Source organism: Pleurodeles waltl, chromosome 4_2 (genome assembly GCF_031143425.1).
Source record: "Pleurodeles waltl isolate 20211129_DDA chromosome 4_2, aPleWal1.hap1.20221129, whole genome shotgun sequence".
Lineage (NCBI taxonomy): Eukaryota > Metazoa > Chordata > Amphibia > Caudata > Salamandridae > Pleurodeles > Pleurodeles waltl.
In genome coordinates this window covers 150,197,811-150,269,899 of record NC_090443.1, presented here as the reverse complement: position 1 = coordinate 150,269,899, position 72,089 = coordinate 150,197,811, and positions in this window count along the sequence as shown.

Below are 72,089 nucleotides of genomic sequence, written 5' to 3'. Positions count from 1 at the left end.
ATCGTAATGCAAAGTAAACTTCAAGTACGGTTCCAAATTCCTGGTACTTTAATGACGTTGTCCACATTCAGTTCAGTTAATACTGACGACAGTTGTCATCCGTAAAATTCCAGTTTGTCCAGTAGTCAAATATCAATGTCCCAAACCGTATAATCCGTTATTCAATGGCACTTGCCATACGCATTGTTCCAATTCGACCCCACAGCCAACAAGTGTTTCGTCCTGGGATTACCCCGTTGACTTCATCAGGGCTCAACGCTAGGTCTATCGTGTTCCTCAGAAACTGGAGTACTGTGAATCTCAACCATCTGTTAATAGATCCCAATGTATTCTATTTCAAGAACGCCCTTACTTAAAGGGTTAATAACCATCTGATGTTAAAACGAAGTATGATTTACATTTGTGAAACTGGCGTTCCGAACGCGAGTACTCGTCGGAGTATCCTCCCGCCTTGAACCTGTCCAAAAGACCCACAATGAAAAACTGGTCATCCCTCAACAGGACTATGTCCGCCACTTAAGAGCCTACTTTGCTTTCTAGAGAGTCTCTGGTAGACCCAATACCCGCAAGTTTATCTGCAGGTGCTTGTACATCTGTAGCCTTCATGGATCGGATTCCATCCTTATCTTATTCTGCTCCCTGGAGCAGTGCCAGAGGGGTCATCTCTGTGCATCTCAGTCCTCTGTCTTCCCAGGAGGGCTAAGTCACACTTTGCAGTTCTAGAACAATTAAGGTACACCCGGGCTCAAACCATAGATGATGGTCAGGATGCAGTAAATGTGTAATTCGAGCTGGCATGGATACTGATTGCTCAGTTTGGTGCTCGTTAAACACAAAGCCAAAGCTCCATTGAGGGAGATCCTCACTCAGCTTGAGTACCAGGGAGTAATAGAGCTCTATGTCTCTGCAATGAATAACCCGTTACTCCCCATTGCAAAACCCAACCATTCATATAAAATAGTCCCTGATTACAGACACTTAAACAGTCACACACGCACATACACAATTCAAAATTCACACAGCACCGCACTAATTAGTAACATAGGCCCATATTTATACTTGGTTTGCGCTGAATTAGCGTAATTTTGTTTACGCTAATTCAGCGCAAACCTTACTCCATATTTATACTTTGGCGCAAGACACGTCTAGCACCAAAGTTATGGAGTTTACGTAATTTTCTGGACGTGGGAACCTACCTTGCCTCAATGAGATACAAGGTAGGTGTTCCCATGCAAAAAAAGGACGATATGGACTTAGCGCCATATGTATCCCCGTTCTAAAATCTAGCATGCTTGCTTAGCTTGCTTAGCGCCATTATTTAATGCGTGGGTCAGGGCAGGCGTTAGGGGACCTGTGGGGCTTTTTCCATGGTCAGAGACCATGGAAAAAGCCCACAGGTGCCCTTCCCTGGCCCCAGGGACACCCTCACCCACCCACACCAGGAGGACACCTATGGATGGGGGGAATCTCATCCCAGGTAGGTAGAGGTAGGTAAGGGTAAGCATATACATATATAGTGCCATAGGCGGGCCTTACTTGAGCCCCCCTACATGGCACGGGGCCCAATGGCCATGCCCAGGGGACATAGGTCCCTGGGCATGGTCATTGGGCTGGGGTGCATAACTTCTGTCTTAAGGAGTCATATCCATGGGGTTCTAACCTCAGAAAATTATGCTAGTCTGGGCAGAGGCATTTTTTTGCCTCTGCCCATACTAGCGTCATCCTCTGACGCTAAAACCCCTGTTCCCCCTACACCTCCCTCAACCCCGGCTAGCGTCATTTTCTGTGACGCTAGCTGGGCCTTACCGCCGTCATACCATAAATGTTAACGCAGTTCAGCATCAAAAAGTATAAATATGGGCCACAGTGCGTAACAAATACAGAACTACCTTGGGTATTTCCAATGTTTTCTGCCAGAACTTAGCACATGAAAGTCAGGACCTGAGTGCATTTTCATTCAGCCCCCAAAAATGCTTTTGTTGTTTGTCCCAGGCCTATAAGAACAGCCAAGGGCTGTTCTCAGCCCCTGCAACATCAATATTGCATGATACTGACCCCCAGGCATTGTCCTATGTGGATGACATCTATCTCAAAGACGACAACCTCAACAGTGATCCTTCCTGGGTCGATCAGATGGTTCTAGGATTCGCAGCCCTTGGCTACAAATACAATTTTAGGAAAATATAAAATAGCCTTTCTCAGTAAATTGTCCCTGAGATACGAGCTATCAAACGAGGGCAAAAGCCTAGCCTCGCACTTTCTAGAAAAATTTGCTCAACTCCAACCACCAAACACAGGGGGTCATTCTAACTAAGTTCCCCCGACAGAACACCGCTCCGCGGTCTGAAGACCGCCGCAGTGATTCTGTGTTTCCCGCTGGGCTGGCGGGCGACCGCCAGGAGGCCGCTCGCCAGCCCAGCGGGAAACCCCTTCCCACGAGGAAGCCGGCTCCGAATGGAGCCGGCGGAGTGGGAAGGTGCGACGGGTGCAGTTGCACCCGTCGCGAATTTCAGTGTCTGCTCAGCAGACACTGAAATTCTTTGTGGGGCCCTCTTACGGGGGCCCCTGCAGTGCCCATGCCACTGGCATGGGCACTGCAGGGGCCCCCAGGGGCCCCACGACACCGCATACCGCCATCCTGTTCCTGGCGGGCAAACCGCCAGGAACAGGATGGCGGTATGGGGTGTCGGAATCCCCATGGCAGCGCAGCAAGCTGCGCCGCCATGGAGGATTCCAGAGGGCAGCGGAAAACCGGCGGGAGACCGCCGGTTTTCCTGTTCTGACCGCGGCCAAACCGCCGCGGTCAGAATGCCCTGCGGGGCACCGCCAGCCTGTTGGCGGTGCTCCCGCCGACCCCGGCGGTCCTTGACCGCCGGGGTCGGAATGACCCCCATAATGTGGATCATGTATGAGAGCAGAGACAAAGGGGGTCATTCTAACTCTGGCGGGCGGCGGAGGCCGCCCGCCAGAGTTCCCCCGACAGAACACCGCTCCGCGGTCTGAAGACCGCCGCAGTGATTCTGTGTTTCCCGCTGGGCTGGCGGGCAACCGCCAGGAGGCCGCTCGCCAGCCCAGCGGGAATCCCCTTCCCACGAGGAAGCCGGCTCCGAATAGTGTTTTTTCCCCACACACATTTTATCGGGAATGCCACTCTAAAAGGGATCAGATTAAATCTAAAAAGTACGAGTAAAGAGTATAGAAAAGGGGTCGGGAACCAAACAAAATAAGGTTCTAGCAAGTCTGATGATGGAATTTGTATGTATGAAATAAAAGAGCTCAATTTCTCTGCCACTTGGTATCTAAGATTCATAACATACTCTTTATGTCGAAGTTTAACAATTTCTTTCGCATTAGCTGGCAGGAGCTCTGGTTTAAAATACATATACTCCAAATCCAAGTTTCGGAAGCCATTGTGAACAAAATTTAGCCATGGAATTATGTTACAGTTTGTTAGTGAAATACAATCTTTTACACAATCGTGTGTTAAAGTAGCTGCCGGATTTGACCATACTTTTATCCATAGCAAAAGTGGGGCAATATCTATCAAATCTGTAATGTAGCGGATTCCCAGTTCCTCATGGCATAAAATGTTCGCTATGTTCTTAGGTACCATAAGTAACCGATAAAGGAATTTATTCTCTGCAAGCTGTAAAATGCTTGGACTGGTATATCCCCAAAAGCCACCCCCATAAATCGCCGCCGAAACACATTTGGAGTTGTAGAGCGTGAGGATCTGGTGGACCGGTCTATGCCCTAATCTGCGGGCAAAGCGAAAGATTGCCTCAACATTTCTTGCCAGTTGTTGAAACTTAAAATTCAAATGGAATTTCCAAGACAGAGTGGAACTTAGATACAGACCTAGATAGCAAAAGTCTTTTACCTTTGTCAAAGTATTCCCCTCCATTCTAAAACATCTGGTACGAGTGTTTTTAGGACCGCAGGTCATAACGTGTGATTTTTTAAAATTTACTTTCAAATCAAGCTCTTGTGTGTGTGTTAAAAAAAGATCCAGGAGAGTCTGTAGACCATTGGCCGTGCGGGCAATTAAAACAGCATCATCGGCATATAATAAAATTGGCAATTGTCTAAAACTCATCCTTGGAAAATCCTTACCATTTTGGACCAAACAATTATACAAGCCGTTTATGTACAGTAAAAACAGGAAAGGTGCCAGTGTGCAGCCCTGTCTAACACCTCGATTGGAAGCAAGGGGATGGGACCTTTCGCCGTGTTGTCCAAACTGAATTAAAATATAGAGGTCAGAGTATAAGCGTTTGATCAAAACCAACAAATCTTGCTCAATCCCCATTGTATCCATTATGTCCCACAGTTTTGCTCTGTTCACTATATCAAATGCACTAGACAGATCTATAAATGCTAAGTGGATAGGTTCCCTTTTGGCAGTAACATATTTACTGAGGATAAGATGTAAATTTAGGGCCTGGTCCACTGTGCCTAATCCAGGCCTAAACCCATTTTGAATTGGCGATAAAATGTTTGTCCTTACAACCCAATCCTCGAGCCGGGTCAGAATGACACTCCCCAGTATCTTCGCCGTGGAGTCTATTAAAGAGATGGGTCTATAGCAGAAGGGGTCAAGCCTGTTACCCTTTTTGAAGATCGGAATGATTATTGCCATTAACCATGAGGAGGGGATAGCACTTTGAATAGCACTGTTCAGAACATTTGTGATTAATGGAACCCGCAGATCAGGTAGAGATTTAAATAGGTCCACCGGTATCCCATCAGGGCCAGGAGCTTTCCTTAGTTTCATTTTAGTTATTGCTGCACTGATCTCATGTGCCTCAAGTAAAATGCCGCTCTTATCTGGAATTGGAGTAGCCGAACGTGGGAGGCCACATACCTCCCCTCCGTCATTGGGATTATTTGCAGATTGAAATACAGATGAAAAATGGTCTACCCAAACCCCCTCTGGTATCAAACAGTCTATAATTGGTTTGTTCAACTTTGGCAGAATTTACAATCCAGACTATGCACAGCGTATCAAGCCACTTTATGATTTAATTCGCCCAGATTTCTCCAGTAGACACTGGACAATTGAACACACGTGCATCCTTAGAGGATTGCAGGAAGACATGCTAGAAGCAAAACATTTACGCACATGTGACAACAAAACAAATTTGGTCATCAGAATCATATCTGATGCCATTGGGTTCACCTATGTTACGTTTAAAGAGAGCGACATGGTGCCCATAGCATATAAATCACATTTATAGTCCAATGCAGAACAACTCTGTGCACCCACAGAAAAAATTGCCCAAGGGAAAAGCATTATTGTCAGTACCCCAGTGCTAGCTAGAGCATTACATCCATGCTGGATTCAGTGGGCAACCTCCTTGACTGTCACTGATTTTGGTTGTTTCTTTGACCCAAAACTTTAAACACAAGAATTTCTCCAATACGAACAGGAGTACCCTTCCCCTCTTAAAAATCTTGCCACTTGACAGATATCACACTGTCATTTACACTGGTGGTTCAGCACAACCAGCTGTAGGTACGAAACATCAATATTAAGCTGCTTGCGCAGCCGTAAGCAGAGTGATGAAGGATGGTGTATTCCACCCTCACCATACCTACACGCAGACTGTACGGGACAGCACAGCACAAATGGCTGAACTCAAAGCTCTCATCCTGGCACTAGAATATACAAATCCAAGACACCTCACATTGATTATGTGTGATTCGTACTACTGTGTCCAGCCCTACAATAATTATCTTAATCATTGGCGGTTGAACAGGTTTAGAGATTCAAAGAGGAACACCATCAAACACAGAACTCTTTGGGGAGGGTGGCTGATCTTAAGGATAAGCTGCCAGATGCTCATGTAGTATGTACACTGGGCCACCAACGTGTAGGTGTACATGTTATTGGGGGCACCTTGGCTGATGATGCAGGCAAATCCGCAGTAGCTACGGCTTCTGTTGCTGCAGTGACTTGTTCCCAGATGAGATTGGATAAGGAAATACTGGCTGGTGTGAAAGCTTGGGCTGAAGGCAAGCCTCTCCCTAAAGCAAACCCTACTAAGTATTCTTACCAAATCAGTGCACAGAATGTTGCCTTTTGCCACAATTCCTGGGGGTTGGAGATTGAGTGATCCCCAACCCAGACCAGAGATTTGATCTCATCAAAGCAGTGCATGAGGATGTCACATCTGCTCATGCTGGTGTTGCTGCTACAATATCACTCTTACAGAAACACTTCTGGTGGCCAGGTCTATACAAGCAAATCAAGCAACATGTCCTTAGTTGTGACATTTGCTAGCAAATTAAGGGCTCAAACTTCAAATGCCCTCCAAAGACATTCCTCTTAGTGTTCAACAGGCCACTACAATGTGTGTACCTGGACCATTGTGATCCCCTACAACCTGATAGTGCATACAAATTTATCTTAGTTTTGTTCTATGTTCCTGTGGGTATGGCCACAGCGGTCGGCTGATGCTTTAACTGTTATAAAAGACTTGCTGATCTTTATAAGTACATATGCCGTTGCAGCATTCCATTTGGACCAGGGCCCTGCTTTGTCTCTAAGGCATTCAGGGGCACCATAAGAATGATGCGTGTTGAACTCCATTACTCCTCACCCTGTCATCCCAAGGGTAATTCGTTTGTGGAGAGGAGGAGTTGAGTCTTAAAGCAGTCCTTAACAGCTAGAGTATTAATTTCAGGCCGCAGTTGACTTCATCGCCTATATGGGTTCCAGAGAGCACTGAATAATCTGCCAAGACGGTCCTTGGGAGGACACAGTACTTACGAGGTCCTCTTTGGGATGCCTATGTATGTCCCAGATCTAGATGGCCCTGATATATTGGTAGCAGACCCACCTTTTGACATAAATGAATGTCTCACTGTCTTACAGGAGCTTTCACCATTTTGTGATGATAATTCATCTGCCAATGCTGCCACTTTAGGAATAAGGGATTTGCCAACAACGTCTACAGGCTGGATTCTTATACTTGGGGATTTGGTTTGTGAGAAGATTGCTGTGAAGAAGGAATTCAGCCCATCGTACAATGCAGCAGTCCCGGTCCTGGAAATACAAGGCACCAGAACTGTCACCTTACCACCGCTGCCAGGCTCTAAAGCAAACAGATTTGTCTCCATCAACAACATCAAAGTACACCAAGTGGCCGATCCTGTACAGTAGACGCAGAGGTCCCTTGGCTAGTCCCAGGTTCCCTCTCACTACCCAACAGGGTATACCTCTCCAAAGAAGAAATAACAACTTTTCTGAATACACCAGCATGTACAACGATGCTACAAATTCCTCCTCGAGCATAGGGGGCGGAGAATGAGCTTCTGCTGATTCCTGTTACCACTTCACGGACAAGAACTGTCCAAGATGTGGCTGTCTTCTACTCCATCTCAACACAAGCAGACAACATTATCTATTATGAACCTCCATGCGAAGTGGATCCATCACCAGTAATGGAACGGCTCCGATGTTTGCAACGAATACTTCTGGTTACTCCATCAACATTGATGTATTTTCTACAACTTCATCTACACCTGCAATTTACACTATTTCAAAGACACGTAAGCTGTACATATGCCTTAAAATAAATATTTGTTTTTTCCATGGACTTATCTGTGGATATTTCTTCCATTGCTTGCCTTTCTGTTATTTTGTGACTGTTTTTTTTCCTCTAGATAAATGGTCAATATCTTCCTGAACACTCTTCTGTCGAGCCAGTGGATGAAGTGTTAACACCCTATCTTTCCTCACATAAGGTCCAAAAAGACTTGTCCCTTGAGAATATTTCAGCTGTACCAAATCCGGATGGGATTTTTTGGAATGAAATTCCCTTTGATATATACGGGCCTACTGAAGTTATACAAATGCCATAAATGTTTCAAAATTTCACCTGGTGTAGTTTCTGATGACTGGGATGTTCAAACAGTGGATTCAGTGCTTGCTGAGCTGCAGCACTGTATTTGAAAGTGATGATGTGTACATTAACACAGCGAATCATGGGGAAATATTCTGGTATAATCATTGGGGACATTACCATCTGCACTGAGCAACTAGACGTAGATCAGTATTTAAGTACACACAGTGGAAACACTGTTCAACACCTCCAGTGGGGTACCCCAAATCATATACAGAGAAATGTGCATACTTTCTGGGCATTACACTACAAATGCAGTCATATTACTTAAAATTACCACCTTTGAAAATACGAAAGATTTTGCTAACTGACACCAAATTGATCTACTCAGATTCCTTTGTTTCCTGACTTGCATTTGAAGGTTACGAATCCTGGAAGAACACTACTGATGTAAAAAGTGTATGGGGCACACAGGATTGGCAAATTCAGGGCAGGGAGGCATAGTTTAGAGCATGCCTTACTCCTGTTCAAATGATTTTTTTAAATGACACAGTTCAACAGATATCCTTTCCAGTCCCAGCAGCTGATTATTGTGGCCACTAGACAGGAGTAGGTGTCAGGCAGGGTTTGTTAATTCCTCAAGGGGTTTCAAGATTAGCCGGCCGGACCCTTGCTTTGTCTCGGGTCAACACTGAGGTATAGTTACCACATACAGTGCGGGTAAACTGTGCCAACAATGGGTGCAGACTAACACTTTAGCAGCAGTTAAAGAGCACCTTAGTCTCCTATCAGAGGATGTAGGCTTGCAAGATTTCTTGGTAGGTCCAAGAAAGCCACACTCTAAACAATTCCTTTATGCCATATACAATGAGATCTGCAGCCTTTCGCAAATGGATGTGGCTGCACATTTAAAAGCAGATAGATAAAGAAAATAAGGAAAAGGCTTTAGCTGTTGTTGACAATGGCATGAATGCTCTGTCCAACAGAATATACACCCTTACTAACATAGTGTCATCTGCGATTGACATCATTCAGAATGACATGTCCCTTCTACAACGTGGACAAAGTCAGTTGCGCTCCATCATGCAGTTAGGTTGGACATTACAGATTCTAAAAAGTGTCCGCTTCCCATGGAAATATATTAACAGTGGTGACTTGTTTGCTGCTTTTAATTTATCCAGGGAACAACAGACAATGGCTAAAAAGGAAGCAATTTACACCATGCTTCAAAAATTAGAAAAGCTGCCTTTCACAGTAGCAGAAAGTCCATCAACAGCATGGCTCGTACATGGCATAATTAATCTGCCAATTTCCACCTTTCGTTTCATGAAATGTTTGAAAGATTTTGCTGTGGGCAGATACGAGCCGCTAGGAGATAGCTATGTTAAGGAAGAGGGGAAATTGCCTTTCGAGTTCAAATGTCTGAACGGCAAAACAGAGTTCTTACTGAGCAGAAGCAAATGTGAGACTAATGTTAGTGAGTCAATGATCTGCAAGCACGTGTCCCTTCACGCCCATTGCAATGCAGGGATCGTGAACTTGTCCTATTCTCTGAAGGATACTCCCGTCCCTTTGATTCGTCTGGTATTTCATATAGTTTTGAATGGAAGTTAAGTGGTCCTGAAGGAAGAAAGCTGTTGCAGTATAAGACCAGGAATTGTCTACGTAATTTCAGTCTCTCAAATGGTAACTGCTTGTGGACATGTTCTATTCCTCCCGCACAAGAGATAAGGGTAGCAGAAATGTGGCCTCAATTGATAATACTAATGTAAATTATAACAAGTTGAGCAGACTAAAGGCGATGCTGTTCCAAAAGCAAGTGGCGTTGACATCCGCAAGAGAGACGTATGCTCTCCAGATAGCAAGAACATCAGCCAAAATGCAATCCCTTTTAAAAAACAACTTCCTCAAGCACTTTGGAGAACAGGTTTCCAGAATATTTAGGCCCATATTTATACTTTTTTAGCGCCGGATTTGCGTCATTTTTTTACACAAAAGCGGCGCAAACTTGCAAAATACAATTGTATTTTGTAAGTTTGCGCCATTTTTGCGCCAAAAAGCAGCGTAAATGCGGTGCTAAAAAAGTATAAATATGGGCCTTAATGCTTTGAGCACTATGGGGATTGTGCACTTCTTTAAGGCTATTGGGTCTGGATTTGTTCCCGTCTTCCAGACTGTTTTCAGAGTAATTCCATCAGATATCCGTTCACTCTTTTCAAGCGTGTTTGGCGGCTTTCCAGTGATTTGGGCGCTGATTAGCAGGATACTGCTGCTGCTGTTTCTAATATACAGTGGTTGAGCCTTCTAAGCTAAGCAGAGTGATGGAGCTACTATCACCAGCCCAGCTGTTCCGGGTTCACATGGTGCAGTTCTTTGGTGTACTGTTACTGGAAGAACTAGAGAATGATTGGTCATTGTCATTCCAACCAATCTTGTGGTGCATGCAACCAGTCCTCCATTTAACCTGGGACCTCTTTGAGTGTCTACCATCGTTGTGTCCTGCTTTTCTGCTAGTGCCGCCTGTAGACAGGGAAGTGCTGATGTTCCTGATGATGGTTCATTCACAGGCGTACTACATGAGACTGAGGCTGATTTGCAAGCCTTCCTATGCGCTACCCCTTGTCAACTATCTGGCTCCTTCAGGCACTTTGGATGGTGCTGCTTTTGTGGGCGATCCTGTGCTTGAGGCTGCTGTGCATTTCTGGTCCATGGAGCTGTCTGCCAATCCTGTCATCAATCTGACATTTAACAATGTGGAGCCTTTCCTGGATGCGCTTCCATTCAATGACTTCAGAGACATTCTTCAAGATCATGATTATTGTTAATTAATTTGACCATTGGCTTTATTGGCTTTATTCATTTTAAAAGTTATGCCAAATTGCCTTATTGATCAGATTATCTTTGGCCTGCTATGCTTGCTATTGTCGACATTTCATCTCTTAGTATGTTTTCAGTTGTTTTTAACTTTTTAACTAAGATTTTAGCTTGTTTTTAGCTCAGAGCATTTTAGCTTGGACTAATACACCTTCTATGGCGTCATCCTTGTTCCACCAATGGGGAGGGTGGAGTGGATCCTATTTAGTTTTAGTGGGAATCAGTAGTTTAGCTTAGCCTTCTGGCTTGCAGACCTGTGCCCCCATCACCTAGTGACTTTCAACCTACTTATCCTGCTCTGTCTTAGCTCATTTATTTAATTATTTATTTTAAGATGGCAGTCTTTGTTTAGAATTAGAGCAATGTTACATTATCAGTGCCACTGTGAAGGTATCACTATCAACATCAAAGACATGTTATATACGTAGGTAGTCACATCATGTCCCTTTCCCACTTATGGGTGACAGGAACATAGGGGGTCATTCTGACCCTGGCGGCCGGTGACCGCCAGGGTCACCGACCACGGGAGCACCGCCAACAGGCTGGCGGTGCTCCCGAGGGCATTCTGACCGCGGCGGTTCAGCCGCGGTCAGAAAGGGTAAACCGGCGGTCTCCCGCCGGTTTACCGCTGCCCCATTGAATCCTCCATGGCGGCGGAGCACGCTCCGCCGCCATGGGGATTCAGACACCCCCTACCGCCATCCTGTTCATGGCGGGAAACCCGCCATGAACAGGATGGCGGTAGGGGGTGCTGCGGGGCCCCTGGGGGCCCCTGCAGTGCCCATGCCAATGGCATGGGCACTGCAGGGGCCCCCGTAAGAGGGCCCCGCAAAGTATTTCAGTGTCTGCTTTGCAGACACTGAAATACGCGACGGGTGCAACTGCACCCGTCGCACCCCTGCAACTACGCCGGCTCAATTCTGAGCCGGCGTCCTCGTTGCAGGGGCATTTCTGCTGGGCCGGCGGGTGCTCTTTCGGAGAGTGCCCGCCGGCCCAGCGGAAATGTTTAAATGGCCGCCGCGGTCTTTTGACCGCGGTGCGGTCATTTCACGGCGGTACCTTGGCCGTCCGCCAAGGTTAAAATCACCCCCATAATGTACTTTTGGAGGGAATTGTTTTTGTAATTGCTGCAAAAGCATGCAGCCTTATCTAGTGTTTGGGAACAAATCTGTGTCAGGGTCCTACAAGATGTGTATAAATACAGCTCACACAGACAAGGTTATCAGAGGGATTCCTACCAGATGCTATAGACGCCATCCATGCTGCACGTTGCCTTGTTGGAGACCCAGCCTTCGTGTCCCCACAGAGTCTGATCTAGAGACCTCATTCCAAGGTAACAAGGATTGGGGGGCGCTTCTCATGGACATGGTACTGGCAGATTAGGTGTATCACACCTAGCTCTCGTTAGGTTAGAGATTAGGTTCTCCATGCTAGGGTTTTAGGGACTTTTACATTTCATGTTTATTGCAAAATGATGGGGGTCTTTGTATTCACGACTCTCATCTTTACCATTCCGCTTCTTGCATTATTCATTATCCTAATCATTGCAGTTCATGCATTTTACCGTCAATTGCAGTCTTTTCAATAAACCTATTGAAAACTTTACTGCATCTCCTTTATTGCCTCTAGAATGCGACATCTCAGGGGAGTCATGATGGAACGGAGATTACCCTTTTCGCATGTTAGTAGTAAGTCTCCTTCACACACAGTCCATGCATAAAGGCTGCCAGAAATCACCTTTTTACTGTTTGGGTTTTTAGTGAGGTACTGCTAGTGAGCCGGGAGGGTTGGGCCGAAAGTTGTGACTTGTTGTAGGTTTGGCTTAGTCGCCTACAAACAAAAGTGCTGTCATCCCTAAACCAGCAGTTTCACCTAGGAGCAAGAGTCCAACTACGACAGGTGAATGGATGGTAGAATTGGATCTCCAGGATGTGTACATTTGTGCACTCATCCTACAGACCCACAGTCTTTTCATATGGTTCAAGGTTGGCCAGTGGCATTTTCAGTTTGCTGTGCTCCCCTTCGGCCTTACTAGCACCCCTCTAATGTTCACAAAAGGGATGGCGGTTGCTGCTGCCCATCTTCTGAGGTTGCCTATACCAGTTTTCCCCTATCTCATGGAAAGGCTTTTGAAAGCAGGCTGGGCACAGTCAGTTGTAGACAACCTCCAGACAATGGTGAACCTCTTGGCATCATTGTAGTTCTAGATTAACAAGCTGAATTCACACCTGACTCCGTCACAGAGACTTATTTTTATAGGAGCTATCTCGAGCACCTTGCAAATCTGATAGGGACTTCTACTTACAGGTTTATTACCTTGGAATATTACCCAAATGTCATATCGACTATGGGAAATCTTGAGAAGTTCCGCTGAGCGCCAATAGGTGGTATCGTTTTGCTATCCATTGGCATTGTCTGCTTAATGTCTATATAGGTACCACCCCAGTGCACTGACGTTAGTTCTTTTCTTTCTGCGCCATCAGTGCAGATCCGGAGAGAGCTACCTCTGTCCACTCTTTAGGCATCTTTTTGAAAATGTTGTCAGCTTTTGAGCTTGGCCTCCCACGGTCCTTGGGATGTCACCTACACAAATTGTGGCGTTTAAACATTGTGGTTCCTGTCACAGGAGATATCTGTGAGCGACCCCCATATAGTTTACCTCTTGTACCTGGAGGAAGGCCTGAGAGGACTATTGCGCCATGAAGGCCAAGATGCCATGGAAGTGAATGGTGACGCTTCTGGACACCAGACACCAGTCGACTCCGTGACACTCCAGGTCCTGGTCGAATGGAAGAACCTAGGCATTGGTCATCACACTCAAAGTTGTCTGGTGAGCCCCACAAAAAAAATCAAAGAAATCCAAGAGCTGGAAATGTTCTTTGATTTCACCAGGCAGGTCCAAATTATTGACGATGCGCAGAAACAGTTTTCCCACTCTAGTCCCCATGGCATGTCTCTGTGTCTGTTCTGCGCCTCCCCAAATTTAGTGGAAGTGGAGTGACCCCCGAGCTATATCAGTTTTATGTGGCCATATACCTCATTTTTTGGCAGACTAACCCCTCTGGGCCCCATGAGGTTGGCAGGTAACCCCAATGGATTTCCCTGCAGGTCAACCTTCTGTGGAAGTGGGACCCCCATGGATCCAGTGCTTGATCTGGACCAGCTCGGTTCAGCGACGTTCCCCAGAGCTATTCCAGTGACTTTATTCCTGGCGCGCCAATGCCCCACTGCTGCACTCGCTTCATCATGATGTCCCACTTCGATACGGAGCTGGATCGGCGCGACCGACATAGACTCCAGTGCCTACCAGAACTACACCTTACGAGTTGGTGCCAGGGCCTTCTTTTTTCAACAGGCCCCGTAAGGAGTATGATTGTGGAAGATCTGAGGATACTTATGGTTACCAGAACCCCTTTGAAGAGCCTGAAGAAAACTAGTATGAAGAACTGGTGGATGCCAATGGTCTGGGTACCTCCCCAGACACTAGCTTATTCTCTCCTCCTAGTGTGGTACAGAGGAAGGGACTTCCTTTGCATGGTGGGGAGGAGGGTGACTGAGGTCCTGGAGCTACCACTGCCATCAGTGGCTGTAAAGATGGACATCTTAACAGAGGTGCTTCAGCTGGGAGTTGCCCCCACAGAACCTCTCCTCCTTTAGTGAAGCCCTCACAGATGTCCTGCTCGGGGCATGGGCCCAGCCCTACACAAGGCGTCCTGTGTACAAGACAGTTGCTTGCCGCCATTGCCAGCTTTCCTCTCCCAGCACCCCAACACAGTAAGTCTGATTGTCCAGGGCTCCACTGCCAAAGTCAACCCTGGGATATACCCCACCACACTGCTCGATAGGGATTCAAGAGGCTCGATACCCTTACTTAGAGGATGTTCTCTTGCGCCAACATGCTCATGTAATTTGGGATTCGGTTGAGCAAGTGCTGCCCATGGTCTCGGAGTAGGCCTGAGCCATTGTGACACAGGCTTTTGCCAATGCCAATGATGCAGCAAAGTTCACCATTCGAATCAGAGTGGATATGACCAACTTGCTAAGCAGAGCAATTACGTAGTCAGTTGCACTCAGACGCCATGTCTGGCTGAGATCTACTGGCTTTTCAGGGAATGTCTAGGCATCCCTTACAGATATACCCTTTGATGGCACCCACCTCTTCAGTAATAAGGCAGATTCCATGCTGGAGTGCATTAAGGACAGCCGGGCCACTGCCCGGTCACTGGGTCTCTCCATGGCCCCACGTCAGCCCCATTCTGCCTTTCAACCACACTGTGGCTATGGTAGGGGCTGCTAGCCGTGTATATCCTGCCCTACTACTTTTGTAAAGTCCTGCCTGCACAAAGGTGTTGCCTACAGTTCCATGTGGCCACATGCATTTTCAGTTTGCTGTTCTACCTTTTGGCCTCACCAGCTCTCCTCGGGTGTTCACCAAGGTGATGGTGGTGGTTGCAGCAGATGTCCAGAAGTGATGGGCTTCAGTTTTCCCCTACTTCGATGTCTGGCTGAATAGGTTTGCCCCGGGCAGTTGTCTCCCCCCACATACTACAGCAGAACTGCATTTACTGGGTTTCCCTATCAATCACTATCAGATGCTCCCGTTCATAAGAGCGGTTGAGGACACAGTGCAGCTTCAGACCTATCCTCCGGAGAGGTAAGTCCAGGATATTCAGGCTATGATTCCCAACCCAGAACTTACTGTAGTGACAAATGCATCACTCCTGGGTTGGGGTGGCCATCTGGGAGAGGTTTAGATGAGAGGACTCTGGTCTCCAGCAGAGTGTTGGCTCCACATCAACCTGCTGGAGATGAAAGTGATTCACCTGCCATTGAAAGCCTTTCTTCCTTCTATCAAGGGAAGACTGGTTCAGGTATTCACGGACAACACCTCCCTCCAAGTGGTACTGCAACCAAGAGGGCAGGGTGGGGCCATAAACCCTATGTCAAGTGGCCCTGTTTTCTCTGGATGTAGATGTAACATCTGTACATATTTTGCCTAGCGGATCACAAACGGTGTCTCCCTCCAGAGGTGGGGCAAGGTCTCTTCAGCGACTCAGGAGAACCTTGGTTAGATCTATTCACCTCTGCTGAAGGGACGCAATGTCAGCACTCCTGTCTCAAACCTGTGCTCGCTCCACCTTCATGCATGGAGATTAAGCAGCAACAATTGGCTGTTTTTGACCTCCCTGCAGAAATCTGCAATGTCATGGCAGCCAGGCGTTCCCCAACCAAGACAGTATAATCCTGCCTTTAGGACAAATTTGTGGCTTGTTATGCTACCAAAAATGTTGATCCCTTTTTGCACCTTTACTAAAAGTGTTATTTGTTCTTTCCTTAGACCAGCAAGGATTTGCTTTGGGCACAATCAAAGGACATCTATCGGCCATATCGGCATTCTTGTGGTTACTGGACTAGTTCTCCCTGGTTCAGTCACCCTGACTTGTTTTTCAAAAGGACTACAACACATAGCTCCTCTAAAAGCCTTTATCATGCCCCAATGGGACGTGAACCTAGTCTTGACATTCATGGTGTGCTCTCCCTTAACGTCTCCGCACAATTGCCCTCTATGTTTTCTGACCATCAAAACTGACTTTCTGGTGGCCATTACATCGGCCAAGAGGGTTAGCAAACTGCATGCCCTCTCTTTGCAAGCTCCTTACACAATGTTTCCCCAGATAAACTGGTTCTGAGAAACAGTGTCTCTTTCTTGTCAAAAGTGGTGACACCTTTTCACGTAGGACAGACACCACTTCCTGGACCCAAAAGACTGTTATTGTTCTGAATTGATCGTACCAAAGAATTCTAGGTGGATAATCAACTTGTCGTTGACTTTGTTGGGGTAAGAAAGGAAAAAGAAAGGAAAGACTCAAAGAAATGGACTATCTCAAGATTGTGCTCTGCATTAAAATCTGCAACCCCACTGTTCAAGAAGCAACCCCCTGAGGGTTTGCGTGCTCATTCCACCAGAGCGAAGGCTGCAACCACTGCATTCACTTGTGGAGTTCCTGCCCTAGACATCTCTCAGACTAAGATGTGGTAATCTCTGCACACTTTTACCAAGCACTATTGCCTGGACAGGGAGGTCCCTCTTTGATGGGCACTTTGCCTTTTCGGTACTCCTGGACTTCCTGGTCCAAATCTGTCCACAGACCCACCTCCAGGGAGGTATTACTTGGGTATCTATTCAAGTGTAAGGAGTCTGCGATAGAAGTCTTTATCAGATGAACAAGTTACTTACCTTCATTAACGCCTTATCTGATAGAGACTTTATCTAGCTGCAGGTTCCTTACCAACCCTCCCATTCTCTCCACTTTGTAAACGGATTTCTGTTCATAGTGCCCCTTGTAGGTGCTTAGGCCCTCATTAAAACCCTGGCAGTCGGTGATATAGTGGTGGTAATACCACCAACAGGCCGGCAGTAATAACTATGAAATTATGACCACGGCGGAAACCGCTCAGACAGACAGCCACTTTAACACACCGACCGCCAGGGCGAAACCAACAGGCACCACGACGGTAACCACCTACAGCCAGGCGGAAGACAATGTTTCGCCCACCGTATTATGATAGTCCAATCTGCCACCTTTTCCGGGGCGGTACCAATGACATCAAAAGCCTGGCGGAAACACTGCACAGAAGGAAAACGACTCACCTCTGGAGACTCAAGGAAGAACCACGCCGCCATGGAGCCCGAGTTGCATGTGTTCCCCATGCTCTTCTACGTTCTGCTCTACTACGAACACCAACACCGGCGAAGATGACCGCTGTGAGTACTGCCGCCTAGCACACAGGGGAGGGGGGAGGAAAAAGAGAGTGACACACACACGCAACATCCCCACCCCCAACACCATACACACAAGCAGATGCAGTAACATTACATATTCACCCCGTACCCCTCAGGAATAATGCAAGGACAAAATAAATTGATTAAAGTGAGTGTAATAAGATAAAGTAGTATAAATACGTGCATCCATATCAACAAGTATATACATATTTACAAATGTAGGGACACTGCCCAGTCCTCAATGTCCGTGGGCCACAGGGCCACATAACACAGTCCAAGGCCTCACCTCACTCCTGCAACAACATGGAGAGAACACTGCAGGGGCATCAGGTCAAACATAGCCAGGCCCCTCAGGGGGACGGGGAACAGGGGGCACTTCAGCCAGAAGATGGTACAACCCCACTGGTCCTGGACGGGGCAACATGCCCTGTGCTCTGTCCTGGAGAGTGCAAGGCCACAGTCTCTCATGTGGGTGACTTGCCCACTGCTTGGTCCTGGGCAGTGCAAGGCCACTGTCTCTCGAGTGGATGGCTTCTCCACTGGCTCTGGAGGGGGCATTGCACCCAGTGATCTTCATCCTGTGGAGGATGGGGTGAGTGTATGGCTTCTCCACTGGTTCTGGAGGGGGCATTGTGCCCAGTGATCTTCTTCCTGTGGAGGATGGGGTGAGTGGATGGCTTCTCCACTGGTTATGGAGGGGGCATTGTGCCCAGTGATGCAGATCTTGGGGAGTGCAAGGTCACAGTCTCTCACCTGGGTGTCAGACCCACAGGATTTGCAGGGGCCAGGCCGCACAACAGCACATGTACGCAGGACTACACACTGTCCACCGGCAGTGACGGCTGCTCAGTGGTGACAGTGATGCTGCTAATGGCGGTGCTGGCAGTGGTGGGGGGAGGCTCCAGCCCATCCCCTGCAGCCTTGGATGGCTGCCCACTGGGACTGCTGCTGCTGGTGGCGGTGCTGAGGTGGTGGGGGAGGCTCCGGCCCATGCCCTGCAGCCTCGGATGGCTGCCCACTGGGGCTGCTGCTACTGGTGGCGGTGCTGGCAGTGGTGGGGGGAGGCTCCAGCTCATCCCCTGCAGCCTCAGACGGCTGCACCACCCTGGTTGATGGTGGGGGCTCCGACTCAGTCCCTGCACCAGGCCCCTTGTCTCTACTGCCTGCTGTTGCAGGCCCCTTGCCCCTCCTTCCTGCAGCTGGGGCTGCCTCTTTGCCCTTCCTTCCTGCAGCTGGGGCTTCCTACTTGCCCTTCCTTCCTGCAGCTGGGGCTGCCTCCTTGCCCTTCCTTCTTGCAGCTAGGGCTGCCTCCTTGCCCTTCCTTGACACACTTGGGGCTGGCACCCTGTCCGTCTGTATGGCTGGTGGCCGGGATCCTTTCCCACCTGGAGTAGTTGGGGACACTACTATGAACGTGAACTGGGTGGCTGACGTGCTTGGCTGGGTTTTGACCACCCTGGCCTGACATGAGGGACGGGGGGAGGGCTAGGGAAGAGGTCAATGTTGGTGAGGAAAAGCTTCTTAGGGACATTGGGACAGGAAGAGGGAGATGGATTGGGAGTGGAGGAAGAGGGAGTGGTGGTAGGCGGTGTCAGTCTGCTGTGTTTGGGTGCAGGTGCACGGGCTGGATGCTCTTGTGAGGTGGATGGCTGTTGGGTGTCCGAATGCTGACGTTTGTGTACTTTGGGAGGAGGGGGCACAGACACAGTGGGAGAGGACACAGGGTAAGTGTGTATGGATGGGGGGGGGGTGACTGCCAGTGAGGGGTGTGTACTAATAGGTGTGCTGGTGATGGTGGTAATGGATGAGGATGTAGTGCATGCAGGTGTGAGTGGAGAAGCAACTGGGAGGGAGGTGGAAGAGGAGGAGGAGGGTGACACAGTGGAGGCAGTGGATGTTGGTATGTCTGATTCTGGATGGTGTGTGTGTGAGTGCCTGTGGGATGAAGTGTGGTGCTTGTGTTTGCCATATCCACTCTTGTATGTTGTCCTGGGTGCCTGCTCGTCTGACTGTGGGCCTGATTACAACTTTGGAGGAGAGTGTTAATCCGTCCCAAATGTGACAGATATACCCCCCGCCGTATTACGAGTCCATTATATCCTATGGAACTCGTAATACAGTGGGCAGGATATCTGTCACATTTGGGACGGATTAACACCCTCCTCCAAAGTTGTAATCAGGCCTTGTGTGCTTGGGATAGGTTGGGTTTGAGGAGATTGGGATTGGGAAGAGGAAGTTGGAGGGGGAAGGTGGAAACAGGGACAATGGCTGCCATCAGAGAGGAGGCCAGATCATGGATTGATCTCTGTTGGGCCGCCAAGCCAGTGTGAATGCCCTCCAGGAATGCATTTGTCTGTTGCATTTGGGCTGCAAGCCACTGGCTGGCGTTCGCAATGGTTGACTGCCCAACAGAGATGGATTGTAGGAGGTCAATAGCCTCCTCACTCGGGGCAGCAGGGCTAACTGGGGCAGGGCCTGAGGTGCCTGGGGCGAAGGAGATGCCCACCCTCCTGGGTGAGCGGGCATGGGAAACTCGCTGAGAGGCTGCTGGGACGGCGGTGCTAGTACGGGGGTGGCGGCTGCACCTGTAGCTGGGGTGGGCACAGAGGTGTCCGCCACCACCAGGGAGCTCCCATCAGAGGAGGTATCCGTGTCCGAACTGTCCCCTCCTGTCTCTGACGTTGTGCTCTCCTCGCCCTTTGTCCCACTGGTGCCCTCACGTGGGTGGATTCGGCCTCCTCGGTCCTGTGGGATGCAGCTCCTTCCATCGCCTGTGCCTCTGCTCCTCCGCCAGATGATGCTAATGCACATAAGGACAGGGTGACAAAACAAAAAGGGGAGGAAGAGACAAAGGATACACTTGGTCGTTGGCGGAAACAACACCACCGTTGGCGTACACAACACACTCACACACAGGGAACAGCCCTACGCACTAGGCAACGCACTACCAGTCACAATGCTAGTCACCAGCCCATGGATAGGGACACATAACACCAATTGCAGCATACCTGGGACCCACAGACCCCTGCCCAGTAGTGGATGCCTACTAGCTTGGTTGGAGTACTTTCACATCAGAACCCCGCCCAACATGGGACCTACTCTGCAATGCCAGGCCTGGGCTAGGGGCACCCACAGGGCCCCCACCCGGATACCACCCCACCAGGCATAAGTTGTATATTAGGGCACTGTACTCACCCCCTTGTGGCTGCTGTGATTCCCCCAAGCGCCCATCTAGCTCCAGATAGGCCACCGCCAGAATGCAGGCCATTAGGGGAGTCAGGGTTTGACGGGCACCCCTTCCTCGTTGGGAGGCTATCCTCAGCTGGGCCTCCGCTGTCTTCTGTGCCCAGCATCTCAGGTCCTCCCACCGTTTGGGACAGTGGGTGCTCCACCTGCCATAGACCCCCAGGGTCCGCATGTCCTTGGCGATGGCACGCCATATACCCTTCTTTTGATGGGACCTGACCTGCAGGGAAATGGACACAGAGAAAGGTATTAGTTTGACCGTCCTACCTATTACACTCATGGCCCACTATGCCCCTTCCCATCCCCATTAGCACACACATTGCCCACCATACATGCTGTACGCTGCCCATGGCCCATCCACCAACCCCCCCCACATGAGGCCTTCACGCACAGCACTCCATTCATCCACGCCCCATGCATCGTACTCACTGTGTACTCACCTGTTGGTCTGAAGTCCCATACAGCAGTCGGTACTGGGTAGGACCCCATCCACCAGTCTCTCCAACTCCGCTGAGGTGAAGGCAGGGGCACTTTCCCCAGTACCACGAGCCATGATCGGTTCCAGACACAGGTCACAGCAGCACATGCAGTGTAGGTCCTCTCCTGTTGAAGGTCAGGTAGCAAGTGAAGGTACAGATAGAAAATGGCAGTCACATCTACGGCGGTGCGTACCGTCACTTCTGGCATACATCACCATTGGCCACTGTACCCCATAGGGACCAATGTTAACCAATGAGGTTACGGCGCACGATGTCAGCGGAATTACCTCATTTCCACCTGTCCCTCCATATAGGACAGGTGGACGCCATTTCAGGGGGGCTGCAGGCTATGGCTCCCAACTACGTCACAGTACACAAATGCACCATTTGGACATCTCCAACAAAATACTGTTACAATCACAACATGCATTGAACTGCAGTGGTTGGAATGTAGAGATGATGACCAGCTGCTTACTCTTTTGGCCCATAGATTGCAACCGCTGCAGATGAATAGGAGATGGAGACATCCCCCCGTGCACAGACCCCTGGTGGACTTGGCAACAATGGAGGACAGGCACCTTATCCTCACCTATAGACTTGACATGGCCACAATCACTGAGCTGTGTGCACAATTGGAGCCTGACCTAACATCTGCTATCCATCACCCCACTGGGATCCCCCCTCATGTGCAAGTACTATCAGTGCTCCATTTCCTGGCAACTGGTTCTTTCCAAGTGACAGTGGGCTTGGCAGCAGGAATGTCACAGCCAATGTTCTCAAACGTGCTGACCAGAGTGTTGTTTGCCCTGATTAAACACATGTGCAGCTACATCGATTTCCCCCAGGTTGAGGATTTGGCCACAGTGAAAGCTGACTTCTATGCAATGGGACATATCCCCAACATTATTGGGGCTATTGATGGAACACATATTGCATTTGTACCTGTCACAGTGCCTTTTCCTCGGGATCTGCACACTGCTGACCAAAGGCCCACCTCCCGGCGTCACCAACTCAGAAAGCTATCAGAGCGCAGGGTATTGATGAAGCCAGGCAGGGGGAAAGGAATTAGGGTAGGGAACTGCAGGGAGAGAGATCTGAAAAGAAAATGGTTAGGACATATATGCATATACGCTTTCATAACAGTATAAACTCACCAATAGACTCTGGAACAAAGGCGTCTCCGTGATATCGGATTGAGACCCTTTGTGAGCTGGGCGTAGCTCTTTCTTTGAATCATGGAACAAGAACGAACTGCAATCTCTGTACCTAAAGATGGCAAGAGCTTTGGACTATGATCATACTCTGAATATTAACCATATAACAATTATGCTTTCATAACATAAACGTTTGATCTCAGCCTAGAAATGCACAAAGATTTAAATATGTATCTCACATATTGTACTTCCCAAAAAACAATGAAACTACAGCTTGCTTTTCTCAAGCACTTTCACATTTGCAACTGAGGCCTGAAAAGTTTTATTAATTGAACTTGAAGCGCGTTGATCGTCATGCATGAAGCGCTTTACTCATTATGCCAGGGGCGCTTCTACTTGTTTTGCCTGAAGCGCTTTGATTGTCGTGTCAAGGGCGCTTTACTCGTGTGGCCTGAAGTGCTTTGATTGTCGTGCCAAGGGCGCTTTCCTCATGTGGCCTGAAATGCTTTGATTGTCGTGCCAAGGGCGCTTTACTCGTGTGGCCTGAAGCGCTTTGATTATCGTACCAAGGGCGCTTTACTCATTTGGCCTCAAGCGCTTTGTTTGTCATGCCAAGGGCACTTTACTCGTTTAGCCTGAAACGCTTTGATTGTCGTGCCAAGGGCGCTTTACTCGTTTAGCCTGAAACGCTTTGCACGTTGTGCTAAGGGGCGCTTTACTTATGTGGCCTGAAGCGCTTTGATTGTCGTGCCAAGGACGCTTAACTCGTTTGGCCTGAAGCGCTTTGATCGTCGTGCCAGGAGCGCTTTACTTTTGGTCTAAAGCGTTTTTCTTGTTTTGCTAAGGGGCGCTTTACTTTTGGAAGTAAACAACCCCATTCAAGATTTGACTCATCAAGACCTTACCGATATGAGTAAGACCTACTCGTTTTTTAATTCACCATGGAAACAAGGATTCTCTGACATTCTGCCACTCTGCCATGCAGGAAATCCGCGTTGTTCAGAGGAACTCCCTACGAGGTCCGACTGCACTGAAGTTTTCAAAATAGTGAGCAATGTGCTTGGGTGTGGCTGGGCTTTATAGGCCTGCCACACCCCAAGATGGCCGCTGCCTCTATAAACTTGGGAGTTGTAGTCCATTCATAGAATGGCATTGATAAGTGCATCTTGTCCACCAATGTCCTGACACTGCAGCTACATGAGCTTTACCACAGGGCAGGCGATGCTGATGACCACTTCTGGCGCTAGCGGGGATGACAAGCGGCGCACATGACGTGCCGCAAAGACGCGAAGCAAAGGTCAGGGTGGGTCCTGGACAACACACAGCCTTATTCCTGACAGTACCCCCCCGGTGAAATGAACAGGTGTTCAGAAATCGAAAGAGTTTTCACTCCATGAATGTGCAGATGGTGTGCCTGGCGGGCCAGTACATCTCCCACGAGAATGCAAAGTATCCTGGGTCTGTGCATGATGCCTTTATCCTGAGGAATAGCAGCATCCCAAATGTGATGGCCCAACTCCAGAGGCACAGGGTGTGGCTAATAGGTGAGCCCTGGTTCCCACCCAGTGGATGTTGCTGTATGGGTATGTTGTGGGCCCTAATGGTTAGTGTGTGGCGAACAGTTGTCCCTCGATATTTGCAGGTGACTCTGGTTACCCCAACCTCTCATGACTACTGACCCCCTTGAGGAATGCCAGGACAAGGGCAGAGGAACGTTACAATGAGGCACATGGGCGAACAATAAGGATTATAGAGAGGACCTTTGGCCTCCTGAAGGCCAGGTTTTGTTGCCTCCATCTAACAGTTGGAGATCTGTACTGCTCACCCAAAAAGGTCTGCCAGATCATCGTGGCATGCTTTATGTTGCACAACCTTGCCTTGGGTCGCCAGGTGCCTTTTCTGCAGGAGGAGGAAGCTGGTGATGGCCATGTGCCAGCAGTGGACCTTGTGGACAGTGAAGATGAGAAGGCAGAGGGTGAGTGTTAATACACATATAATTGATAGTTTTATGTGTGTCATTGTCACTTACAAGCTGTGTATTCATGCTTCTATGCCCACTCAATGAATATCTTTTTAAAACATCTGACATACACCATACTTGTATTTTATCAAATTGTGTTTATTGTAGTGCTCTGAAGAAGGGGGTACTGCAATGGGCTGGGATGATGATGTTCGGTGGTTTGGCTAGTGTCAGGGGTCCGGTAGTGTGCCACTGCCTCCCTCATACTGTTGGCCATGTCTGCCAGCACCCCTGCAATGGAGACCAGAGTGGTGTTGATGTCCTTCAAGTCCTCCCTGATTCCTAGGTACTATCCCTCCTGCAGCCGCATGTTCTCATGCAACTTCTCCAGTATCTGGCCCAGCGTATCCTGGGAATGTTGGTATGCTCCCAGGATCGCAGTGAGTGCCTCCTAGAGAGTTGGTTCCCTGGGACAGTCCTCCCCCTGTCGCACAGCAATCCTCCCAGCTTCCAAGTTGTCCTGAGCCTCTGTCTTTTGAACCGTGTGCCCACTACCAATGACCCCAGGTCCCTGATTGTCTTGGGTTTGTGGGGTGGCCTGAGGTCCCTGTAGTGGTGGACACACTGCTGATTGATGTGTCCTGGGGACAGAGGTATGGGCCTGCTGGGTGTGTCCTGTTGTGGTGTTTCTTGAGGGGGTAGGGTGGTAGTGTGAGATTGTGCCTGGGTAACCGACTGTCTGGAGATCCCTGATGGGCCAGGTTGGTCATCCAGAGCCAGGCGACCAGAGCTGCTGTCATCAATGTGGGCCTCTTCTGTGGGGGGACTGGATGTTGCTGGCACCTCTTCGCCAGTGACATTGGGTGGGTTACCTGTGGGGATGTAATGCAGTGTTATTGTTTCTGCGTGTGACATACTGTGCATGGGTGGGTTGCCCTCTATGATTGTTATTGCCCTGGCAGCTTTGCCTTGTGTGAGTTGTTATTTGGTGGGCTAAGTGATTCTCTCTAGTGTGCATGCTGTGGTGATAGGTGTTCATGCAGGTCTGTGAGGGGTGTCCATGTATTGGTGTTGCATGCAGGGCTTGGTATTGGGATGAGTGGGTTGTGGTGGTGGGGTATGTGGGAGGTGGTGGAGTGATGGGAGTGAGGGTAAGGGTGGGGGTATGTGATGGCATGCAGGTCGGGGGCTGATAGTAATAGAGGTTTGAATTACCTTAGTCCAGTCTTCCTCCTACTCCTGCCAGGCCTTCAGGATGCATGATTGCCAAGACTTGCTCCTCCCATGTTGTAAGTTCTGGGGGAGGAGGTGGGGATCCACCGCCAGTCCTCTGTACTGCAAGCTGGTGTCTTGTGGCAATGGATTGTAGCTTCCCCCGTAGGTCATTCCACCTCTTCCTTATGTCATCCCTTGTTCTTGGGTGCTGTCCCACGGCGCTGACCCTGTCCACGATTCTCCGCCATAGCTCCATCTTCCTAGCAATGGATATCTGCTGCACCTGTGATCCAACTAGCTGTGGCTCTACCCGTATGATTTCCTCCACCATGACCATTAGCTCCTCCTCAGAGAACCTGGGGTGTTGTTGTGGTGCCATGAGTGAGGGTGTGTAGGGTGATATGTTGGGTTGTGTGTTGGGTTGTGTGTTGTGAGGTGCATGTGTGGTGTATAGGTGATGGTAGTACGTGGCTCTGGTTGTGTGGGTGCTCTTGCTGTCTCTCTCTCTGTTGGCAATAGTTTGTAATGGTAAAGGGTTGTTGATAGTGTGGGTGTGTGTTTTATAGTGGGGTGGGTTTGTGGGTGTGGAATGTGTATGGGTGCCAGGTGTGTGTAGTTAGAATTGTTTAATGTGGTGTTGTTGCGTTTAAGTGTGTGTATTTTGAGCGCAGCGGTGTGTACTGCCAATGATTTACCGCCATTGAATGTCAGCCGCGGTGATTCGTGGGTCATAATGTTGTGGGCGTAGGTCTGTTGGCTGGCTTTGTGGGTTTTGCTACCACCAGTTTATCACTGACCTTTGTGCTGGCGGACTTGTGTGTGTGGCTGTATATTGACGGATTGGTATGTGTGTGTCATAATATGGTTGGCGGATATCCGCCGCAGCAATGGTATGTTGGCGGCAGTCGGCATGGCGGTATGTGGAATTTACTGCCAATGTCAAAACGAGGGCCTTAGGGGCATATTTGTACTCAGTTTGCGCCAAATATGCTTTAAGAATTTTGACGCACATTCGGCGCAAACCTTGCCCCATATTTAAACTTTGACGCCCGAGCCCACGAATGCCAAAATTCAGCCGTGTGCGTCATTTTCTGGATGCGGGAAACCGCCTTGCGTTAATGACATGCAAGTTAGGCGTTCCCGTCCAAAAAATGACTTACACACCTGTGCGCCATAATTATCCAACCGCGCAAAAATCCCACACGGCCGGGAGGCGGAGGTAGAAAATGCTGCACAGCCCGATTTGCGTAAAAAAATAACACCTGGGTCAGGGCAGGCGTTAAAATGGGGCAAACACACCAGTACTTAAGGAAAACACACAGAAGCAACAGCAGAGCTCCAAAAGGAAGACATGGAGGTGCTTTTCATCCAGCATGCACGCAGACGCAGAGCACAGGACTAACAACAGCAGCTTCTACAACACCAGCAGGGACCCCAAAGGCAACGCAGAAGGCAGGAGAGGATATTCCGCACCAGGACAACCCTTCTGGGATTCCGCCAACAAGACATCATCCAGGTACAGGCTCAACTGGCAAGCCATTCAGCAGCTGCTGCGCAACATTGAGCCACAGTTGCCACCCAGCTTGCAGACTCCCCACACCATTCCACCAGAAACCAAGCTGCTAGCTGTACTCCACATGTTGGCAAGTGGCTCCTTTCAAACCACTGGTGTCCTGGTTGCCGGTATCTCACAGACCTCATTCTCTGCCTTCCTACCTAAGGTACTGGATGCCATCATCTCCCTCACACCCTGCCACATCAGCTTCCCCAACACACAGCAGAAGCAGCAGGAGACCAAACAGGACTTTTATCAAATCAACGGCTTCCCACATGTGCTTGGTGCCATTGACTGCACACATGCACGCCTTGTGCCATCTGCTGCAACCGAACATCTTTACCGCAACAGGAAGCACACACACTCCATCAATTTGCAGGCCATTGTCGATCACCGGGGATTGATCACCAACATCGTGGCAAAGTATCCTGGTACATGATTCATTCATCTTCCCCCACTGCACCATCAATCAACACTTCCAGGATGAATAATATGGAAATGGCCTACTTATATACACACAGCACAGCAACCCTGTAGGGCACACAACACATACACCACTACATTGACACGTGGCCAGGAAGACAATGAGGTTGTGACACTGCTAGGCATGTGTGATATCCTGACCCATTTGGATACACACCTATGGACAAATGACAGAACCAAATAACAACAGATGCCACTCCACAGACACAAAGGAACAATTTAAAACAACACAATGACAATGACATAGCCTCAACTGGCAGTACAACTTGGAAGATTAATCTTTCAATATCACATCAATCACACTCAATCAAACACCCTTCCAACCAATACGTACTGTGTAAGGGGTGTGTAATGTGTTTTGCTGCAGGTCAAACACCATGACACACATAGCATGATGATGACTACAATGAAGGTGACATGGAATTATTGAGGCTGTACCAATTTGATCTCACATCACTCTTGCTCTCACATTGTCCACTACCAATAAGCAAGTGGACTGTGCGAAGAACACATATTTATGTGACAATATTGAAAGTGCACATTCCTACACATACGGATTGAGACAATTTCACACACACACAACAGATGTACAGGCATACAGACCTTCTGACACTCTAAAGTTAGCCAGCTGAACTAGAACATGTTCAGTAGGATAGGTACACGTTAGAACCGGAGTCGACTTGGCAAGGGCAGAGAAAAGGTCTGCAGAGAATTTGTCACACGTGAAATTTGTGCATAGTCAATTGTTAACACGTCAGTGCTGACAATGTATGGAGATGTGTTGTACATTATCACCTAACCAAATATAAGGGTCTCACTGATGTTTAACTAATTCTATTGCATATGTGAAATTGGATGGGATGTCCAGGGTATATAAATGCAACCGTGTTACCATCACTGTGGAATTGATTCTATGTATGGAAGTGTCATGTCACCCCCAGTTAAGACACAGGGACACCTCTTTCACATGACATAATGCAAGGGAGCACACAATGTACTGCAAGTCTACAAAAATACTGCTGACATCCGGTCAATCAGCCAAACACCCGTTCAGATAAGGAAACAACCCAATGCTGATGGTACGGCCTAGAAGCCTAGGATTCCACACAATAACGCAAACACAGATGAGTCACAGACAACACAAGAGAAAAACTGCCATGCAAAGTGATAATCATGGTGCAAGCAACATCAACATGTTCTCACTCATTTTCTCTTTCAGCTGATCAGGGCGACGGGATCCAGCCATGGATCATGACCCGATTTGCAAACCCATGCACAGCATCAGAGCGTGCCTATAATGAGGCACATCGGAGGACACACATCATAGTCGAGAGGACCTTTGGCATCCTGAAGTCAAGATTCAGGTGCCTCGACATCACCGGAGGCAGCCTCCTATACTCACCTGAAATGGTGTGCAAAATCATTTTGACCTGTGCCATCCTGCACAACATATGTGTAAGAAGGAACATTCCCCTATATGAACCCGACCCACAAATGCCTGAAGAGGAGGAAGAGGAGGATGCGGTCCATCAACATGAGAGGGACCATCCAAACACAGCTGCAGGATTGCGTCAAAGACAACATATTGTCCAAAATTTCTTTGAACTCTACTCATCCATCAACACTGTCTTACCATATGTCAATAAACACCTATACCATTCACTATATCATGGTCTGGGTAATCATTTTTGCATAACATTATCCCTAACAATCAGAATCAGAGTGTAGCCTCATGGAGCATTGCAGAAATACAGATTAGGATACAGAAAAATCCACATCGTATTTGATGGGTATGAATGTACACCCAACTTCACACACGCTGTAAATGACATATATCCTGTCCATTTCACATTTGAAGGGCAATATCACAGGAGCACAGCTATTTGACACATACATGTTGGCAACATGGTTCATTTCAGCATATGGCACACAACTAACACACCATCAGTCAATAAGGTAACAAAATGTCTCATACACGAGGCAGTGGATGTGCTATTGCATTGGTGACAAAAAGGTTTGACCAGACCCTTGACATCAGTAAGTGTTACATCAGCTATCTTTGCAAGGAGTATGTGTGACAAGAATTCCATATAAGCAGCAAATGGATAGCATGAGTGCCCCATGTATGAATAGCATTGCTCACAAGACATCCCCTGCACATGCCAGCCCAGGTCTTAGGTCCTGCCACTGCCATGTTCCCTGTCTCACCCTTCTTCAGGGTGCCCTGGAAATGGAATATGTGTACCCAGATAATCCCTCATCTACACACACCCAGACTCACATTCTGAATCCAGTGTGCTTCCCTCTTTAGTATGGTATGCCATAGGATTGTTCTTCTGTCCGCATAAACTTCTGGTTGAATAATGCACTGCTTTGTAGTCTGTAGGACCTGTAATCACCTGTACATTGCTTCCCATGTGAAAGGTACTGTTGGCCCTTTGAACTTGATTCTCACCTACAGGGCTTGTGAGAGACTGAAGCTTCACACACCTGTGGGCACCTCCATGCAGACCAGCCATTTGAACATGCACTGCCCTTGCAGCTGCAGGGAACAGCATAGAAGCTGCCATTTTATGTATAACACTGTTATGCATTGCCGTATAAATCACTTGTGTAACACAGGCCTTGGGTTATTGTGTTACGTTCCAACACACAGGACAAACACAGTTTTCATTTTCCACAGTGTTGTTCCAGCTTTGACCAGTCTCAGTCTGCTCACTGTGTATTTGCCTTGTTAAATTTTTGTTCCTGTTTGACCCTGCATCCTGTTAGCCTGACTGGTTCTTGTCTTTGGGTTACCATAAAGGTTCCCTGTGGCTACATTTGTCTCATAGATGCTTTCCAAGCCCTCACTTTCCTCCTGGGGTATTGTGTCAGGTAGGTCTACAATGAATACTAAAATACATTGTATGGTATAATCAGTTTACTTATCGTATCATGGGTGGAACTTGTCTTCAAATAGCCTAATCATGGCCTATCCCTTGTCTGGGTTTCATGTATGCATGAGTGACAAATAGTGACAGTGTACCATGGCTGTATGCATGGTTTGGGTATGGTGCCTACAGCACAACAAACAACGTCAGATAATGTGCATGAAATGTCAACACATGTTAGGACCCTGACAGTCCACATGCTGAATCACATTGCCCCCAACATATTGATGGGGCTTACTTGGTGAATAGCTGTGAGATTAATCAGCAAAGAGGCACTGATGTTCCCAGCTGCAGAGGCCACCCTGTGTACAAATGTTGTGAGTAAACCTGCCGGTTTAAAATTCCTGATCCATTAACTTTGTCAGCACACCAAGGTTACCCTGTTGTCAGTCTCATAACATGTCTGCAGTGCCATAGCTGGACTATCCCCATGTGTGTTTTCAATTCCTCTTCGGCTTTCCTTCAATTCAGCTGTGAAGGATACTTTGTAAATGCAGGAAATGGCTCCACAGACTCATGACTAGACCCGCACGTAACTGTGACAACATGGACCCCAATAATGACTCAGGCTACACATGGCCCCACACACTTGAACCGGACACCTTTGCGCGCTTTACCACTGGAAATATGTGCACACGTGCTGCTTGGTCTGCTGGTCCTCCACTGCCAAGGGAGAAACATGGCTCATTTATATGACTCCAACTGTGGCATGACATGGCATTTGTTGATTGTATTTGGGACTTGGTGTCACAAACACCGTACCCACATAGCATTATCCAATTCCTGACTCATGGGTAGTATACAAACAAGTGCCTAGGAAGTAGTATCCAACATTCCAGGACATGCAATGGCTTAGTCTTGGAACATTGCCATAATCAACCGTCTTCTATCTATCCTGTGCATGGTTTGTCACTGGTGATGCTTATGTCCCAAAAAACCTAGGAAGTTCACACAGCATTTGTTGCTACGTGTATGACAAACACAATTCCTTTCTCATTTCCACACTGAATAGCATATGATGGTTGGACACATTGACTCCACATGCATACAAGCAGATTTGAGAAAACGTATCTTGTGATGTTCACACAGTGGGACAACTACATTAGTAAGAGCCAATTCACACACATTGACACATAGGCATTGAGTTACTGTATTGAGTTGCGTAGCCTTGCTATCCTCTAATGACGCAAAACATTCCCAAACTGGGTAATACCTAATTGTGTTCCACACGTTTGGCCATCTTTCGCGTCAGTGAAGAGTGCAAATCCGGTACAACAACTAGAGGATCATGGTCATCAGTAGTATGATCTGTCACATGTGCCCATACACCGGAATGCACAATGTAGGTGCAATCAGCCTATCTCTGTATTGTCACACCTGTCATGTACTATTACAAATGAGAAATGACCCAAACCCAGTCAAAGACAGAAATTTTGACGTATACACGTCAAAAAAGATGCACATGCGTCAAAAAATGACGCATATGCATCGAAAAATGACGCTCATTGCCATGATACATCCATTGGCCCTGAGCGGTTATTCCCACACTGTACCCCATGAAATTGGTTAAGTATGAAACATATTTGAAAATGTGGATGCAGGGTTATTTCTAAGCACGTGCGTCAAAATAAAATGACGCACAGTCTGTAAGCGTTATAATATTTTGACGCATAAGAATAAAAAAGCCCCGCATTTGAGGCAGGAAGTGATGTAATAGGATATCCTTTTTACAGAATTGGTACAGAGGGGGGAACTTTCACTTTCACTTTGCAGTCTGTGATATTTCCTGACTGTGTGGCTGTGTTTTGACTTGTCTCTCTGTGCATTTTGTGATTTTGTCTCTTTTGTGGTCTTTAAATTGTCTTTTTGTGTTTCCTAAGTGTCTGTGCTATCCTGTATAAGTGTATTTTTTTCATTTCTGGTGTATAAATTTGTTTTTGTACTGTTGGGAGTCTGTTGTGGGTAGTGTTAGTTTGGGGATAGTTGAGCTGTTTTATTTTTTTTTATTTTTATTTCCCTCGCCTACTTTCCCTTCATTCTCCTCTGTACATCTTTATTCCCTTTTTTTGTGCAAGCATGTTGGGTAGGCCTCGTCTTGGCAGGATGGGAGAGGAGGAGCTGGGGAGATTTATTTGGCTGGTGTGCCACTTCCTACCCTTAATGATAGAAGCAGGTGGGCGTGTGATACACACAGAGGCAAGGAGGCTCTGGTGGGCAAAGGTCCTGTACCATCTCAAGTGAATCTACAACACACCGCGCAACAACCACCAGCTGAAACACCGTTGGGCTGACCTGGTTGCCAGGGAGCAAGACCTGCTGGACCACCTGGGGATTGTGATTGGTGGCCCTGTTGGTGAGTACAATTCAGAGTAATGTGCGCATTTAAATGCTCTGTAGTGACAGTAGCAGATTTGTTCATATGCTGCAGGCAATGTTTTTGGACATGTGGACTGCAAGTTAAACATACAGTTGCCGTGAGTTATACAATAATTCCTACACATTACCGTCATTTGTTGACGCAACAGCTGCACTACCTTACAAAACACAACAGGATCCTGTAAATTAGTGCTGCTTTCATGTCAATAGATCATGCAAATGTGGATCTAACATATGTTTTATGCATGGTCTGTGAGTGTACCAGGAAAGACATGTTTTAAATCCAGATATTTTCAAGAAATAATGTGTCCCTCAATTTTTTCGGATACATGTCTGAACTGGATTCTGACAAATACGTAACTTATAGCTGACCTCAGGTAACATCTTAGACTGATATTTGGACTTTGTTGTGCCACAATTAAATTAGGGATGGATGCCAAAAGTAATGCACACAGGTTCATATCTCAATGTTTGGTGCAACTTACCATAGCTGTGGCCCATAAAATGAAGCAAATGATACAAATTGAGGGGTAACAACTCTCCCTGGCCCTCTGTACATTGTACCTGTGTGTTTTACATTGGTCTTAGTCACAGTAGCTGGGTGACTGGTATTGCAGTCCTCCAGGAAAGTGGCTTTGCATGTCTCTCATGGATACACTTGATGAGAGGAATACACTCCATAACCGAGTCTGCAAACAAATGATGGAGCATGTTTGCCACCACATGATAGTTAGGGCCACTGCATGTGTGCAGATATGTGTGTATCACTCACTGGAGTGCCCGTTTGCAATGGTATGTCGGATGCAGTATCATCATGTCTGAGAGGCTTGACTTTCTGATTTAATCTTACACATAGTATTTGTATTTGGAAGTGTTGTACAGAGCACACACATTGAGCACATTTCTCCCTTCCATGCTTTACAGGTGGACCTGCCCCCTACACTATCGGAGAGGTGGCTCGATTTGCGGACCCAGACATCTCCAGTAAGTGTTGACATTTCTGTTCTGTGTTGTGTTTGCTGCTGTTGGGTGATTGACTCCTGTGTGTTGGACACATAGCAAGGTGTGACGCTCTGGTCAATGATTGGATATGTTCCTTGAGTGGAGTATAATTTTTTTCCCATCTTTGAGTTGGGCAATCATTAGCGTATAGTCAGGGATTATAGGGCAGTCCTGTAGGCACGGCCATGTGAATAGGGATGACTTTTGTGGATAAAACTTAAATTCAGAAAATGTAGCAGAGGAACATATTTGTGATTTAGTCAGCAAGTCAGACCCTGATTCTCACAGAATAGGGATGCCAAAGTCTTACCCACAGACTTCAGCTTCCCTATTCACTAATGAACATGTTTGACTGTATGTTGGACTTCCTAGCAGCATGTAGCTCCACATGTTGTGCTACGTGTAACAGGCACTTGAGTACAATGGCCTAGGTGTGCATGCAGCTCATGGCCAGATGTGTGCTTGCATCTATCTGCTTGTTGTAAGTCATGTGTTACTGGTAGGAAATGATGTTGACAATTGTCTGCATTTCCAAACATAAATGTGGATGGATTGTCCAAGGTTTGGGTGTATCCTAGCTGGACATCCTCCTTACCTGTGGTGGACTGCCCAAACCCATGTACAGCTGTCCAAAGCTTCCTAGGTGTCCTTGATGTTTGAAAGTATTTGTTGCTTGTCTACCCCCCCCCCTCAGGCACAGGCTTAGGGTTATGAAATGTGTACCTAGGAGTGATGATCCAAGTTTAATACACAGACATGTAAATCTGTGAGGCACTTGTCTAAACCTAGGATACCCACTCATGATTAGAAACTGCATTCTATCCTGACAATTCCATTTACAACTCGCAGATCTTGTGGCCCTTGATTGTCATTCAGAAGATAGTCATTAGTTGGCCTGTCACTGGTGGAAGACTTGCAGCATTTTATTTACATGACAAATGGCTGAACAGTGATGCATAGGTCATTCAAGTTGTTACCCATCTTTTAGAGTATTGCTGTGCTGTTTGATAGGACATGTGTAGGCTGCAGTGGCATGTACTTCCTCAGGGACAATCAGTGATCTGTATGATGATATGGGCTGTTTCTGGTACATTAGATGTATTGTCTGATTTACTTCTGGAGCCATATCACACAATGAAGTACCTAATGTTTGGTTTTATATTTGTTTTAACAGCTGCCAATATGAATCCCATCCAGATTCGGGAGTTTCAGCGCAGGGCGATGCGTTACCGCCATATTCTGGATGTGGAGTTTGGGTTCCGCAACATGGCAAGGCGTTATCGCCATGAAAGAGCCTCCGGAGTGTGGAGGGCATTTGCCCAAGGGGGCCCATCCGTGTCCACCACCACTACCACTACCATCACCACCACTACCACCCAGGTGGCACCAACCTTAGCAGGCAACTTTGCAGGACCGTCAATCTCCACTGCTCCAGGACCTGTCACAGCACCACCTGCACCTCCTCCTACAGGCATGGCACGACAAGGGGACATACATCTTCAACTGGCACCCAGACCACCCCTGCTGCAGTCATTGACCCAGCAGATTTTCAGCAGATGCAACAGAACGTGGACCGTATGTTGAGGAAAATGACCAGGCTGCAGCAGGAGGTGGCACAAGTGAATAGGAGGGTGCGTGCCATAAAAAAGACCCTGCGGAGGGCGAACTTGTAAACAATATACCCTCAGCCATGATTCCCTCCCCTCCCTCCTCTTTCCTGGTTCTTTTCATTAGTGGGTTTAGGGGGCTTAGTGTTAGGTTAGAATAGGCTGTTAGTTTAGTTAGTAGTAGTGGGTGGGGGGGTGTTTGTATGATACTTTTAATATCTGTTGTTTATTATGTGTGTGTGTGGGTGGGTGGGGGATGATGTTGGGGTTTTGGTGTTTAAAAAATAAAATAAAAAATAAATATATAAAATATAAAAATACAAAAAAAAATATATTTGTTTAGTATAAGATAGTATGTGTTTAGGTTAGTATATGTTGTCCTCCATGTGTCCCGCCTTATAAGGGGGTGGGGGTTGATGTTTAGATCATTTCGTTAAATGTGATACGTAAGTTTAGCTTAGGCTAGTTAGGGCCAGTTGTGGGTAATGTGTAGTTAGGATCGTTTAGGTTAGGTAAGGTGTTTCCCCTGCTTTTAGCTTCTGTTTTTACTGTTTAATAAATATTTAGATAACCCTTTACAGTATGTGTCACATGCTCGGGGATCAGGGCCTTGGCATGAGTGAACAGTGTCTCTTTAGTATTAGCTTTTTTGTCCCATCCTGCAACCAAATCCCAACTGAGCTGTTACATTGGCAGCTGCACCAAAGCTACTTTGCTAAGATTCTGCCATCCATTGCACCCACCACTCATGGTTACTATAGATCCCAAAGTGTTGTTAATTTTTGATGTATGTTTTCAATGTCACATACTTTGCTACCAGAATTGGTATTGAGGACACTATGTTCAGTCTGCCTGCAGCCTGATGTCCAAGCGCATCCTTATAAGGTGAGTGGTAGTATGCTCTCATGTAGTATGGTATACATAACTCACACCTATCATTTGTTACAATGTTCAGCCCGGTTACATATTTGTACGTAAACTCATACACATCCATTCATGCAGTATGGTGTGTGTTAGGTAAAATTTGGGTCAAATGTCACATACATAAGTTTTAGCTTAGAGAAAAAGTTGAAGGCAATAATTTGTGGCTTAGACATCCCTTGAGGAAGCGTTATTCTGTCCAACACAGCATTATGGTGTATAGTTTCTATTTTCCTCAGAATTAAGCCTCAGGAAGGGCAGATGATGGTACAGTCCAGACCACTGTGCATAGTTATCAGCCAACATTCTTTCAGGTCAGGTGTATTGACAATCTATAATCATTGACCTGAGGTAAACATCACTGATCTCTCTCACGGTTGATGTGTCACATTACACAGAGACAAAGTTGTTGTGTAAGTGCTATTTATTTGAAAGTGCTGTAGTGCTATATGTACATTGTCCATGATTGTGAGTACATTAGTGTGACACCTTCCACTGTGATCCTACACAAGTGCAAAAGGACATCTCATTGGACATGCTGTGGTGAAGTGTCAGACAGTGCAGAGGGACAGGATTTGCCAATGAGTTACTGAGAGACAATCACAGGGCAGGGTGACAAGATAAACAGTGGGCTGAAGAACAGTGCTTGAGTACAGTTGTTGCAAGACTAGCATTTTACAAAGCACAAGACCTTGGCAATAGGTGGCCATGTGGCAGGGACTAGTGCTACCGGGTACTCTTACGGGTGAAGGTGATCTGTTCCACGTCTTCATCTTCTGATGTGTGTGTTGTCTCCTCTGCCCTTGGTGGTGGTGGTTGTGAAGGGGCAACACACACCTCAGTGTTTGAAGACGTGGAGTCAGACATCCCGGTAGCTGCCAACTGTGGGGCTATGAAGGGCAGTACTGCAGCAAGGAGGAGCTGCTGGTTCTTAAGTATAGCAGCCACATCACTGTGGTAGGCAGCCAGGTTGGCCCTGAGAGGTTCAATATTGCATTCGTGCACGCGTTGACAGGATTGTTGTTGTAGGTGTTGTGCCAACTCTCTTACAGCTGTGCTGAATTCCTTCAACCTTTTTTCAAGTTCCTTCAAGATTGATGTTCTCCCTTGCACGGCTGCTGCCTGTTCTGCAGTTGACATAATGCACGAACGCACCCCCTCTAGGCTGGCTGCCATATTTTCCATCCCCACCCACACCTCCTTGGCCAGCTCCCGCTGTACTCCAACTACAGTTCTCTCAAACCTGGTGCGAGTGTCGTCAGAGTCCTCATCTGTGTTGGAGCTAGTAGGTCGTACAATTGGGGTGGGTCCTCTGTGATGGCTGCTAGTTCTGTGCTCCTCCTTGTGAGTGAAAGTGGGGTCTGGAGGGTTCCAAGGACATCTTGGAGGGTCTGCTGGCTGATGTTTGTCAGCTCGTCATCCATGTCATCAGGGTAGTCCTGGACGGGCATATCCGCAGGAGAGCCATCGTCCTCTGCAATGAGATATGGTACAATTAGTGTGTCTGTGTTGTGGGATTTGTAATGTGACGTGCCTGCCTTCCTATTAGTTTCACATTGTGATCTTGGTTCCTGTTCATTGTTGCTGTCTTTCACATTAGCATTCTCCCAGGCCTATGCCTCACCTGCATGTCACATGTATTGTGGTCAGTTTGGGGACTTGTCAGCATCACATCATCTAGGTGTTGATTCTGGCCTATTTGTGAAGTTCCACCTTCTTGTCCTACTCAACCCTCCGTCTACTTCCATTCTCATGGTGAGGCCTTTCACTGGCTGTGGGTGTTCTGATGGCACTTGCACCACACTTAACATTCTGGAACTGACACAGTCTCTGATATTTCACATCCACCTATATGTTGCTGAGACCTAGCATATACTATGTTTTGCATTGGCATGGCATGAAACGGGTGTCAGCATTGGTAGTGTGTACTGCTGATGTTGGAAAATGTGTGCTACATTGGATTGCACTGATGGTCCTAGCAGTGTTCCATTTCCTTATGTGACTGTGCAGGTGTATTTCTTTAGCCAGTTACATATGTCCTCCCCCTCAATGCTGTTGTCTGAGCAGTATGACATTTGGGATGTTGCATGGGGTCATTGGAGCTATTGTGACCCAGGCATAGGGTGGACTCTGACATATGCAACATAAGTATGACATTAGTGCTGTGTACCTCATAATGTTTATGACAATGGCTGATGTTTGTAGCAACTATGGACAATCACATTTGACAGGATTGGAACATTTGTATTGATTTCAGGGGATTGATAACGTTGTCATCCTGAACCCTCTAATTTGGGTGTGTTTGATCCATGGAGACGTTACTGCCATTAGCTACTTGACCTGCACACACAGCAGAGGCGGTAGTGGCAACTGTTGTCAATGTTAAATTCCACTTGCAGATATGGCCTGAGATTGTTAATTGGGCCCTAGTTTATGAAGGGAGAATACTGACTGACGTGTGACAGCATGCCAGTTTTACATTGTACCCTATGCTCCTGGCCTGGCTTTACCTTTCCAACATCCTTGGCATGGCGGCATACCCCCATGCAAAGGTTGATGGTGTAGTGTAGTACTGTGCCCCAGGTTTCCTCTGAACGGGCCATGCCCCCCGTACTGTGCCCCTTTACCCATGCCACTCCCTGAATATCATCACTCCCATGCATTGTGTAGTAGGTATGTCCCCCCCTGGTTGCAGTTAACAACTAGGCATTTTAGTTCCCCATGCGACTTACCCTGCATCTGTGTTGTCTCCTGGTAGTCTGCGCTGTCCTCTCCTTGAATCCCTTTGACGATCTCCTCAGGGATGATGGTTGCCACCATCTCCTCCATGTGGTTCAGGGCCTCCTGCGGTGCTGGACTCCCACCTCCAGCCTGCAGTGCTGCCTTCCTGTTCCTGGCCATCTTTTCCTTGGTCCTGCGCTTGCAGTCATGTCAGCGTTTCTTGCACTCGATGACTGTTCTCCATACTTCTGCCACACTGTTGATCTTGTCAACAATTTGTTGCCATATTGCCTCTCTCCTACCAATTAGCAACTTTGAGGTGACAAACAGTTAGTGCTGGTGTTCCGTCACCTCTCTCACCAGAATTTCCTGCTCCTCTGCACTGAAGCAACATTTTCTTTTCTTCTTCTACCTGTCCTGGGTCTTGTTTGGGTCCTTCTGGCTGGTTCCTGGTCTGTTGTCATCTTCCTGGGGTCTGTGCAAGCATCTGGGATCCATTTTGGCTCTCCTTAGCACATTTTGCTGTGTTTGTGCTGCTTTATGACGCAATTGCGTCAAAAACAGCGCATTTCTGGTTTGCTACGTCTTAAACCGGCTCACAGTCATTTTTGGCGCATTAACGTCGTTTTTCTTTATGATGTGACGCATTGTTTTGAGCAAAAAAAATTTACTCACACCTGTGGTTTGCGCCGCCGTGCGTCAAAGTATACATTTTACACCCGAATGGCGCAAAGAAATGGCGTTAGCTGGCGGTAAAAATTTTGACGCAAAACTGCGTCGGTGCAGTTTTGCATCAAAAAGTATAAATATGGCCCTTAGTGTCTACACGCTGGTCCATCAGAATTGTGCCATTCCTCTGAGCTTATGGTGTGGAACTGTCATGAAAAGAAACTGATGTCAGCACGCTGGGGTGGTGCCTATGTAGGCACCATGCACGTCCCTTTCTGCTTGGATGCTGCCGATGCAGAGCCAAGCTAGGCACTTAATGACATGCAGAGGTACTGCTCAAGATTGTATGGATCCAGCCTGACACCTGGGGAATATTCTAAGGAAAGGGATCTGAAGTGAGATAGAGTCTCTACTAGATCGGACATTACCAAAGGTAAGTAACTTGTCATTCTGGCCATTTCTCTGTCATAGTGAGTGTAGGAGGCTGGCCTGGTTTGTAATGGGTACCTAAGGTACTTACACCTTATACCAGGTCCAATTACCCCTTATTAGTGAAATGTAGGCAGTGTTCTAGAAGCTTAGGCTGTCTAGAGGTAGCTGTAACAGAGCAGCAGCTTAGGCTGAACTAGGAGACATGCAAAGCTCCTGCAATACCACTATAGTTACACAGTACTTATACACAATAAAATACAATACTCAGGGTTACCAAAAATAAAGGTACATTATTTTAGTGACACAAGGCCAAAAATATCTGAGATACAATACTCCTTCTGGAGGTAAGTATTATACACATTATATACACTAGTAACCAAAATGAGGTAAGTAAACAGTCATAGAATAGTACAAACAGTAGAAAATACAATAGAATGCAATAGGCCAGGGGCACCACAAACCATATACTAAGAAAGTGGAATGCGAATCACGAATTCCCCCCTAGGCAAGTGTAGTGTGTAGAGGGGCGCTGGGAGTGTAAGAAAACACCAAAGGTAAGTAATGTACCCCACCCCAGAACCCAGAAAAGTAGGAGTAAAGTACTGCAGGTTTCCTCAGGACACACTACAAGTCGTGATAAGGGATTTTGCAAGAACCAAGCAAGACTGCAATCAACAACTGGTGTATTCCTGGACCTGAAGACCTTTGAAGAGAGGAGACCAAGTCCAGAAGTCGCAGAAGATTCCAGGAAGCACAGGAGCCCCTGTCAACCTAGAAGATGGTGCAAAAGTGGATTCTCCGGTTAGAAGAAGAGTACATAAGAGCACCAAAGAAGATGGCTGCGGGTCCCTGCATGGTGCAGGCGATGTCCCACGTCGAGTTGTTGGATGCAGACTGTTTGCGTTGCTGGATTCTGCCAACAAGCCTTGGTTCACGCAAGTTCACGGTTTGCATCAAAATGGCGCTGCCTGGACCCAGGAGGGACCTGGGGATCTCAACTCAGACTGAGGAGACAGGGGCTCTCAGCACTGTAAAGAGCCCCAGAAGACCAGGCAGCACCCAAGGGAGTCCCAGGACACGGGGACAAAGAAGATGCAAAGTGCTGTCATCGCAGCACAACAAAGGAAGGTCCCACGCCGCCGGAGAACAACTGAGTGAGTTGTGCGTTGCAGGACAGAGTGCTGGGGACCTGGGCTCCACTGTGCACAAAGGATTCTTGAAAGAAGTGCACAGAAGCCCAAGGAGCTGGAGATGACGTTGTGCACAGGGGTACTGTCGCAGCACGGGGAGGCAAGCTCTTACCGCCACCAAATTTTGACAGCTGGACCTTAGAACAGTCTGGGTCACATTGGCCCACCACCTGTGTTGTTGGGAGCATGCTCGTCATCAGCAGAGGAGTCCCAGGATACCAGTCGTCATCGCAGAAGGGTGCCTGCAGAAGCAGGGAAGTGACTCCGTCACTCCACGGGAGATTCCTTTGGTTCTTCTGGTGCCAGATGAAGACAGGCAGTGTTTAGAGCATGCACACCTCGGAAACTGTCGCAAATGCTGGCTGGAGCTGAAGTTGCAGGTCACAGGTGTCGTCCTGGATACTTTGTTGCAGTTACAGCAGTTCCTGGAGCAGTCTGCTGATGATTCGATGGTCAGAAGCTGAAGCAGAGGATGCAGAGGATTCCTGGAGGAGTCTTGCAAGCTGAATCTGAGGAAACACCCAAAGGAGAGACCCTAAATAGCCCAGAGAGGGGGATTGGCTACCTACCCAGGTATGCACCTATCAGGAGGGGTCTCTGAAGTCACCTGCTGGTAGTGACCACTCTGAGGTCTCCAGAGTGTCCCCTCACCTTAGAATCCAAGATGGCTAACACCAGGGACCCACTGGAGGAGCTCTGGGCACCACCCCTGGGGTGGTGATAGACAGGGGAGTGGTCACTCCCCTTTCCTTTGTCCAGTTTCACGCCAGAGCAGGGACTGGGGGTCCCTGAACCGGTGTAGATTGGCCTATGCAAGGAGGACACCATCTGTGCCCTTCAAAGCATTTCCAGAGGCTCTGGGAGGCTTCTCCTCCAAAGCCTTTAACACCTATTTCCAAAGAGAGAGGGTGTAACACCCTCCTCCCAAAGGAAATGCATTGTTCTGCTTTCTGGGATTGAGCTGCTCAGTCCCTATGAGGGGAGAAACCTGCCTGTGAGGTGGCAGCAGCTGGGGCTGCAGTGCAAACCACAGAGAGCTGGTTTTGCAGTAATGGGGTCCATGGTGAAACCCCCAGGATGCATGGGATTGCCCCCCACACCATATTTGGAATGGGGGGACAATTCCATGATCTTAGACACCTTACATGGCCATATTCAGAGTTACCATTGTGAAGCTACATATATGTATTGACATATATGTAGTGCGCGTGTAATGGTATCCCCGCACTCACGAAGTCCGGGGAATCGTCCCTGGACAGTGTGGCGACACCTTTGCTAGTGCAAGGGTGCCCTCTCACTTAGAAACTTTGCACCTAGCCTTCAGTAAATGAAGGTTAGACATATAGGTGACTTATAAGTTACTTAAGTGTAGTGAAAATGGCTGTGAAATTGTGTGGGCACTATTTCACTCAGGCTGCATTGGGAGTCCTAAAGAAAGGTTTGTCTGAGCTCCTTATGGGTGGCAAAAGAAATGCTGCAGCCTATAAGGATCTCCTGGAACCCCAATGCCCTGAGTTCCCAGGTACCATATACTAGGGACTTATAAGGGGGGGGTCCAGTGTGCCAATTGGAATTGGAATATGAAGTCACTAAACTATAGTGACTAATTTGGTAAGTAGAGAGAGCATAAGCACTGGAGTTCTGGTTAACAGAACTTCAGTGACACAGTTAAGCATACTGACAACACACACATTAGGCCACAAACTATGAGCAGTGGGGTCCTGGCTATGAGGATCCCAGTCAGACAGGCAAAACACACTGACAAATAGGCTTTTAACTTTGAGCACTGGGGTCCTGGCTAGTAGGATCCCAGTGAGACAGTAAAAACACAGTGACAAACACTCACAAACAGGCCAAATGTGGGGGTACCCGTGCTAGAAAGAGGCAACTTTCTTACAGTGAGTACATAGTATTCGGGCTTTGATACAGATGATCCATACGCAGTTTTGATTTGGTAGTTCGCCCCTTTCCTACTTATGAATCTAAACCTTTCCCAAATCCATAATAATGTTCCTCCTCCGACTTCTCAAGACAAACAACTTTGAAGAGAATGCAGTTCTTGGATCTTCACTCACTGCTCAGGAGATGGGATTTATGATAAGGTCTACTATAACTTTCCACAATGTTGATAACCCTGGGTGGAAAATAGAAAGTATTCTACGAAACTGCAGGTCTTGATTGTTTCTTTCATTCACTTGACTCACCACGGATCAGTTCTGGAATGTTGCAGGAACCCACCAGAAGTCAGTTTCAGCAATTATTATTGATCTGGAGCCGGATTCCTGGTTGTTCCCTGCAGCTTTTCTCACCGACATCATCCAGGTACAGTGACAGGCTGGCATGGGCAAAAGCAGCAGCCTCTAACATGCAGTGAGTGGATCTTTGTAGAGCACCTCTCTGTAGGTGGTTAATGAAGCTCAATTCCTCCTGTTCATCGCTGTGTGCTCTACTGTTGACAAATAATTTGTCTTTTCACCATGGAGGAGTAGTTGTTGAATTCCTTGCTGAATTTGAAGGTACTAATATTGACAGTTAATAAGAGTCCAGCTTTGTTAAAGTCTTGGCTGGGTTGTTTCCAGATCTGCATGGTTCACCGACAATTAACTCCTTTTTCTAGTAGGTTCTTCTTGGGCTTGACGCCCCTTCCGAATTTCCCATCCAAATGGAGCAGTCAATTAGAGGAACAATGAGGCAGGTAATCTGCCAAAGAATAAACTCTTATTTAATTGTAGTTTTTTTTTGTTTTGGTTGTTTGCATCTGTATTTACATGTATTTGGATCCTATATGAAAGTCTGGTGTGAGTGAAATGGCATTAACAGATTTAATAGTAACTATTTCTGCAGCATACAGTAATATAGTAATCAAGGTTTTACTAAAGATTTTAGGTTGTGTTGTACTGTAGTGTAATTACATGTACATAGTGTTTCTTACCTCTGAAAAGGCACTAAGCCAAACAATGTATTAAAAAACAGTATGTTTCAGTTTTTTTACTACTGCAGATTAAACAATTGACCCAGAAACACCTTATGTATTAATTCTTTAAATCGAGTTACACATAGTCCACCACAATGCAACTATTGGGGCCAAATTATTAAACAGTTAGCGCCTGTTTTTTGTGAACGTGATTCAAGCTGGTACAAAGTGTTGATTTTAGGATGTATTTTGCAGCACAAAATATATTTTGACCTAGACAGTAGCTACAAATAAGCACAAAGTAGTGCTTGCGCTATCTTGCCCTACCTTGCATGGAGGGGAGGTACTGTGGTTGGTACATGGGTGTTTCCATGCATCTACCAATAGGTTTCACTCAAATTCCATCTACTACCATTGGTAGACAGGGATTTGCACAAAAATATATGTTTCCTTGAGGCAAGGGTAACGTTAGAGAAGTTTCTTTTTTCTCATAACTTTTCTACTTTAGCATGTGTGCTGTACTGTACAGCATTCATGCAAAGTTAGAAAAGTGTTAAACTATGACAAAGTGTAGTATTGTGTACAAGAAGAATTCCTTTCCAGAACAAAACCTATGCTTGACATCATACACACACCCTTGCTTTGTGGTGCAAAATATGTGTTTTGGCGCAAAGTAGCTTAACTTGTACCAGTCCAGGGAGAAAGATATGGTGCTGTGCAGCTCTCTCCCTTTCACTTAACACAGTGCACTAACTGTGCTTCCTGTCCTGCGTGAATTCTTTGTAAATTTGCCCCTCATTTTTCCAAATAGTGGCAACGTGGAACTGTGCATTGATCAGTAATTACTTAAGTAACCAGTTAAAGGGGAAACCAGAGGCTTGGAGATTAATGTACTGTAAATTTCGGATATTACTTATACCCACCTTTATGGCGCTAATTTTATTAACTATGGAAGGATGACCAGATTCACTAGGATTTGGCCATGGGACCTTCAGATCATGGTATGGTTCAATAAGCTAACTGAACCAGCCTCATGATTAACAAATATACTTGATTTTTAGGTCCTTTTAACGAAGCATACACAACTAAACAGCAAATAACTTGTCAGTGCACCGTAATTGCCCTGTGCTAAACTAAAATTCAAACTAAAAAATGATGTGCGATGATCTTGGCTATTCTAGAGACAGCATGGTCATATTTACCTAGCTTGCAAGACACAGGAATGCAAAGATGACAATGATCCGAAAAGTAGTGTTTGGTCTGTCCTGTAAAACGGCTCATTCTTTTATGTCAGTAATGTGTCTAATTTTGTTTCCACCAGACTTGGATATTTCTCTTAAGGGAAGTGGTGGGTTTGGTAAAATGCGGTCCATGTCAGACAAATAAATATGCAAGTATAGCTTTAATATAGCATTTCTAATTGTCAATTATAATAATAATAATACAAACCTACATGCAGACCTTTGAATAAGACTGGCAGTAACTGAACCTTCTGACTCTACCCTGCTTGACTATGCTTCCTTGCTACCCTGTTCCCCGAACCTTGAGCACCACCTCACAGTACCCTACTTTAGGGTTCCTGGAGGTATTGTTTTCTAATTCAGTCACTGCCTGCGACAGGAGTGAAACTGACCAAAAGAACAAACCATAAGGGCTGCTCCATGTATGTTACTCATTTGCTGCTGCTGATGCTGGGCCTACGACCAGCCTACAAATTTTGCTCCCCCTGGGTATTTTTGCCCCAGACAGTAAAGAGAAAGAGGTGTAATGTTGCACGTTCATGAGGACTGCAATCATGCACGCAAAGTGCGCTGCCCTTTGTCCAACCGTGTAGAAGGCCATCAGGTGGTATTGGACTGCAAGTGCCCTGTTTCTTATACCGAGGACCCCACTCACTCTTGCACAGCTAAGTGGTCCTGCTGTAAGGCAACACAAAGCAAGCACCTACAGCCCGTCCGTTGTCGGACTTGGGGATATTTCATCCAGTTCCTAAGCATGAGTGGCGGGTGGGTGGTGTAGCCTCTTCCCCAGCCTGGGAGAATGTAAATGAACATGCCACACACACTCTACAACAGACGTCCTTATTCTTCAGCACACACTACACTCTGATTAAGTCATAACCATTAATAACCACACCTTAACACCTTACAGCAAGTTATGTAATTCCTCTGTTGAGTCTGCCTAGAACCACAAGGGTCCCAGCGCACATATTCCCACAACACTACATCTCCCCTTTGTTAAATAAAAAGTATAAACAACAGTCACATTATATTTCTTCTCCAAGTCATTGATGTGTTCACACTCGTCGGCCAGATCGAGTGGTATCAGATAGTTGAGATGCACTCTGGTTCTGCACCAATGGCACAGGTTCTGATACTTGAGTTGGGCTGTTAGGCGGGATCGTTTAGTTCATAATTGTTGGAGCTGATGAATGTCGCAGTAGGTGCTTAAAGAGTCACACGTGATGGACTTTCAGTGGTGATGCACCATCCCCATGTGTCCCTTGCACGTCACTACCCTCAGAAGATTGACAGCAAACAGACTGTCTGTTTTCTGCTTTTGTTTCTGCTTGACTAGGACCCAGTCACCTTCATCAAAGACTGTTTCTTGAGGTAGGAAACACCGACCAGCATATTCATTTTGCACTTGAGGGTAGCCATGAATCTTTCCACAACACCATTGGTTTGAGGCCACAGAGGGGTACTCTTGATGCTTTTGTTTTAGTCTGACTGAAAACTCCTCAAATTATTTTCTATTGAACGATGGACCATTGCCAGATTTGACAGCAGAGGGGATACCCCACCCTGCAAATATGTCATCCAGCCACTTCATGACCTTGTCACGGCTTGTTGATGATAGGTCCTCTACTAACGGAAAGCTTGAATACTCATCGATGACTACCATGTCCGTTTCCTAAGGGCCCAAGAAATCAACTGCAACTCTTTCCCAAGCCTGTGCAGGAAGATCAGACATTGTCAATAGATGCTGCATCACTTTGGGAAAAAAGAAGTTGCAAAGATGGCACTCTTTTAGTTCCATCTCAACTCACTTGTCTAGGCAAGGGAACTACACTTGGGTGGTCATTACAACCCTGGCGGACGGTGTTAAAGCGGCGGTAAGACCGCCAACAGGCCGGCGCTAAAAAGTTTGCAATTACGACCGTGGCCGAAACCGCCAACAAAGACAGCCACTTTAACACTCCGACCGCCACGGCCGTACAAACAAACAGCGCGGCGGTCACCGCCAACAGATAGGGGGGAGACAATGTACCGCCAACACTATTATGACAAATAATCTATTATGACGGATAAAAACACGGCGGAAACATGAATTTTGAAGGGAAAACGCTCACCTCTACACACCCCACGAGGAACGAGGACACCGTGGACCCGGAACTCCAAATTCTACCTGCGATAGTCTTCCTGCTCCTCTACCCGGAGCACGAACGCCGGCGGCGAAGACCACAGTGAGTACTGCACCTACGACACAGAGGAGGGGGAGGGAAAAAAACAGGGACACACACAAGCAACACCCCACCCTCACCCCCACCCACTACAACACACACACTAATACATATTGGTACATCACAGTTACACCCCTCAACCCCCCCCAGAAGAATGCAAAGACAATAGAAAATGAGTGTAACCATTGTAATATATTAAAATCAAGTAGGCAAAAATATATATATACACCATTTACAAAATATATACCAAGCATAGTAGTCCATGTAGTGCTCCAATTAAGTCCGTGGAACACTGGGCCCACACGGTATGGGCGAGGCCCACACAAGATCCCCGACCATGCCGGAGAGAACACTGCAGGGGCATCAGAGAGCAACTAAACAGGCACCTCAGGAGGAGGGAAAGGGGGGGCACCTCAGCCGCTTGAGTGCACGACGCCAAATCCACGAGGAGGCCACATGCTCAATGTTACATCCTGGGTAGTGCAAAACCACAGTCTCTCAAGTCTCTACAGTGGGTGGTCTGCCCACTGTTCAATCCTGGGGAGTGCAAAGCCACAGTCTCTCAAGTCTCTACAGTGGGTGGTCTGCCCACTGGTCAATCCTGGGGAGTGCAAAGCCACAGTCTCTCAAGTCTCTACAGTGGGTGGTCTGCCCACTGGTTCATCCTGGGGAGTATAAAGCCACAGTCTCTCAAGTCTCTACAGTGGGTGGCTTGCCCACTGCTTTATCCTGGGGAGTGCAAAGCCACAGTCCCTCAAGTCTCTACAGTGGGTGGTCTGCCCACTGTTCAATCTTGGGGAGTGCAAAGCCATAGTCTCTCAAGTCTATACAGTGGGTGGCTTGCCCACTGTTCAATCCTGGGGAGTGCAAAGCCACAGTCTCTCAAGTGGATGCCTTTCTCCACTGGTTCTGGAGGGGGCCTTGTGCCCAGAGTGCTTCATCCTGCTAAGGACAGAGGTAGTGGATGGATCTCTCCACTGGTTCTGGAGGGGGCCTTGTGCCCAGAGTGCTTCATCCTGCTAAGTACAGAGGTAGTGGATGGATCTATCCACTGGTTCTGGAGGGGGCATTGTGCCCAGAGTGCTTCATCCTGCTAAGGACAGAGGTATTGGATGGATCTCTCCACTCGTTCCGGAGGGGGCATGGTGCCCAGAGTGCTTCATTCTGCCCGTGACGGACTCAGTAGCGTCAGTGCCCTTGGCGCTCATGGGCCAGCGGTGCTTGAGGCGGCGGTGCCCTGTTCAGCGGTGCTTGAGGCGGCGGTGCCCTGTTCAGTGGTGCTTGAGACGGCGGTGCCTTGTTCAGCAGTGCTTGAGGCGGCGGTGCCCTGTTCAGCGGTTCTTGAGGCGGCGGTGTCCTGTTCAGCGGTGCTTGAGACAGCGGTGCCCTGTTCAGCGGTGCTTGAGGCGGCGGTGCCCTGTTCAGCGGTGCTTGAGGCGGCGGTGCCCTGTTCAGCGGTGCTTGAGGCGGCGGTGCCCTGTTCAGCGGTGCTTGAGACGGCAGTGCCCTGTTCAGCAGTGCTTGAGGCGGCGGTGCCCTGTTCAGCGGTGCCTGAGACAGCGGTCTCCATTGCAGGGACTCAGCTGCTGGTGGTCCTTCATGGCCCAGCGGAGTTTATGCTGTCGGTCCTTCATGGCCCAGCGGAGTTTATGCTGGCGGTCCTTCATGGCCCAGCGGGGCTTATGCTGGCGGTCCTTCATGGCCCAGCGGGGCTTTTGCTGGCGGTCCTTCATGGCCCAGCGGGGCTTCTGCTGGCGGTCCTTCATGGCCCAGCGGGTTTTGCTAGCGGTCCATCATGGCCCAGCGGGGCTTTTGCTGGCGGTCCTTCATGGCCCAGCGGTGCTTTTGCTGGCGGTCCTTCATGGACCAGCGGGGCTTTTGCTGGCGGTGGCCTCCCGGGCAGCTGGGCTTGTGCTGGCGGTGGCCTCCTGGGCAGCTGGGCTTGTGCTGGCGGTGGCCTCCTGGGCAGCTGGGCTTGTGCTGGTGGTGGATTCCTGGGCAGCTGGGCTTGTGCTGGCGGTGGCCTCCTGGGCAGCGGGGATGATGCTGGCGGTGGCCTCCTGGGCAGAGGGGATGATGCTGGCGGTGGCCTCCTGGGCAGCGGGGATGATGCTTACGGTGGCCTCCTGGGCAGCGGGGATGATGGCGGTGGCCTCCTGGGCAGCGGGGATGATGGCGGTCTTCTCCGCTGTGCTGCTCTTCCCAGACTTGCCGGGTTTCTTGTGGCCCTTCCCCACCTTGGAAGGTGTCACAGCTGACTCCACACTCCCACCGGGACCCCTGGGAGCGGCTTTGGTAGCTGGAGTCTTCCCCCTCTCCCGCCGGGCACTGGCCAACTTCTGATGCTTCACAGGTGGGGGACTGTCTGTGCTGTGGCTCCGTGCCACACTGGCTGCCCTGGTGGCCGGTGCACTCCAGATTCCGGTGATTACAGGCACCACTGGTCCCAGAGATGTTGTGGCTGAGGTGCTAGTTCGGGACCTATGAGATGGACGGGGTGGGGGAGGTGTGGGAAAGAGGTCAAGATTGGACAGGATAAGTTTTTTTGACACACTGAGACGTGTAGCTGGAGGGGGTTTGGGAGTGGAGGAAGACGTTGTGGTTGTAGGAGGTGTTCGTTTGCTGACTTTGGGTGAAGGTGCATGCGCTGGAGGCTGTCGTGAGGTGGATGGCTGTTGGGTGGGTGTGTGCCTGCGTTTGTGTATCTTCGGAGGGGGCGTGACAGACACACTGGGAGAGGACACAGGGGACGTGTGAATGGTAGTGGGGATGGTGACTGCACAGGGTGGGGTGGTGGGTGTACTGGAGAAGGACGTAGTGGCTGTAGAGGTAGTGCATGCAGGTGTGAGTGTAGACAAGCCAGGGAGGGAGGAGGGAGACGAGGAGGAGGGGGACACAGTGGAGGCAGTGGATGTTGGTGTGTCTGCATGTGTGTGATGCTTGCGTGAGTGCGTGTGGGATGTGTGGTGCTTATGTTTGCCTGAGCTTCCCTTGTGTGTTGACGTGTGTGCATGCTGGTCTGTAGGTGTGCTTGGGATAGGCTGAGGTACAGGGGATTGGGTCGGGGTGGAGGAAGTTGGAGGGGGGAGGCTAGACACGGGGACAATGGCTGCCATCAGTGCTGAGGCCAGAGTCTGAAAAGCTCGCTGAAGGGCAGCCTGACCAGAATGAATGCCCTCCAGGAATGCATTGGTTTGTTGCAACTGCCTTTCTACACCCTGGATTGCATTCAAAATGGTAGACTGCCCAACAGTGAGGGACCTGAGGAGGTCAATGGCCTCCTCACTGAGGGCAGCAGGGGTGATTGGGGCAGTGCCTGAGGTGCCTGGGGCGAAGGTGATGCCCACCCTCCCGGGTGAGCGGGCACGGGGCGAAGGCTGAGGGGCTGCTGGGAGGGCGGTGCTGGAAGGGGGGGTGGCAGCTGTACCTGTAGATGGGGGACACACAGATGTTGCCGCCACCACAAGGGAGCTCCCATCAGAGAACGAGTCCGTGTCACTGGTCTCAGCTCCTGTCCCCGCCGTGGAGCTCCCCTCGCCCTCCGTCTCACTGGTGAACTACGAGTCCGTAGTGTGGCCCTCCATGGCCATGTGGGATGCAGCTCCCTCATGCTCCGGTGCCACTGCTCCTCTGCCTAGTGATGCTAATGCACACAAGAACAGGGAGACCACAAAAAGGAGGGGGACGACAGAAGAAAGACATGTTGAGTGCATGCATTACCGCTACCGTTGGCGGACATGACAGACGCAGAAGCCCCCTACACTACGCCGCGCTCTTGGGCTCCACTGTTCAATTCCTGGGAAATGGCCTAGACGGCTATGGACGACATCTGCACACATAGATGACACAGGGGCATGACTAGGTGTACTTGGCACTCTACAGAGGTGGGCTGGGGTGCCACATGGCCTGCCTTACAAAGGGACCTTGCCTACAGAACTTGCCCTGGCCTAGGGAAACCCACAGCCCACCTCCCCCACCCAGACCCCTCCACCGCACGCAAAGTCAGCAGAATGCGAGTGTACTCACCCCCTTGTGGCTGCTGTGATGCCCTCAAGTGCCCTTCCAACTCCGGGTACGCCACCGCCAGGATCCTGAACATCAGGGGGGTCATGGTGCGACGGGCACCCCTCCCACGTTGGGAGGCCATCCCCAGCTGAGCCTCCACCGTCTTCTTGCTCCAGCGGCGAATGTTCTCCCATCTTTTCCGGCAGTGGGTGCTCCGTCCGTGGTAGACCCCCAGGGTCCGGACATTCTTGGCGATGGCACACCAAATATCTTTTTTCTGGTGGGCGCTGACCTACATGATTTGTACAGGGGGAAGAGAAAGTTATTACCAACTGCACCGTCAAAGTGACTGACCCCCATCCCTACCCATGCCATGTGGCACATGCACTCACCGTCGTTTCATGCACGCCTAAATCTACCCCCCCATCTTTCATCCACCCCACTCCGCACAGGCATAGCCCATACAGCATGCTCCCAGTGTACTTACCTGTTTGTCTGGGGGACAGTAGAGTAGCGTTTACTGGGGGAGGACCCCCATCCACGAGTTTCTCCCACTCCTCTGATGTGAAGGCAGGGGCCCTTTCCCCAGACACTCGAGCCATTGTCTCTTCCAGACCGAGGTCACAGCAGCACTTGCAGTGTAGGTCCTCTCCTGTCGAAGATCAGGTATCGAGTGATTGAACAGATAGAAAATGGCGGTCATGTCCGCGGCACTGCGTACCGTCACCGCCGGCGTACATCGTCATTGGCTCCCATAGGGTCCAATGTTAACCAATGCAGCATTGCGCCGCGGTCTTCAACCACCTACCGCGACGGTGTACAACGCCAGCGCAGTTACCTCACATCCCATTGTCCCACTTTAGAGGTCAGGCAGCCGCCATTTCAGGGGCCCACATGGCTTCATTTTCAACTGCGTCACACATACCTAGGCCTAGACTCAACACACATACAGGCCACTTTTTAGATTATGAATGGTGTTCTGTGTAAGCTGTGGGTACGTACCTCTGAGTTGGTTGACTCTGTGCTCGCTGTTGTCCTTCATAGGCACCGTCCGCTGGGACATGTGAGGAGATGGCAGCATCCTCCGGTGTACCGACCGTTGGTGGACCTGTCGACAATGGAGGGAAGACACGTGATAATCACAAACAGGCTTGACCGTGCCACAATCCAGGAACGGTGTACGCAGCTGGAGCCAGACCTGGGGCCGTATTTATACTCCGTTTGCGCCGAATTTGCGTCGTTTTTTTCGACGCAAATTCGACGCTAAACTAACGCCAACTAACGCCATATTTATACTATGGCGTTAGAGGCGAATAGCGCCAAAGTTCCCGGAATGTGCGTCATTTTTTAGCGTGAACCCCTTCCTTGCGTTAATGATATGCAAGGGAGGCGTTCCCGTCTAAAAAATGACTCCCAGGCCTTTACGTGGTATTTATACTCCCGGGCAAAAGAGACGCCCGGGAGTGGGCGTGGCTAAAAACGGCGCATTTGCGCCGCTTTTTAACGCCTGGGTCAGGCATGGCGTTAAGGGACAAGTGGGCTCAAAATGAGCCCAGAGTGCCCTCCCCTGCCCCCAGGGACCCCCCCTGCCACCCTTGCCCACCCCAGGAGGACACCCAAGGCTGGAGGGACCCACCCCAGGGACATTCAGGTAAGTATTTTTTTTTTTGTTTTTAATAATTTTTTTTGGCATAGGGGGGCCTGATTTGTGCCCCCCTACATGCCACTATGCCCAATGACCATGCCCAGGGGACAGAAGTCCCCTGGGCATGGCCATTGGGCAAGGGGGCATGACTCCTATCTTTACAATGATAGGAGTCATGTTGATGGGGGATGGGCGTCGAAAATAAATGGCGCAAGTCGGGTTACGACGATTTTTTCGACGTAACCTGACTTGCCCCATTTTAAGACGCCCATGCGCCATTTTCCCCCTACGCCGGCGCTGCCTGGTGTACGTGGTTTTTCTCGCGCACACCAGGCAGCGCCGGTCTGCTTGCGCCGGCTAACGCCATTCAATAAATACGGCGCCCGCATGGCGCTTCAGAATGGCGTTAGCCGGCGCAAAACTTTTTGACGCTAAACTGCGTTAGCGCAGTTTAGCGTCAAAAAGTATAAATATGGGCCCTGATGTCAGCTATCCGCCATCCCACAGGAATCCCCCCTCAAGTGCAGATGCTGTCAGTGCTCCATTTCCTTGCAAGTGGGTCATTTCAAACAACAGTGGCCATAGCATCAGGGATGTCCCAGCCTATGTTTTCCAACGTGTTGTCAAGAGTGTTGTCTGTCCTGCTGAAACACATGCGGAGCTACATCGTTTTCCCTCAGGTTGAGGATTTGCCTACAGTGAAAGGTGATTTCTATGGCCTGGGACATATCCCCAACATCAAAGGTGCCACTGATGGGACAAATGTGGCTTTGGTACCCCCCGACAGGAGTGAACAGGTGTACAGAAACCAGAAGAGTTATCATTCGATGAATGTACAGATGGTATGCTTGGCAGACCAGTACATCTCCCATGTGAATGCCATGTTCCCTGGCTCAGTGGATGACTGTAGGAGGCTGGACTGGCTTGTAGTGAGTACCCAGGGGTACTTACACCTTGCACCAGGCCCAGGTATCCCTTATTAGTGTAGAGGGGTGTCTAGCAGCTTAGGCTGATAGAAAAGGTAGCTTAGCAGAGCAGCTTAGGCTGAACTAGGAGACGAGTGAAGCTCCTACAGTACCACTAGTGTCATATGCACAATATCATAAGAAAACACAATACACAGATATACTAGAAATGAAGGTACTTTATTTTTATGACAATATGCCATAAGTATCTCAGTGAGTACTCTCAGTATGAGGATAGCAAATATACACAAGATATATGTACACAATACCAAAATATGCAGTAATAGCAATAGAAAACAGTGCAAACAATGTATAGTCACAATAGGATGCAATGGGGGCACATAGGGATAGGGGCAACACAAACCATATACTCTAGAAGTGGAATGCGAACCACGAATGGACCCCAAACCTATGTGACCTCGTAGAGGGTCGCTGGGACTGTAAGGAAACAGTGAGGGTTAGAAAAATAGCCCACCCCAAGACCCTGAAAAGTGGGTGCAAAGTGCACCTAAGTTCCCCAAAAAACACAGAAGTCGTGATAGGGGAATTCTGCAGGAAAGACCAACACCAGCAATGCAACAACGATGGATTTCCAGACGAGGGTACCTGTGGAACAAGGGGACCAAGTCCAAAAGTCACGATCAAGTCGGGAGTGGGCAGATGCCCAGGAAATGCCAGCTGTGGATGCAAAGAAGCTGCCACTGGATGGTAGAAGCTGAGGATTCTGCATGAACGACAAAGGCTAGAAACTTCCCCTTTGGAGGATGGATGTCCCACGTCGTGAAGAGTCGTGCAGAAGTGTTTTCCCGCAGAAAGACCGCAAACAAGCCTTGCTAGCTGCAAGGGTCACGGTTAAGGTTTGTGGATGCTGCTGTGGCCCAGGAGGGACCAGGATGTCACCAATTGCGTGAGTGGACAGAGGGGGCGTCCAGCAAGAGAAGGAGCCCACTCAGAAGCAAGCAGCACCCGCAGAAGTGCCGGAACAGGCACTACGAAGTGGAGTGAATCGGTGCTCACCCGAAGTTGCACAAGAGAGCCCCACGCCGCCGGTGGACAACTCAGGGGGTCTTGCAATGCAGGTTAGAGTGCCGGGGACCCAGGCTTGGCTGTGCAAGAAGGAAATCCTCGGTGAGTGCACAGGAGCCGGAGTAGCTGCAAAACATGCGGTTCCCAGCAATGTAGTCTAGCGTGGGAAGGCAAGGACTTACCTCCACCAAACTTGGACTGAAGAGTCACTGGACTGTGGGAGTCACTTGGACAGAGTTGCTGAGTTCAAGGGACCTCGCTCGTCGTGCTGAGAGGAGACCCAGAGGACCGGTGATGCAGTTCTTTGGTGCCTGCGGTTGCAGGGGGAAGATTCCGTCGACCCACGGGAGATTTCTTTGGAACTTCTAGTGCAGAGAGGAGGCAGACTACCCCCACAGCATGCACCACCAGGAAAACAGTCGAGAAGGCGGCTGGATCAGCGTTACAGTTTTGCAGTAGTCGTCTTTGCTACTTTGTTGCAGTTTTGCAGGCTTCCAGCGCGGTCAGCAGTCGATTCCTTGGCAGAAGGTGAAGAGAGAGATGCAGAGGAACTCTGATGAGCTCTTGCATTGGTTATCTAAGGAATTCCCCAAAGCAGAGACTCTAAATAGTCAGAAAAGGAGGTTTGGCTACTTAGGAGAGAGGATAGGCTAGCAACACCTGAAGGAGCCTATCAGAAGGAGTCTCTGACGTCACCTGCTGGCCCTGGCCACTCAGAGCAGTCCAGTGTGCCAGCAGCACCTCTGTTTCCAAGATGGCAGAGGTCTGGAGCACACTGGAGGAGCTCTGGGCACCTCCCAGGGGAGGTGCAGGTCAGGGGAGTGGTCACTCCCCTTTCCTTTGTCCAGTTTCGCGCCAGAGCAGGGCTGAGGGATCCCTGAACCGGTGTAGACTGGCTTATGCAGAGATGGGCACCATCTGTGCCCATCAAAGCATTTCCAGAGGCTGGGGGAGGCTACTCCTCCCCAGCCCTGACACCTTATTCCAAAGGGAGAGGGTGTAACACCCTCTCTCTGAGGAAGTTCTTTGTTCTGCCTTCCTGGGCCAAGCCTGGCTGGACCCCAGGAGGGCAGAAACCTGTCTGAGGGGTTGGCAGCAGCAGCAGCTGCAGTGAAACCCCGGGAAAGGCAGTTTGGCAGTACCCGGGTCTGTGCTAGAGACCCGGGGAATCATGGGATTGTCTCCACAATACCAGGATGGCATTGGTGGGGCAATTCCATGATCTTAGACATGTTACATGGCCATATTCGGAGTTACCATTGTGAAGCTATACATAGATAGTGACCTATGTATAGTGCACGCGTGTAATGGTGTCCCCACACTCACAAAGTCCGGGGAATTGGCCCTGAACAATGTGGGGGCACCTTGGCTAGTGCCAGGGTGCCCACACACTAAGTAACTTAGCACCCAACCTTTACCAGGTAAAGGTTAGACATATAGGTGACTTATAAGTTACTTAAGTGCAGTGTAAAATGGCTGTGAAATAACGTGGACGTTATTTCACTCAGGCTGCAGTGGCAGGCCTGTGTAAGAATTGTCAGAGCTCCCTATGGGTGGCAAAAGAAATGCTGCAGCCCATAGGGATCTCCTGGAACCCCAATACCCTGGGTACCTCAGTACCATATACTAGGGATTTATATGGGTGTACCAGTATGCCAATGTGAATTGGTACATTTAGTCACTAGCTTGTTAGTGACAAATTTGGAAAGCAGAGAGAGCATAACCACTGAGGTTCTGGTTAGCCAGTTAGGCATCACACAGGGATGTTCCAGTATGCCAATGTAATTTGGTAAAATTGGTCACTAGCCTGTTAGTGACAATTTGGAAAGAAATGAGAGAGCATAACCACTGAGGTTCTGATTAGCAGAGCCTCAGTGAGACAGTTAGTCATAACACAGGTAACACATACAGGGTACACTTATGAGCACTGGGGCCCTGGCTGGCAGGGTCCCAGTGACACATACAACCAAAACAACATATATACAGTGAAATATGGGGGTAACATGCCAGGCAAGATGGTACTTTCCTACAATGACGCTTACATCCTGCGGAATAGCAGCATCCCTTATGTGATGGGTCAACTCCAGAGGCACCGTGTGTGGCTATTAGGTGAGCACCTGGAAGCAAGTCAGTGTGAATGGTTGTCTGGGGATATCCCTACAGGTTAGTGTGTGTATTACAGTTGTCCCTCGCCATTTGCAGGTGACTCTGGTTACCCCAACCTGTCATGGCTACTGACCCTAGTGAGGAATCCCAGGACAAGGGCAGAGGAACGCTAAAATGAGGCACATGGGCGAACTAGGAGGGTGATCAAACGCACCTTCGGCCTCCATATGACAGGTGGATCCCTATTCTACTCATCAAAGAAGGTGTGCCAGATCATCGTGGCCTGCTGTATGCTTCACAACTTGGCTTTGTGACGACAGGTGCCCTTTCTGCAGGAGGATAGTCGGTCCAGATGGCGGTGTTGTTGCAGCTGTGGAGCCTGTAGACAGTGAAGACGAGGAAGCAGAGGAAAAAGACATGGACAACAGGGACTCAGTGATCCAGCAATATTTCCAATGAGACACAGGTTAGAATACAAACCTGCTTACTTCATGTACTTAGACACTACTACCGCTCTACTGTCTGTCATTTTCACCCAATGTATGGTCACTGAGTTGTCACTTTCCCTTACGATTTCACAGATGTGGGTTCCACTGTGTGACATCTGCTTTGTTTCCTCATGGACTAGAGCTGTGTGACATAGGTATGTTGACATTACAAATGAAAGAGCTTTTTGACACAGTTATTGCTAATACAGTATTCCGAAATCACAGACAGACTCCAGATTGTTTTGTGCTTTAAGGGTGTTTATTTTAGTGCTCAAATTTGGAGGGGGTAGCAAAATAGGGAGGGTTGATGGCGGAGGAATGTCCATGGCAGAGTCCAGTCTATTAGTCTCACAGGTGCATTGCCCAAATGGGCATAGGAAGTGGAGCTGGGGCAGTTGAAGGATGGACAGGGTGACAAAGTGGGACAGTAGGATGACAATCAGGGTGGTTTAATTTCTTGGCGGGGGTCTTGGCATCGTTCTCTGTCTTGTTCCTGGATCTCAGGGACCGTTTGTGGGGTGGTTCTCCCTCTGCAGGGGGTGAGGTGCTGGTGTGGTGGTCCTGTGGCGGTGCCTCCTGTCCACTAGCGCCGGAAGAGGTGGTGGGCAGTTCATCGTCCAGGCTAGTGTCAGGGGCCCCTTGTAGTGCCACAGTGTCCCTCCTGGTGTTGAGTACTTCCTTCAGCACCCCTACGATGGTGCCCAGGGTGAAATTGATGGTTCTGAGTTCCTCCCTGAAGCCCATATACTGTTCCTCCTGCAGGCGCTGGGTCTCCTGAAACTTGGCCAGTACCGTTGCCATCGTCTCCTGGGAGTGGTGGTAGGCTCCCATGATGGAGGAGAGGGCCTCTTGGAGAGTGGGTTTCCTGGGCCTGTCCGCCCCCTGTCGCACAGCAGCCCTCCCAGTTCCCCTGTGTTCCTGGGCCTCCGTCCCCTGGACCGTGTGCCCACTACCACTGCCCCCAGATCCTTGGTGTTGTTGGGGTGGTGGGTTAGCCTGGGTTCCCTGTAGTGGTAGACACACTGCTGATTGACGTGTCCTGGGGACGGAGGTATGGGCCCACTGGGTGGGTGCTGTGCTGGTGTTTCCAGAGGGGGGAAGCTCTGTAGTGGCCTGTGACTGTGTGATGGGAACCGACTGTCCCGAGGTCCCCGATGGGCCGGGCTGGTCATCTAGATCCAGTTGGACAGAGGTGCTGTCATCACTGTGGGCCTCTTCTGTTGGTGGTGTGGACATGTGTGGACCCTCCTGTCCGGTGACGTTGGGTAGGGGTCCTGCAGGGGTATAAAGGCATGATTATTGCATCGGTGTGTGTCAAGGTGTGCAATGGGTGGGTGACCGTGTACCCCAGTGCTTGCATTCCTGTGTGGGACCTTGTGTGATGGTGGTTTAGGGGGGTGTATGGGTATGTGCAGTGGGCATGCTTTAGTGATGGGTGTCTATGCTTTGTTTTTGCATGCAGGGCTTGGTGTTGGGATGTGTGGTTTGTGATAGTGGGACATTTATGAGGAGTAGGAGTGATGGGGGTGAGGGCGAGGGTGGGGGTAGGTGATAGCATGCAGGTGGGTGGGGGATGAAGTAGTTAAAGGTTTGACTTACCAGAGTCCATTCCTCCACCTACTCCTGCGAGGCCCTCAGGATGCAGAATCGCGAAGACCTGCTCCTCCCATGTTGTTAGTTGTGGGGGAGGAGGTGGGTGTCCACCGCCAGTCCGCTGAACCGCCAGGTGGTGTCTGGACAACACGGAACGCACCTTCCCCCGTAGGTCGTTCCACCTCTTCCTGATGTCCTCCCGATTTCTTGGGTGTTGTCCCACTGTGTTTACCATGTCCACTATTCTTTGCCATAGCTCCATCTTCCTTGCAATGGAGGTGTGCTGCACCTGTGATCCGAATAGCTGTGGCTCTACCCGGACGATTTCCTCCACCATGACCCTGAGCTCCTCCTCCGAGAACCTGGGGTGTCTTTGCCGTGCCATGGGGTGGTGTAGGTGATGTGTGGGGTGGTGTGTGTGGTGATAAGTGTGCTGATATGTAGTGGGGTGTTGTGTGAGGTGCGTAGAAGTTATGTGGGTGATGGTGTTGTGTGCCTGTGGATGCTAGTGTTGTTGATGGTGGTGTCTCTCTCTGGCTTTCGTTCGTGATTTGTTGGCGTAAGGGTTTGTGGGTGATTTGGGTGTGTGTTTTATAGTGTATTGAGTGTGTGGGAGTGGTGTGTGTATGTGTATCAGGTGTGTGTATTTTGAATTGCCCAATGTGGCTGTGTTTTGTAAAAGTGTGTGTATTTTGAGCGCAGCGGTGTGTACCGCCAATGGAATACTGCGGTTGAAAGACCGCCGCGTGGATTCGTGTGTCGTGATAGTGTGGGCGTATTTCTGTTGGCGTGACGGTGGAGGTTTTGTTTTCACCAGTTTATCACTGACCTTTGGTGTGGCTGACTTGTGTGGGTGTCTGAATTTTGGCAGGTTCCGAATTGTGGGTCATAATAGCTGTGGCGGAATTCCGCGGCCGCAGCGGTGTGTTGGCGGTCTTCTGCACGGCGGTAAGCGCCTTTTACCGCCAATGTTGTAATGAGGGCCTTGGTCTCTTAAGGCTCTATTGGTGGCTACAATACCACAAAGTCCTTCATGGGCTAGTTCAATGACTTGCTGGCTTAGACTCTCAGGTATGACAATTCAGAAGCCTCTCAATACAACACCTTCCCTGTTCATGGAAGGCGCATCTTGTACATTTTTGAATTTTTGAAATTCAACATCTTCAGCAAAAGACTGAGTAATTCTCTCCTCCACAATTGAGTTGAAATTATGGTGCTATTAAGACATTTGCGGTCATCTGACCGCCACTCAGGCAATGGTGGTAGTACCACCAGCAGGCCAGTGGTAATGACTGCCAAATTATGAACATGGCTGTGATCTCTCCCATATACATCCAATGTACCAGCCCAACCGCAAGTACGGTACAACCACTGAACACTGAGGTAGCACTCTCCAGGCAGGCGGAAGACAAGGATCCACCCACCATATTATGACATAACAGACCGCCAGGATTTTCGGGGCGTTAGCAACGTCACCAAAAGCCTGTCGGAAACACATCATATAAAAGAAGACACTCAACTCCAGGGACACAGAGGAGTCCACGGCCAACATGGAACCAGAACTGGAAGTCTTCCCGATGTTGTACCACGTCATGGCAGTCCAGGAGCACCAACGAAGACGGTGAGTACAGATGCCGACCACACAAGGGAGGGAGGGAGGGGAGAGTGACACCCCCAATCCACATCATACACACATACCACACAAGCGGACCATCTGCAGAGGAATCCCACACCAACATAATACAGAAGGAAAGAATGCCAGGACACATACCTTTGGTCCAACCACTGTAATACGTTGGGTATAGCGAACTCAAGATTGGAAACGCAAATATTTACAGATAGGGCCATGGACCAGTCCAAGTGAAGCACAATTCCACAGGGCAACGTCCAAGGCCCAACTTGACTCCTGACAGTCCAGTCACTCCACTGGGCAGGGGCATCGTGATAACGGTAGGCAGACACCTCAGGGGGCAGGCGGCAGTGGGGAGGTGGAGGGGTTTCTTTTTCACAGGGGGGTCCTTGGGCTTAGTTTCCGGAGGGGGCGGGTCCTTGCCCTTCTGTTTAGGGGTGGAGGAGTGGGCTTGAAGCAGGGGGCCAGAGTGCCACTCTTGGTACTGGGCTGGGGTGATGGGACTTTTCTCTTACAGGTAGGACGGCGGTAGGGGGAGGGAAGAGGTCGAGGCAGGAAAGGAAAAGCTTCCAGGGACCAATAGGGCGGGTTGCGGGAGGAGGTATGGGAGTGGAGGTAGAGGGAGTGGTTGTAGGAGGAGGAGGTGTACTGGACTTGGGTACAGCTGCATGGACAGTGTGCGTGTGTGAGGTGGATGGCTGTTCGGGGTCTGGGTGGGAGTGTTTGTGTGTCTTTGGAGGTGGGGAGGTCAAACAGGATGCGTGGATGGATGTTGTGGTGGTGTCTGCAAGTGTGGTGGATGTGCTGCATGAGGTGGTGATGGTGGTAGTGGTGACTGTGCATGTGGTGTGTGGGGTGCATGTCTGCGGGTCTGCTGTTGTGGTGACTGTGGTGACTGTGGGCAAGGCTGTGCAGGTGACAGGATCTGGGACTGTTGATGCTGTGCATGCAGGTGTGAGTGTTGATGTGACTGTGAGGGAGGAGGAGGGGAGACAGTGGAGGCAGTGGCTGATGTCTGTGCATCTGTGTGTGTTTGTGGACTGAAGTGTACTGCCTGTGTTTTGCCTATGCGAGTCTTGTCTGTTGCTTTGGGTGCATGCTTGTCAGAATGTGTGCATGAGATGGGTTGGGGAGAGGAGACAGGGACTGGAAACAGGTAGTTGAGGGGGGGACAGAAGAAACAGGGACACTGGCTGCCATCAGAGAGGAGGCCAGAGCCTGAACCTACCTCTGTAGGGCCGCCACCCTGAATGCCCTCCAGGAAAGCATTGCATTGCTGCATCTGGGATGCCAGCCCCTGGATGGCATTCACTATGGTTGACAGCCCTACAGAGATGAATCTCAGGAGGTCAATAGCCTCCTCAATGGGGGCAGCAGGGCTGACTGGGGCAGGGCCTGAGGTGCCTGGGCCAAAAGAGATGCCCACCCTCCTAGGTGAGTGGGCATGGGCAACTTGGTGGGAGGCTACTGGGAGGGCGGGGCTGGAACAGGGGGTGGCGGAAGATGAAGTTGCTGGGGTGGTCCCGAGGGGTCCGCCACCACCTGGGAGCTCCCATCGGAGGAGGAATCAGAGTCAGTTGTATCAGCTCCTGTTCCCCCGTGGTGCTCCCGTCCCACTGGTCTACTCGGCGTCCTGGGTCCCATGGGCTGCAGCTCCCTCACTCGCCAGTGCCCCTGCTCCTTCACCAGATGATGCTAATGAACACATGGACAGGAAGACACAAGGAGAGGGGGGAAGAAAGGGAGCACATAATCAGTCAGTGCACTGACAGCACAGATGGAATACAAATCACTATCACTCACTGGGACTAAGAACGTGCAGTATGGACCACACTGGCATGCCACTGGCTAGGTACTACAGGAGGTAGGAGCCAAACACTGCCATCTCCACACCTACTGGGACCAACTAAGCCCTGTCTGCCATGGAAAGCCAGCTACCTAGCAATGAAAAAATATGCATACCACCCAGCATACATAAGCTGAACCATGCAGCAATGTCTAAACCGCCATATTGGGGCATTCACTGACTAGAACCCTGCACACAAATCCCATTCCAGGCAACAAATGATGAATGTCACACACACGGTACTCACCCCCTTGTGGCTGTTGTGCTGCCCTCAAGCACCCATCCAGCTCTGAGTAGGCCACCTCCAGTATGCAGGCCATTGGGGGGGTCAGGCTCCGATGCGCACGCCACCCTCATTGGGAGTCCGTCCCCAGCTGGGCCTCTGCGGTCTTCCGGGCTCAGCGTCTCAGGTCCTCCCAGCATTTCCTGCAGTGGATGATCCGCCGGCTATGGACCCCCAGGATCCTCACATTCTTGGCGATGACACGCCACAACTCCTTCTTCTGATGGGCACTGACCTGCAGAGGAAACACAGAGGGACACCATGAACCATACAATCCAGCATGTCACACATATGGCCTACATACAGCATTTGCCCCTCATCAAGCACACACATGACTCATACCTCTTCATTCACATTGCCTGCTGCCATACCACCCCAAAATGACACACTGCCAGCACACACATACATCTACATGCAGTCATGTTGCATCAAACTTACCCATGATGTACTCACCTGTTGGTCTGGAGGCCCATACAACTGGCCATATAGGGGTAGAACCCCATCCACGAGCCTCACCAACTCCTCCGGCGTTGCGGCCCTTTCCCCTGTAGCACAGGCCATGGCAGGTACCCGACACAGGTCACAGCAGCACACGCAGTGGTGATATAGTCCAGTGGAAAGTCAGGAATCAAGTGAAGTAGTAGGAAGAAAATGGCAGTCACGTCGGCTGCGGTGAGCACCATCACCTCCAGTGTTGATCATTATTGTTTCCTGTACTCCACAGAGCCCCATGTTAGCCAATGAGGAATTGCACGGCGGTGCAGAGCGCCTTCTGCCATGACGCCTAACGTCAGCGGAGTGAGGTCACTTCCACCTGTCTCTGCAAACAGGACAAGCGGTTGATATTTCCTACTGCTAGTACTCATATATTGAATGTAAAAAACATCACTGGTGTCGACTGTACACACCTAGACAATTCTAGTGTTCAACATACATACATGCTCTGTGTACTCTGAAGTTGTGTGTCCATAGGTCCTCTTGTAACTCCCTTTTTACTTCCGTGTCACTAAGGTACCAACTACTGTGGAGGAATAGGAGGAAAAGGCAAGCACCTGTGTACAGACCCCTTGTGGACTTGGCTACACTGGAGGACCGACACATCATACTCACCTATCGTCTGGACAGGGCCGAAATCACAGAGCTGTGTGCACAATTGAAGCCTGATCTGCTACCTGCTATCCGTTGCACCACAGTAATACCCCCTCTTGTGCAGGTACTATCAGTGCTCCATTTCCTGGCAACGGGTTCTTTCCAGGTGACTGTGGGCTTGGCTGCAGGAATGTTACAGCCAATGTTCTCGATTGTGCTTGCAAGGGTTTTGGCTGCCTTGCTCAAACACATGTGCAGCTACATTGCATTCCCCCAGGCTGATGATTTGCCCACTGTGAAGGCTGGATACTATGCAATGGAACACATACCACATGTGATTGGGGCCATTGATGGCACCCACATTGCCTTAGTCCCTCCCAGGGCCAATGAACAGGTGTACAGGAATAGGAGTTTCCACTCACTCAATGTCCAGATGGTGTGCCTTGCTGACCAGTACATCTCCCATGTCACTGCTAAGTATCCTGGGTCTGTGCATGATGCCTTTGCCCTGAGGAATAGCAGTGTCCCACACCTGATGGCACAACTACAGAGGCACAGAGTGTGGCTTATAGGTGAGCCTGAGTCACCACCCAATGTATGTCAGTGTATGCCTACAAGAGTCATACCCCATGCCATTGTGCAAGGCTAATGTGTGTCACTCACTTCTTCCAGGTGTCTCTGGCGACCCAAACCTGCCCTGGCTCTTGACCCCTGTTAGGAATCCGAGAACAGAGGCTGAGAATAGGTACAATGATGCTCATGGGCGTACCAGGAGGATTGTTGAACGCACCTTTGGTCTCCTGAAGGCCAGGTTCAGGTGCCTCCATCTGATAGGTGGATCCCCATGCTACTCCCCTGAGAAGGTCTGCAAGATTGTTGTGGTGTGCAGCATGCTGCACAATTTGGCCGTCAGAAGCCATGTGCCCTATCTGCAGGAGGAGGGGGGTGACAATGCACCTGTGGAGGGGAGTGGACACTGAGGACAGTGAGGAGGGGGAAGAGGAAGGGGATGTGGACAACAGGACACATAACATAAGCAGAACTTCCAATGACACTCAGTTAAGACTGTTGAAATATACAGTTCTCCATTTAAGTGTTGTGCTGTGTGGCTGTAGTATAATGCCAGTCACTACCTTTGCATCCCAACTGACTGTCACCTATGCCTTCCCTTATTGCAGATGTTGCTGTGGTTACAACAGTGTAAATCTGTGATCTGTACAGACTGCTGAGACACATATGTAGGATAGATGTACACATTACAGGACATTTGCACAGGATCATGCAGTCCAATACAGTTCAATACATTGTACATTTCCTTCAGATAAAGCACTATTACTCAACTTGTGACCCAGGGTGTTTATTAATACATTAGGTCTACAATGCAAAGTGCAATGGGGGGAGTGATGGTTATGAAAAGTCCAGTGTAGTGGCCCAGTCTGTGTGTAGCACAGGCCCAGTGTCCAAGGGGCCAAAGGAAAGGAAGAGGAGCAATGGCGGGTCAAAGTGGACATTGTGACACAGTGGAACACAAGGGAGACATTCTGGAGGGGCTCATTTCCTGGTAGTGGTCTTAGTGTTGGCAACTGTCTCTGGTGTCTGTCTTGGTTGCAGGGAACGTTTGCGGGGTGGTTCACCATCTGCAGGGGAGGGGTGCTAGTGGCCTATGGGTCCTATGGCAGGACCTCCTGTCAACTAGCTGTAGCAGATGTGGTGGGCTGGTCAGTACACTGGCTAGTGGTAGAGGCCCGCTGGTGTGCAGTGCACTCCTGCATGATGTTGGCCATGTCACCCAGCACCCCTGCAATGGAGGCCATGGTGATATTCAAGGCCTGCAATTGTTGCATGATCTCCTGGTGGTGTTCCCCCTGCAGCCACTGGTTCTCCTGCATGATGTTGAGCACCCAACCCATCCTGTCCTGGGATTGTTGGTATGCCCCAAGGACATTTGTGAGTGCCTCCTGAGCAGTCGGTTCCCTGGGCCTGCCCTCCCCTGGCACACAGCTGTCCACCGACTGTCCCTGGCCCCCTGTGCCTGTGTCAGCTGAACAGTGAGCCCACTCCCACTGACACCAGGACCCTCATTGTCTTGCCTGTGTTGTGTGGACTTAGGTCCCTGTACAGGTGGGCACACTACTGATTGACGTGTCCTGGGGACAGAGGTCAATGGGTGTTGGCTGGCTGCTGTGGTGTTAGATTCAGAGGGGGGTGCTGTGTAGTGGACTGGCTGTGGGATGGGGTAGCCGAATGACGGGCCAGGGAATTCATCCAGATCCAGACCTACTGAGTTGCTGTCATCACTGAGAACATCTTCTGGTGGGGGACTGGGTAGCTGTGGCAACTCCTTGCTGCTGACATTGGCTGGGGCACCTGTGGGGATGTCAGTGATGTGTTAGGGTACTTGACATATTCCTCATTCCTAGCTTTCCCAATGACATTGGTGTTCTCCTCTTACCTTTGATCGTGTGTGTGTTAATGGATTGTGGGATTGGTAGTTATACATGCAGTGCATGCATTGGTGGTGGGTGTGCATACAGAGCTGGAAGGGATATGCTTGCACTGGGTATGACATACACAGGTTGCCATTTAGGTGTGGCAATTGGGGTGTCGCAGTGTGTGAGATGGAGTGGGGTGAAGGGAGTCAGGGTGAAGGGGTGAGATGGCATGCAGGTATGGGGGGTAATAGATAGTAAATGGTGACTCACCAGTGTCCAGTCCTCCAGCTACTCCAGTGAGTCCCTCAGGATGCAGTATTGCCAAGACTTGCCCCTCCCATGCTGTCAACTGTTGGGGAGGAGGTGGGGGTCCACCGCCAGTCCTCCTGATGGCAAGCTGGTGCCTTGCTACAATGGAACGCACCTTCCCCGTAGGTCGTTCCACCTCTTCCGAATGGCCTCCCTTGTGCGTTGATGTTGTCCCACGGCGTTCCCCTGGTCAACGTTTCTCTGCCTTAGCTCCATCTTACTGGCATTGGAGATCTGCTCTAGCTGTGCTCCAAACAGCTGTGACTCTACCCTGACTATTTCCTCCACAATGACCCGCAAATCCTCATCAGTGAAACAGGGGTGCCTTTGTGGGGACATGGGTGTTGTGTGGTGTGTGTGTTGTGCAGAAGGTACTGTGTGATATGGTGGGGTGTGTGGTGTGTGGTGCATGACGGATGAATGGGTAGTTGTGGTATGTGTGTGCAGTTGCCTCTGGGATTGACGTGGCAAGTGTGGCGGTCTTCTTGTGTTTGCAAAGGTTTGTGTGTGTTGTCGGGGTGTGTTCTGTAGTGCTGTTGGTGGGTGTGTGGGGTGGGTGTAATTGTGTCAGATTTGTTTTTTTTGTTCTTGCCAATGTTGTCTTGTTTTGTATTTGGGTGGCCATTCCCGCCTTGGCTGTGTGCACGCCAATGGTTTACTGCCATTGAATGTCCGCTGTGGTAATTCGTGGGTCATTATTTGGAGGGCGTTGTTTTGGTGGCATAACGTTTTGGGTGCTAGTTCCAATAGTTTATTGCGTTCAGTGGGTCTGTCAGATTTGTGGTTGTGGCTTGTTTCTTTTGGTTTTATGTGTATGTGTCATAATCTGGCAGACGGATGTTCGCCTCCGTGACGGTATGTTGGCGGCAGTCACCACAGCGGTTTTCGGTATTTACTGCTAATATCATAATTAGGGCCTATGTCTTTGAGGATAAGCATGTTCTTATTGGCATTGGCAGCAGCAGTAATCTGTTCAATGGATAGGGCTGCTTGCTTACTGGTCCTCACAATGAAGCTAATGTACTCCTCAGCAATTTTGGATGTTGCACTGTGATGATGTAGTGGTACTTGTTAAAAGTAATCAGCAAGGTTCTGATTTTTTCCGGGCTTGTGTACAATTGCATAGTAGTACTCTTGCAGTCATAAACCCCACCTCTCAATGTGAAGGAACATAGTGGCTTTTGGGTTTCCAAAAATGGTGAGCAGTGCTTGGTGGTCTGTATTGAAAAAGAAACATTTTCTGTATAGAAATACATGAAAATGTTTGCAGGCCCACACTACAGCCAGACTTTCATTTGGTTTAGAATAGGCACATAGGCCCTCATTACAACCCTGGCGGTAAATGGCGCTTACTGCCGTGCCGAAGACCGCCAACATACCGCTGCGGCAGCAGAATTCCGCTACAGGTATTACGACCCATAGCTCGGAATCCACCATAATACAGACACCCACACAAGTCCGCCACACCAAAGGTCAGTGATAAACTGGCGATAACAAAACCGACACCGTCACGCCAACAGGAATACACCCACACTATCACGACCCACAAATTAACGCGGCGGTCTTTCAACCGCTGTTAACCATTGGCGGTACACACCGCCACGCTCAAAATACACACACATTTACAAAACACAACCACATTGGACAAATCGAAATACACACACCTGATACACATACACACACCACACCCACACACCCAATCCAATATAAAGCACACACCCACATCACCCACAAACCCTTACTACCAGAAATTGGAAACCACGCCAGGGAGAGACACTACCTTCAACAACACCAGCATCCACAGACACTCAACACCATCACTTACACAACATCCACGCACCTCAAACAACAACACACCCCCTCACACGTCACAACAGACACCACCTCACACATCACCCACACCACATCATGGCACCTCAACGACACCCCAGGATCTCTGAGGAGGAGCTCAGGGTCATGGTGGAGGAAATCGTCCGGGTAGAGCCACAGCTATTCAGATCACAGGTGCAGCACACCTCCATTGCAAGGAAGATGGAGTTATGGCGCAGAATTGTCGACAGGGTCAACGCAGTGGGACTGCATCCAAGAACTAGGGATGACATTAGAAAGAGGTGGAACGACCTACGGGGGAAGGTGCATACTGTGGTCTCCAGACACCAGATTGCTGTACAGAGGACTGGCGGTGGACCCCCACCTCCTCCCCAACAACAAACAGCATGGGAGGAGCAAGTCTTGGCAATACTGCATCCTGAGGGCCTCGCATGAGTAGCCGGAGGACTGGACTCTGGTAAGGCAAAGCTTTACTACTATATCCCCCACCCTACCTGCGTGCCATCACATACCCACACCCTCACCCCATCACTCCAACACCTCACATGTGCCCCACTATCACAACCCACCCATCCCAAAACCAAGCCAAGCATGCAACACCAAAGCATGGACACCCATCACCAAAGCATGTCCACTACAGATACCCACACAGATCCCAAACCAAATATCACACAAGGACCAAGCCAAGAATGCAAGCACTGGAGTACAGGGTCACTCACCCATTGCACACGATGGCACACTCAGATGCAATAATCATGCCGTTACACCCCTGCAGGACCCCTACCCAACGTCACCGGACAGGAAGTACCAGACAAATCCAGTCCCCCCACAGAAGAGACCCACAGTGATGACAGCAGTTCTGCACAACTGGATCAAGATGACCAGCCCGGCCCATCAGGGACCTCAGGACAGTCGGTTCCCCTGACACTGGCACAAGCCACCACAGAGCCTCCCCCTCAGGAAACACCACCACAGCACCCACCCAGCGGGCCCATACCTCTGTCCCCAGAACACGTCAATCAGCAGTATGTCCACCACTTCAGGGAACCCAGGCAACCCCACTAACACAGGACGATCAGGGACCTGGGGGCAGTGGGCATACGGTTCAGGGGGCAGAGACTCAGGAAAACAGGGAAGCTGGGAGGACTGCTGTGCGACAGGGGGAGGACCCAGGGAACCCACTCTCCATGAGGCACTCTCCAACATCATGGGAGCTTACCATCATTCCCAGGAGACGATGGCAACGGTAGTGGCCAAGTTTCAGGAGACCCAGCAGCTGCATGAGGAACACTATCTGGGATCAGGGAGGTTCTGAAGTCCATTAACAACATCCTAGTCACCATTGCAGGGGTTATGCAAGACCTTGTCAACACCAGGAGAGACACAGTGGCACAACAAGGGGCCCCTGACACTAGCCTGGACGATGAACAGCCCTCCACCTCCGCCGGCGTTAGTGGACAGGAGGCACCGCCACAGGAACACAACACCAGCACCCCACCCCCTGCAGATGGAGAACCACCCCGCAAACGGTCCCTGAGTTCCAGGAACAAGACAGAGAACATTGCCAAGACCCCTGCCAGGAAATGAGACCCCCCTGAATGTCACCCTTCTGTCCCACTTTGTCACCCTATCCATCCTTCAACTGCCATTGCTCCACTTCCTATGCCCCTTTGGACAATGCACCTGTGAAACAAATAGACTGGGCTCCGCCATGGATATTTCTCCACCATCCCCCCAGCCCATTTTACAACCCCCTCCACTTATTTGCACAGAAATAAACACACTTAAATCACAAAACAATCTGGTGTCAGTCTGTGCTTTCACAAACATGTAATTGCAAAAACCATGGAATATAGCAATGTCAATTTACTTGTGCACATACTGATGTAACACAGCTGTAGGCCTGGAGGAAATATAGCAGAGGGCACAAAGTGGGACCCACATCTGTGAAATGGAAAGCCAAAGTGACCTCTGACATGCCAATAGTCTACACAACTATATGAATGTTCATACTAAATGTTATGCTAGAAGATAATTTGACAAACAATGAACCATAATTATGTCCAGTGTTTCTGGACTATAGGCATATCAAAGAAAGGAACTTACCCAGTAGACATCTGTTAGTGGCATATAGTGCTGTAGATTCACATGCTTTGCATAAGTCTGCCGTATATATATATATATAATAACTGCATGAGAATGCAACGGCCACAGGCATCTGGGGAGGAGGGAGGCACATGAGAATCTACAGTACTACATGCCACAAACAGATGTCTAATGGGTAAGTAACATTTTCTGTTCGATGGCATGTGTGGCTGTAGATACACATGCTTTGCATAGATTGTAAAGCAGTCCCTCAAAAGTAAGTGGTGGCTAGCCTGTAGGAGTTGGAGTTGCTTCAAAAGTGTTCTGTGCACTACTTAGCCAACATTGGCTTCTTGTCGTGCTAAAACATCTACACATTAATGTTTAGTAAATCTATGTGGTGTAGACCAAGTAGCAGCTTTACACATGTCTGCTATAGGGATGTTACCTAAAAAAGCCATAGAAGCATCTTTCTTTCTGGTGAAATGTGCTCTAGGGGAAATAGTTAACTTACGTTGACTTTGGCATAGCAAGTTTGAATACATTTGACTGTTCACCTGGCTATACCATTTTTTTATATTGGGTATAAATGCGATTTGAAAATGCTACAAAAAAGTTGTTTGATTTCCTAAACTGCTTGGTCCTGTCAATATAATACTCAACAACACTTTTTACACCTATTGTGTAAAGAGCTCTCTCTGCAGCAGATTCTGGGTGAGGGAAAAAGACTGCTAATTCAATTGATTGATTGACTGATGTGAAATTGGGAAACTACTATTGGAAGGAATTTAGGGATTGTGTTGAGAACTCCCTTATCTCTATGTAACTGGAAAATGGTTCTTTTAAAGTTAGAGCCTAGAGTTCACTCACTTGTCTTAGGGAAGTGATCCCCACTAAAGAAGCTACTTCACATGAAAGGAATTGTAAGGTGC